We start from the raw sequence: 72,089 nt of genomic DNA, 5'->3' as shown, positions 1-72,089 counted from the left end.
GTAAAAGAGGAGTAAAAATGGGACCCTTGTGGTAAGTGGCTGTCTGTAGTGTGTGTTTGTGTGTGGGGGAGTTATTTGCTGTGTGCTGAACTTGTGTTTGTTTGTTTGTTTGTTTGAAGGAGCTTCTAAAAGGTTTGAAATCTAGAAGCCTCTGTTAATTGGCTGAGCCTCAGTCAGGGGAAGGGGCTACCAGAGCTATATAAGCCTGTGAGTCAGCGACCAGGGAGCTTGCGAACAGGAGCAGCTAACAGAGAGTTTGGAGAGGGAGGTTAAAGGGTGCTAGTGACTTCTGACCTTCTTTAAGACATAACTCTTATAATAATCTATATTCCAGAGATTTAAAAAGAAGCCCAATTTATACTTGAACTTATTCATAAGAAAAATGGAGACAGAAGCCCTGCAGCAGAGTGGGGGCTATCCTGTTTATTGTGTCGAGTGTCACATGTATGATTACCTGCCCTGTGGGTGGGTGACGTATGTGTGCACCCGTTGCAAGGAGCTCCTGACCCTCAGAGACTGAGTTCGAGCTTTGGAGGCCAGGGTGGCTGAACTGGAGGAGCTAAGGAAGGTAGAGAGATATGTTGATGAGACTTTCTGGGACACTGTAGCACTGTCCCACCTCCAGTCTGAGAGCCCCAGTGCTCTTAAGGAGGATGAAAGTCTCAAGGGAACAGAGCATTCAATGGGAGCAGAGGGAAACCATCCCATAGTTGGGACCCTCCTCCCAGAGGATGTTGCGGTATCCTCTCGCACTGAGGATACCTCTGAGGGGGAGGGAATGCCAGTTGTTAGGAAGAGGCAGGTGTTAGTAGTGGGTGATTTGATCATTAGAAACATAGATAGTTGGGTTTGTGATGACCGGGAGAACCGTATGGTCACTTGCCTGCCTGGTGCGAAGGTTGCGGATCTCTCGAGGCATCTAGACAGACTTATGTGTAGTGCTGGGGAGGAGCTGGTGGTCGTGGTACATGTAGGTACCAATGACGTAGGGAAGGGTAGGAGAGATGTTCTGGACGCCAAATTTAGGCTGCTAGGAAAGAGACTGAAATCCAGGACCTCTATGGTGGCATCATTGGAAATGCTTCCAGTTCCACACACAGGGCCAGGTAGGCAGGCAGAGCTTCAGAGTCTCAATGCGTGGATGAGATGATGGTGTAGGGAAGAGGAGTTTGGATTTATTAGGAACTGGGGACACTTTTGGGAGAGGGGGAGCCAATACAGGAAGGATGGGCTCCACCTAAACCAGGGTGGAACCAGGCTGCTGGCACTAAACATTAAAAAGGCCGCAGAGCAGTTTTTAAACTAAGAGATGGAGGAAAGCCGATTGGTGCGGAGATTCACGTAAATCGGAGGGAGACTTCTCTTAGAGGAGAATCCATTTATAGAGATTCTCTAAGCTGTAGTCAGAAAGAGAGGAGGGGAGAGGGCAAACCATGGGCCAGAGCAGACAAACAACCGCATACAAAGGAATCCAATGCATCAGGGAAGGGCAGACAAATAAGCAGTGGCAAATTTTTAAAGTGATTCTACACAAATGCTAAGAGTCTGACTAATAAGATGGGTGAACTACAGTACATTGTATTAAAGGAGGAGATTGACATAATAGGCATCACTGAAACCTGGTGGAATGAGGAAAATCTGTAGGACACAATCATACCGGGATATAAAATATATTGAAAGGATAGAGCAGGCCGGGTGGGTGGCGGAGTGGCACTGTATGTGAAAGATAATGTAGAATCAAATGAAATAAAAATATTAAATGAATCAACATGTTCAATAGAATCGCTATGGATAGTAATCCAGTGCTCCAATAATAAGAAATTAGCAGTAGGGATATATTACCGACCACCTGACCAGGACATCGATACTGACATTGAAATGCTGAGGGAGATTAGAGAGGCTACTAAAATAAAGAACTCTATAATAATGGGGGATTTTAATTATCCCCATATTGACTGGATACATGTCACCTCAGGAAGAGAAGCAGAGATAAAATTTCTCAATGGCTTAAATGACTGCTTCTTGGAGCAGCTGGTGCAGGAACCCACAAGGGGAGAGGCAATTCTCGATTTAGTCCTGAGTGGAGGGGAGGATCAGGTCCAGGAGATAATGGTTACAGGACCGCTTGGGAATAGTGACCATAATATAATAACATTTAACATTCTTGTGGTGGGAAGAACACCTCAGCAGTCCAGCACTCTGGCATTTAATTTCAAAAAGGGGAATTACACAAAAATGAGGAGGTTAGTTAAACAGAAATTAAAAGGCACAGTGACTAGAGCCAAATCCCTGCAAGCTGCTTGGAAACTTTTTAAAGACACCATAATAGAGGCCCAACTTAAATGTATACCCCAAATTAAAAAACATAGCAAGAGACCTGAAAAAGAGTCACCGTGGCTTAACCACTATGTAAAAGAAGCAGTGAGGGACAAAAAGGTATCTTTTAAGAAGTGGAAGTCCAATCTTAGTGAGATAAATAGAAAGGAACACTGTCAAATCAAGTGTAAAAATGTAATAAGAAAAGCAAAAAAAGATTTTGAGGAACAGCTAGCCAAAAACTCAAAAAGAAATAACAAAATGTTTTTTAAGTACATTAGAAGCAGGAAGCCTGCTAAAAAACCTGTGGGTCCCCTAGACGATCGAGCTATAAAAGGAGCAATCAAGGACGATAAAGCCATTGCAGAGACTTTGCTTCAGTCTTCATGGCTGAGGACGTTGGGGAGATTCCCAAATCTGCACCGTCCTTTGTGGGCGATGAATCTGAGGAACTGTCCCGGATTGAAGTGTCATTAGAGGAGGTTTTGGAACAAATAGAAAAACTTAATGTTAACAAATCTCCGGGACCGGATGGCATTCATCCAAGGGTTCTAAAAGAACTCAAATGGGAAATTGCTGAACTATTATCTGTGGTTTGTAACCTATCCTTTAAATCGGCTTCCGTACCTAATGACTGGAAGGTAGCCAACGTGACACCAATATTTTAAAAGGGCTCTAAAGGTGATCCTGGCAATTACAGACCGGTAAGGCTAACTTTAGTACCGGGAAAATTAGTCCTGGTCAAATTGTGAAGCACGTAGAAAAACATAATTTGTTGGACAAAAGTCAACATGGTTTCTGTAAAGGGAAATCCTGTCTTACTATTCTATTAGAGTTCTTTGAAGTGGTTAACAAACATGCAGACAAGGGGAATGCAGTAGATATAGTATACTTAGATTTTCAGAAAGCCTTTGACAAGGTCCCTCACCAAAGCCTCTTGTGTAAATTACATGGCCATGGGATAAGAGGGAAGGTCCTTTCTTGGACTGAGAACTGGTTAAAGGACTTGAAACAAAGGGTAGGAATAAATGGTAAATTTTCAGAATGGAGAGGGGTAACTAGTGGTGTCCCCCAAGGGTCAGTCCTGGGACTAATCCTTTTCAACTTATTCATAAGTGAGCTGGAGAAAGGGATAAGCAGTGAGGTGGTAAAGTTTGTGCATGATACCAAACTGTTTAGGATAGTCAAGATAGAAGCAGACTGTGAGGGACTCCAAGAAGATCTCACCAAACTGAGTGATTGGGCAATAAAATGGCAAATGAAATTTAATGTGGATACGTATAAAGTAATGCACATTGGGAAAATAACCCCAACTATAGGTACAGTATGATGGGAGCTAATTTGGCTACGACAAATCAGGAAAGAGATCTTGGAGTTATCGTGGACAGTTCTCTGAAAACTTCCACGCAGTGTGCAGTGGCGGTCAAAAAGGCAAATAGGATGCTAGGAATGATTAAGAAAGGGATAGAAAATAAGACACAAAATATCTTACTGCCCCTGTATAAAACTATGGTACGCCCACATCTTGAATACTGTGTGCAGATGTGGTCTCCTTACCTCAAAAAAGATATTTTGGCCTTGGAAAGGGTTCAGAAAAGGGCAACTAAAATGATTAGGGGTTTGGAACGGGTCCCATATGAGGAGAGGTTAAAGCGACTGGGACTTTTCAGTTTAGAAAAGAGGAGACTGAGGGGGATATGATAGAGGTATATAAAATCATGAGTGGTGTGGAGATGACCGATAAAAAAAAGTTATTTATTAGTTCCCTAAATAGAAGAACTAGAGGACACCAAATGAAATTAATGGGTAGCAGGTTTTAAACGAATAAAAGAACGTTCTTCTTCACGCAGCATGTAGTCAACTTGTGGAACTCCTTGCCAGAGGAGGCTGTGAAGGCTAGGACTATAACAGAGATTAAAGAGAAGCTAGATAATTTCATGGAGGTTAGGTCCATAAAAGGCTATTAGCCAGGGGATAAAATTGGTGTCCGTGGCCTCTGTTGGAGAGGGATGGCAGGAGACAAATCGCTTGATCATTGTCTTCGGTCCACCCTCTCTGGGGCACCTGGTGCTGGCCACTGTTGGCAGACAGGCTACTGGGCTAGATGGACTTTTGGTCTGACCCAGTATAGTCATTCTTATCTTCTTAAGATCCTCAATTTAAAAGCACTAGATCACTCCAATACAATTGCAAGTTGTGGATTTGATACAAGAATTACTTGATAAAATGTTCTGGTCTGTGTTGTGCGGGTCGTTAGATGGTTCCCCTTGGTCCTGAAATCTATGACTGGAAGTTATCAAGTGAGGTATTTTTTTAGCCAGCCAAGGAGTGGTGATATAATAATAGACAGGGAAGTAAATCTTGGGAGGTACCTTAAATGAGAAATGATGGCTACAACATAGAGCGGGAGGGATTTTAAGCAGCCCAAACAGATGGGCGTGTTAAGCTCTTCCATACCCACTGTAGTCAACCTTGAAAAAACAACTTTTGGAATGTAAAATACAAAACTAGTATAGCAACAGAGAGAACCCATATGAAAATCAGACATCCGGCACTGACTCATCATCTTTGCAAAGGGGCGGGGGTGGGGCCTTAGGATTTGTGTTCACACTCTCCTATTTATTTGTTTAATGACTCAAGCATTGTGTATGGGTCTACATCATGTCTTTCCATGGAATTTCAGTTTTTATGTTGGAAATGAAGCGACAGAGGATGAGTTCTGGGGAAATTAATCCCCATGGTATGGAAAAAAGCCACTGAATGTGTAAAACATAAGTAACAAGAGCGTATAGCAGCTTATAGTGTGATTGGGTTTCCTGCCAAACTGAGGATTTCAGCTTCATTCAGGTTTCTGGAAAACCCAATTATCCCAGCATCTACGGCAAAATGGGATGTGCAGTGATGCCTATGACAGATGCCTTGCTAAGTTAGCCTGGAGTCCCTGACATGCTTGTGATTTGATTCTCATACGTGCATTGTGCACACAATCTGCTGAGATGCAGCAATGATGTAATAATAAAGGGAGACGTGACAGGCACTGCATGCTGTTGGCTCCCCAGCTTGAAAAAAACCCAGTGAAACAATCCGGACATGTAATGGCTCTGGCAGAATGGCTGACTGCTGGAGGTTTGCAGCAAGTGGAACTGCAGCAGGCAAATCAGAACATTCAGAGCTTCCGTCCTGTAAACAGGACGGAGCGTAGATCCCAGCTGCTTCATGTGCAGAACAACGCCCACTTTCGGCAGTGGGCAAGCAGGGTTATCCTAGGCACCTAGTTAACTTTGTGTGGTACGTTTTCAGTTTGTGTGCTGGATTGAGAATGCTGGACAGTGATGTTCTCTCCATCCATAAAAGGGGGACAGCAATGCCAGCCTCCCTACATATTGTTCCCTACACCATGTATTTCAATCCTGACTCGGAAGGGCAGTTGACTTTTTCTGACCTGTGCTATCCTGTGGAGACTGACACTAAAGGGGTCAATCGTGGTGATTTTTACAGTGTGGACTTGTGCGTGTTTGGGAAAAGAGTTGAGACCTGCTATAGCCTTTCCCACGTAGCTTACCATACCTCTGTCAGATGGTAATGTGCTCGCTACCAACCCTGCGGCAGATTGGAAGAAGCTACAGCCAGTCCCCGAGTTGCGAACAGTTGACTTACGACCGTTCACAGTTACAACCAAAGCTGGCGGACCCCGAGTTATGAACGCGTCCAACCGTAAATGGTGGACCCCGAGTTATGAACGCGATCCGCACTTACGAACAGCGCAGTCACGTGTAACTCTATGGGGTCCGACTTACAAATGAACCGAGTTACAACCAATTGCTTGGTCCGTCACTGGTTCGTAAGTCGGGAAGAGGCTGTATTTATTTTCAAGGCTATACCAGTTGTTCTTCTACTTTAACTATAAACTAGGTGCGCTATACATTTCTGGTATTGCAGAAACCAGGAGATATGTTGGAATTGTTGTATTTATAGCCAGATATGCCTCTGCCAGTCCTCTCATAATAATTATTAGTAATATAGAGCTCCTGTGTAGCCCTTATTCTCTTAACTATCCATTGACCATGCATGGTAAACAATGCTGGCCTAGGAAAAAGAACCAGACGCAGCATAAGATCTCCTACCCTTTCCTTTCCCTGGTGTTGTACAAGCTTTCATTTTCAAAGCTTTTCACAATGTGCCAATAAACCAATCAGGCTGCTTTCGACTGCACTGCCTAGTATTGCAGTCAGGGATTTAATATGTGTAAAAGAGTGTTGGCGCGTTTGCTTGAAAGTTCTCCATTCTGACACTCTCCTGTCCCTTCACCAACTCTCTCCATGAGACTGACACAGGAGAGCCATTTCCAGCTTTTGTCTGATCTATGAGTGACAGGATATGGCTCACATTCCCATGATCCTCTCTTGAAAGTGGAGGCAATTTCCACCACCTTCCATGACACAGTTATTGACAAGAGAGGCTTGACTCAAGCACCCAGTGAGAGTGATTCAACAACGTTCCACACAAGGGGTTAGATTTTCCATCTCTTGATGTCTTCAGTTAAGATAGGAGTTTTTTTGTGTGTGTGTAAGATATACTTTAATCAAGTTTCAGAGGGGTAGCCATGTTAATCCATATCCACAAAAACAACAAGGAGTCCTGTGATACCTTAAAGGCTACCAGATTTATTTGGGCATAAACTTTTGTGGGTAAAACCCCACTTTGTTCAAACACCAGTTGTTGCCATGTGGGAGTAACTGGATGAAATTCAATGGCCCAAATTGTTCAGTTAGCCTGAGTAATCTAACTGCCCCTTCTAGCCTTAAAATCTATGGTCCATTGGACTTGGTGTGAGTTCAGATATGAACTTCACTTCTAGTTGCTATCACAAACTAAATCAAAACCTCTTATTTACCTCTTCCCCCACCTCAGGCGTTGGGAAAATATGGTGCTGAATTTCATAGTTGGCCATTATTTATATAATGTACTTTAAGCAAATTCAGCTTTGGATTTAAACTCTACAGCTTTGGCCCATCTCTTCTGTTGGTTTATTTTAGTATTTCATAATTTATGTTCCTAACCACAGATCTTTAACCCCTCAGTATAAGGTACTAGTCAGGCTCTCCATTAGCATAGTACCCAAGAGCCTCGGTCATCTGTGTATACATTCTCACAATCCCTTGTGCAGTAGATGTTATCACCATTGAACAGGCGGGGAAACTGAGGCACAAAGTCTGAGGCTATGTCTACACAGCAGTGTTATTCTGGAATAATCTACCTTATTCTGAAATAACATCCATTGCATCTACACAGCAAAGCAGTTATTTTGACATAAGGTCAAAATAATGGCAAGCTGGAGGACTTCTTACTCCTACTCCTGTAAACCTCATTTTACGAGGAGTAAGGGAAGTCGGAGGAAGAGTGCTCTACCTCAAACTTCTTGCTGTGTAGACAGCACCAAAAGCCAAAATAAGCTATTTTGACTTGAGCTACGTCAATTGTGTAACTTAAGTTGCGTAACTTATTTCGGCTTTAGCCCTGCTGTGTAAATGTGCCCAAAGTCACATAGGAAACTCTGTGGCAGAGCAGGGATGGAACCCATATTTCCTACCCTGGACCATCCTACTGAAAACAGATCTCAAAATGTATATTAGGAAGGGAGATCTGAGAGTCTATTCTTGGCTCCTTTGTTCTGTGGTTCTTCTACATACATTTCTAGGAGTGCCATGAGATCACATCATGGTTAGTATTCCAGATATGTCTCCTGTAGACCAAACCTGAGAAGCAAGATATGACATGTGGACTGGAAAGGAGAATTACCCCTAGTATGATAATTTGGTTGTTTTTCCCCCCTCCTATATGGCCTTATTAATTATATAATAAGGTCAAGCCAAATGGCTCTGCTTTATATAATACACAAATAAATTCACAACCTCGAGTAATCTTCCAGCAAAGGAGGAGCACAATGTGACCTATTTAGTTCTAATTTCAAGGTGAAACTAACAACCTACTTATTAGCCTGTTATTGTAACCGTCTTACATTAGTCTGTGTCTGTGTTCCCAGTCTCCCCAACAAATGCATCCCGTCCAATAGGAATTCCTGACCTCCAGGGTAGCGAAATGATGACATAAGAAGTCTCCCATCCAGATTGTCTAATCCCCATGCCTCTGGAGAAGAATGATGCTGACTGGGAATTGCAGCCAAAGCATTCCTGAGAAGTGGCACGCTTCCAACTCAGAAATGTAACCAGTGCACAGTCGTGTGGGAGAGATGTGTTTGAACTAGCATGGGCAATGACTATGATCCATTAAACATCCCCTTATAGTAAGTTCATTTGCATTTTATTCCCATTTGTTCTTCACAGTTTTTGCACCATCTCCCTTTAGGTGCTCTCCTGAATCGATTGCCAAATTTCTCAGGATACATTATCGCTTCTTCCAGAGCAATGATTGGAAGATCCTTACACAGAAGGAAGAAAGGATTCCAAGAGAAGGAAGGATGTGGGGGAGTGAAGGAAAATCAGTGTATCCACATAGCTGTATTACGGGAAGGTGCTGGCACCGCAAGAGTCTAAATCAGGGCTACTCAACTTTGGAAGCCCCGGGGGCCACAATGATACTCACAGCACATGCCGAGGGCCACAACTTAAGTGTGGTTGCATACACATGCAAATATATATGCAAATAGCTTCTTTCACACCGATGGGCATGAATACAAAGCACTTCCCACAATGCACCGGCGCTCCCGGCATCTCCTCCCTGAGGGTTAGAAATACAAACACCCTGTACCCGTCTGTTCCAGCCAGCCCGTCCACTTGCATTTTTCAATGCTCCCCCCGCCTGGGAGATGCCTCACTGTTGTGGAGCGTGTTGCCAGTGGGGGCCATGTTCAAAGGATCCCACCCATGGGCTGCGTGTTGAGCCTTGCGTAAAGCCAAACCGCACCGTGGGCTGCAAACGAAAAGGCCATGTGTTGAGTAGCTCTGGTCTAAATCATGTTTGCCACACAGTTGTAATCTCGTCCAGTAACATCTTTATTCTCTAGCTCCTGACGTTTTCAGAATTCCCCTTCAGTGTCATTTTTATGAATCAGTGTTTTAAAATCCTTTAGGAAGATGCAGTTTTTCCTCATTATTCCAGCTGTTACTGGGGATGATCTATGCAAGAGCTGAACCAACCCCAGGGTTCTTAAGTCTGATTAAGGGATCTTGCTGGGAACAAATGAATATTTGACAGGCTAGACTGATGGCCTAATATTCTGCACTGGCACGAGGGAGGCAGATTGGGTTTCTGGCTAAGGTCCTTTTTTGAAAGCCTCCAGTCATTGGAGACATTGAAGGGGGAAAAGAACAGTGTGGCCTAGTGGCTAGAGCACCCCAGGAGAATTGGGTTCTATTTCTAGCTTTGCCACTGGTCTGTTGGGTGTCTTTGGGCAAGTCACTTTGCTTCCTTGTGTCTCAGGTGGGCTTTGACATTTACTGGTGAAAAATGCTGTATAAGAATTGGGCATGATTCTTCTCTCTTTTACCACAATGCCCCCAAAACAAATTATCTGTGATTGACTCCTTTGGCTGCAGTTTTCTTATGTTGGTTCCCCATTTGGATAACATTGACAGATGAAGGCACCTGATTTCCTGTAATGCAACACTAAGGTACTCTTTTGTGCATCAAACTATATCCTCCAAAACTCCAATGTTAAATGAAATTATTTGCATAGATAAATAAAATCAACTATATTAGGTTAGATATGGCATATGTCTTTCGCAACTACAAAAAGAAAGCACTTGCAAGCCAAGACAACACCAAGAACCATATAATACATGAAAAAGTTTATTAAAAACTCTGTTCTTTGGCACAATGCTAACAGGACAAAAATTGCCACTGATTTGATTATTACCAAGGTTTGATAAAATACTAAAAAGGTTCTTTTCAGATGGCAATATTCTTTTTTTTAAATATACAAAAGAGGTAATATCCAGCTCTCAGAAGATGGAAGATTCTACAGTCCAAAAGATAACGAGGTAGCTCTTTCAGTGTTCCAGATTTACACAGGCGAAAACAAAGATGATAAAGAAACTTTTCCTTTTCTACCTTTAAGGTCACCAATTTTCATGGTTTGGAATCTTAATTGAATGTATGCCATATGTAAATGAAGATTTGATGATTCATTCCAATATGATTAAAAAACATACACTTTCTTCAAAGCAGAAAACTAAAAAGCAAAGTTAGAATAATGAATCACAGTCAGGTTTTCTTGCCAGATAATATCTGTCTCTCTCTGTTTGAGTAGTTGATTACGATGATGAAAAGGTATGGATAATAAATGAGTAACAGAAAAACCCAGCCTACCTATAATGAAGTGGTAAGTCTCAGTGTTCAAATTAGGAGTATACAAATTGTTCATCTTTTGAGGACAAAGATGGGATCATCTGAAAGAGTACAGAACATAGATCAAAATTTAAGAAAAGCGCTACTACTTTACAACAAATCAGCCACCTCAACATCTGAAAACAAAGCAGGGGTAGAATTTGGGAGAAGGAAGTATGCTCAAAAAGTTATTTTTGTCTCAAGGTTGAAATTTGTCCCCTAAGGCAAACTGCAGAGCATCCGCAATCTTATATTAGCATTAAAAATTCTTCTTCAAGTGATGTCCCCGTGGGTGCTCCACTGTTGGTGTCGGGTCATCCAAGTGCTGCAGATCAGAGGTTTTTTTCATGGTGGTATCTGGTCAGGTTGCACATGCATGGCACACGGCTCATGCCTTTTGCGCCTTTGCACTAGGTGTGCGCAGCTCAACTTCCCTCAATTCCTCTGTTAACGCCCTTGGTTGCAGTTGGGGCTCGATCTCTCTCTCCTTCTCCTTAGCTACCTGTTGATAGAAAGTAGAGTTAGTTAATTTTTTCCCCCTTTTCACTGTTTAGCTTGTTAATTCGCTAGCTACCAAAAGAAAAGACGGGGTTTTTTCTTCATGTATATTGTTCAAGCAAACTCCGCTCAGAAACAGCACTCATCAAGAATAGGCACCATTGCAGCCTTCCCGGATGCTTCACCCCTATTTAAAAATAAACCAAAACAAAACAGCAAACAAAAAGAAAGAAAACAGATAAACAGGAGCTAGAGAAGGACAAACGAAGCCGCCTCAGTGAAAAGGGAACAGTGAGCCTGTTTGACATAATGCCACGTTCCCCTGGATTTAAGAAAGGCAACACATGTCGCAATCCTATGCTGGCCTCAGCTGGCCATTACTGACGGTGCTGGATCTAACAGACACTGTGACAAGAGCAACAGCGACATCCATTGTGATGCGCTGACCATCGTGGCTACAAGCCGCTGGAGTCCCAAAAGAGCTCCAGACCAAGGTTGAGGACCTCCCTTTTGACAAGGACAAGCTCTTTGCAGCGAAAACAGATGAGGTCCTCCACTCCAGTAAGGACTCTTGTATGACCTTCCACAGCTTAGGGATGTACACACCTCCCTACCTCAAGAACCGTTACATCCCTTATCAGAGGCCGAGAGACTTCTCTTATCCTTGACAGCAACAAAGGCCTTTCAACCAGGGTCGTTCCAGGACAAGGTCTCAGAGACAACAACTTCCCGCTCGTCCGTTCAACACTCCTCCAAGCATCAGGTTTGAGGATTTGGTTGAGGTCTTGCCTGACCTCTCCTTTCCACCAGTGCCTTACAAACATGCGTCGATCTTCCACCACTGTTTTCGGCCATTTTACCACCAATGGGCATCAGTTATTATGGACTGCTGGGTCCTCACGATCATAAGATGCAGATACACCATCCCTCTCATCTCCATTCCTCCAACCTCCCCGTCCCTCGTCAGGGACCCCCTCACGAAAAATTTCTAAAGCAAGAAGCAGATAATTTGGTACACATCAGGGCCATAGAGAGGGTGCCTGAGCAACATCAGGGCAGGGGATTTTATTCCAATTACTTCCTCACAGAGAAAAGAACAGGTGGTTGAAGACCCAGCCTCGATCTTCGTCGGCTAAACAAATTTCTCGGCAAGCAACGGTTTGAAATGATCACATTCGTGGCATTGGATGAGGGAGACTGGTTTGCAGTCCTCAAGCTTCAGGACACTTACTTCAATGTGACCATACACCCTTCCCACAAACGACTTCTTCGTTTTACAGTTGCCTCAGATCTCCTCCAATACTGAGTCCTTCCTTTTGGGTTTTCTTCCGCACCCAGAGTCTTCTCAAAGACCTGGCCATTGTTGTAGCTTCTCTATATCACCAAAGTATTATGATTTTTCCATACTTGGACAATTGCCTCAGATGAGGTTCTAACCGCCAAGTCACAAAAGACATGGTGCTGTTTACCAAGAGACTCTTCGAATCTCTTGGCTTCATCATAAATGAACAGAAACCAACCTTATGCCCTACCTAATCTCCAGTTTTCATAGGAACTTATCTGGATTCCAAAACAGGAGGGCTATGTCTAGACTGGCATGATTTTCCAGAAATGCTTTTAATGGAAAAGTTTTCCGTTAAAAGCATTTTCGGAAAAGAGTGTCTAGAATGGCACGGACGCTTTTCCGCAAAAGCACTTTTCGCGGAAAAGCGTCTGTGGCCAATCTAGATGCACTTTTGCGCAAAAAAGCCCCAATTGCCATTTTCGCGATTGGGGCTTTTTTGCACAAAACAAATCTGAGCTGTCTACACAGGTCCTTTTGCGCAAAAGTTTTGCGCAAAAGAGACTTTTGCCCGAATAGGAGCAGCATAGTATTTCCGCAAAAAGCACTGATTTCTTACAGTAGGAAGTCAGTGCTTTTGCGGAAGTTCATTGAAAAGTTTCACCCAAGCGGCTGATTTTCTGGAAAAACTGGCCAGTCTATACATAGCCCATGGGTATATCTTCCATGCGAGTATTTCCACACCATAAGGAGCCTTATTTTGGTCATGGCATTGAGCCCCGCCGTGCCAGTGTTCACCTGTCTCCAGCTCATGGTGCACATGGCCGCCACGATATATGTCATCTCGCATGCACATCTGTATTTCATTGCCTGCAGCTTTCCCCAGTATACACCCCATCCAAACACCACAGACACAAGCAGGTTTTGGCTCCCCCAAAGGGGGATGGTGGACCAATCCCGAAAACTTTCTCGTGGGTATCCCATTCCACCAGCACGGCGCTCCATACAGATTACTACAGATACTTTCCTCCTTGAATGGGTTGCACACCTACAGCATCACTGTGCTCAGGGCAGATGGTCTGCTCACAAATCCCATCTCCATATCAATTTGCTGGAGCTATGCACTGTGCTCAGTCCATGCAAGCACTTTCTCTCAGACATTCATGGCTGTACAGTTTGCATCCTCAGCGACAACGTTACTACGATGTTTTGCATCAACTGTCAAGGTGGTGCTCGTTCTCGATCCCCTGCGCTGATGCCATCCACCTATGGAACTGGTGCATCCACAACATCATCAGCCTAGTAGCATGATACATTCCTGTGGCCAAGAATACAACTGCAGATACCCTCAGCTGACACTTTGCAATAGGCCACGAATGGGAAATCCACCCGCGCATCCTTCACGATGTATCCAGAGGTGGGGTGTCACTCTCATAGACCTGTTCACATCACAGCACCATACCAAGTGTCTCTGATACTGTTCCAGAGCAAAGGTGGGACCAGGATAATTGGGCAATGCTTTCCTCCCTTCCTCATTACATGGGACACTCACCACTTCTATTCCTTTCTCTCAATCCCTCTCGTTCTGAGGGTCCCCCGCAAAATCAAATCAGTCTGCTCCCTAATCATTCTGATAGCCCCCTCCTGGTCCAGACAGACTTTGTTTTCTTATCTTTATCAGATGTCTCTTCAACCCCCTCCTACTCTTTTCTGGATCACCAAGGCCTCCTCTTTCAGAATGGAGGCACCTTTCTCCACCGTCAGCTGCAAACACTACAGCTGATGGCTTGGTTCCTCTTTAGTTCTCCGAAGCTGAGAGACTATGCTCAGAACAAGTAAAGGACGTTCTACTCCATAGTAGGTGCCAGACCATTCGAAAGACTTACCTGTACAAGTGGAAGCATTTTGCAGCCTGGTGTGGGAGCAATCCGATTGACCCATCTTCTGCACCTCTTCATATGATCCTCAATTGCATCCTACCTCTGAAAGAAGGGATATCAGTTCCCTCCCTCAGGGTACACTTAGCTGCGTGACAGCATTCCACCCCCCAATTGACGGTTTCTTGGTCTTTGCACACCCAATTACAAGAAGGTTCCTTAAGGGTCTTCACAATCTTAATCCTCCATGTAGACCACTGTCTCTGACATGGGACCTAGAGCTGGTACTCTGCACTAACCAGACCATCCTTTGAATCTTTGGCTACATGCCCTCTTCTCCTGTTAACTATGAAGACCGTATTCTGAATAGCAATCACATCAGTGAGAACAGTTAGTGAACTTGTTGCCCTCACAGCAGCACCTCCCTACACTATATTCCATAGAGACAAGGTCATACTTTGCCCTCACCCTTCCTTCTTGCCTAAAGTCTGCTTTGATTTCCACATCAATGAACCTATTGTTCTCCCCACGTTTTATCCAAAGCCTCATGACTCACGAGAGGATGCTATCCTACATACCCTAGACATTTGGAGAGCGCTTCCTTTCTATATTGACTGGGTGTGGACCTTCCGTAAATCACAGACATTATTCGTTTCAGTTGCTGAATGCTCCCAGGGAACACCACTTTCATCTCCCTGCATTTCCAATATTCTAGTGTCATGCATCGTCCACTGCTACTTTCTACAAAACAGAGTACTCCCTGTGGCTCCCCCACCCCGCCCCAAGGCTCATTCCACAGGGTCTATTTCTACATCAGCAGCCTTCCTTAAGGGGGTATCACTTAAGGACACTTGTTGTGCAGCCACATGATCATTCAACTACCCTTTTATGAGGCAATATGCAATCTCGACACAAACGGATACGGGCTCAGCATTTACTAATGCAGCACTCTCCACTGCTTATAGAAGTTAACTCCAAAGCTCACCTTCCATCTAACTGAATCCCACTATGTAGTCACCAAGGGTGTGTCTAAACTACATGGCTCCATCAATGGAGCCATGTAGATTAGGCTGATCGGCAAAGGGAAATGAAGCTGCAATTTAAATAATCGCGGCTTCATTTAAATTTAAGTGGCTGCCGCGCTGAGCCGACAAACAGCTGATCAGCTGTTTGTCGGCTCAGCACACTAGTCTGGACGCTCCCGCACCGACCTGAAAGCCTTTTATCGACCTCCCCGTTATGCCTCGTAGGATGAGGTTTACTGGGGAGGTTGATAAAGGGCTTTGATGTCGGCAGGGGAGCGTCCAGACTAGTGCGCTGAGCCAACAAACAGCTGATCAGCTGTTTGTCGGCTCAGCGCGGCAGCCATTTAAATTTAAATGAAGCTGCGATTATTTAAATCGTGGCTTCATTTCCCTTTGCCGAACAAACAAATCTACATGGCTCCGTTGACGGAGCCATGTAGTTTAGACGTACCCCAATAGTGGATAAGGCTCTCACCCATAGGGCTCTTACTCAAAGAAGAAAGGGAAGTTACCTTGTGCAGTAACAATGGTTCTTCAAGATGTGTCCCCCCATGGGTGCTCCATGACCCGCTTTTCCTCCCCTCTTCTTCGAACCAGACCTGGGTCTATCAGGCGTACATGAAGAAACTGAGAGGAGTCAGGCTGCGCATGCAAAGCACAAAGACGTGAACGGCACGTGCCGTCGACGACGCATGTGCGACCCAACCAGATACTGCTAGGAAAAAAACTCCCATCTGTGGCGCCGGGACGACCTGACACCAACAGTAGAGCACCCATGGGGAGACACATCTCGAAGAACCGTCGTTAGTGCACAGGGTGAGTAACTTCCCTTTCTTAGTAATGAGGCAACTCTGTTCCCACCTTATGAATGAGTAAAACAGAGCAAAGCTGAATACTAAGAAGGCATCAGGAAAAGGAGACACAAAAAGTCATTAGCCGAGAGATTTAGCTGGGATGGCTAAGAAGAGAGATGTAGTGAGACTGTTCCATGTGGCAGAAGCTGCAGAGGGAAAAGCTTTTGCACTAAATGCAGCAAGACTATGTGAAGGATGATACTTTGTGAGAGAAGAGGGGATCAGAAGAAACATAAAGCCAGAGGAGTTCAGGCTTATCCTGCATTTAGTCCTTTGTAAGACGTACGCATAGGCCTTAGGTTTTCAAAGAGAGTGAATGAGGGTGGGGAGCTGTGAACAGATAAAAGCAGAGCTGGGTGAAACTTTTCAATGAACTGTGTTTTCTTGGCAAGCTGCATTTTGAGGGATACCTTTTGTCAAATTCAGGAGGCATTTGATTAATAGTTTTGGTTGCGTCGGGGATGGGGGGGGGAATGGAAATCCTAAATGTTTTGGTTTGGCCATTTGTCAACATTTCAATCTGATTTTCTGTTCAATCTGTTATTTGCTCAGCCCTAGGTAAAAGTTAAAAAGGAAAGGTGGTGCAAAGTGGGAGGTAGTGGAATTGGATGACCTCTCTTCATGCACACTAGATTCCAACCTTTTAACCCTGGAGTTGGTCAATTCCATGATGGTGCTGACCTGAGATTAGTTACTTTTTCAGTGGGAACTGTAGACAGACTCCACTACTCAAGGCTTGTCTAAATTACAAAGTGACAGCCGCCGCTATGCCCTGCAACCCTGTAGCAGAGACTTATCCCACGACATCAGAAAGGCTTTTTCCATCACTGTAGGAGTTCCACCTCCTTGAGTGGCAGTATCTAGGTCAGGACTACTCAACTTTGGACATGCCGAGGACCGCAACTTAAGTGTGGTTGCATATACATGCAAATATATGTGCAAATATATGCAAATAGCTTCTTTCACACTGAAGGGCATGAATACAAAGCACTTCCCACAATGCCCTAGTGCCCCCGGCACTTCCTCCATGGGGGCTAGAAACACCAACACCTTGTACACCTATCTGTTCCAGCCAGCCTGTCCGCTTCTGCTTTTCAGTGCTCACCCCACCTGGGAGACGCCTTGTCATTGTGAAGCGTGTTACCAGTGGAGGCCATGTTCAAAGGATCCCACCCACAGGCTGTGTGTTGACTCCCATGTAAACCTAAACCACACCTCAGGCTGCAAACAAATGGGCCATGGGCTGCATGTGGAGTAGCCCTGATCTAGGTCAATGGAAGTGTAAGCAGGGGCTGAACTGCTGCTTGCTATCAGCCAGCTAAAAGGAGGGGTGGGTGTGCCCACTACAAGGCTGTGTCTACACTGGGCCACTTATTCCGGAAAATCAGCTGCTTTTCCAGAATAAGCTGCGAGCTGTCTACACTGGCCCTTGAATTTCTGGAAAAGCAACGATGCTCTACTGTACAAAATCAGCCGCTATTCTGGAAAAACTATTCTGCTCCCGCTCAGGCATAAGTCCTTATTCCGGAACACTGTTCCGGAAAAGGGCCAGTGTAGACAGCCCAGTAGTCTTTTCCGGAAAAGCGCGTCTACATTGGCCACAGACGCTTTTCCGGAAAAAGGGCTTTTCCGGAAAAGCAGCCTGCCAATGTAGACGCTCCTTTTCCGGAAAAACTGAAAATGGAATAGTATTCTGTTTTAAGCATTTCCGGAAATTCATGCCAGTGTAGACACAGCCCAATTGTTTAGCTCTGCAAGGTAATTAACTGTTAACTGTTGACATGTAAATACTGCTCAGGAGAGAATCCAAGGAGTGGCTATGTAAATCCCATGCAGCCAGGGCTGATGGAGGGTCAGTGCTGGAATGGAATGTGGAGAATTGTATATAATTTGGGACTGTTGTGGGGGTAACTAATTATGCTACCCCGAAATGTGGGAACTGTAAAACATGCCACCAGTGCTTGCAGGAGAGACACCACCATCATGGTTAGAGGTCTCGGAAGAACAAGCCTCCCCCCTTCCAGAGTTGAGTAGACAGAGCTGGGGGAAAGGGTTAAAGGACTTGAGTCAGCCTGTTTCACACCTGCCAGGTGTGATCAATAAGACTGGCCCAGCCTGCACCTTTCCCCCCTTTGTTTTAAGGACAGACGTAAAGCAGACTCCCTAAGGAGTCTTTTTGTTTGCTAGTCTGGTGAAAGCTGGATTCATTTGGCAGCCCAGCTGGTGGCTAAAGAGTTGAAGTCACTGAGAGCTGAAATCACTGGTTTGGCTGAGAGTTGAAATCACTGAGCTGAAATCACTGGTTTGGCTGAGAGCCAGACCTATTGCAGCCAGTGAAGTGGGGGTGACCAGTGGCGTGGCGTGGAGCGGCAGCAGGTGAGGAGCAGCCATCAGCGGTGTGGCGTGGAGCGGCGGTGGACAAGGAGCGGCCATCAGCGGCGTGGCGTGGAGCGGCGGCAGGTGAGAAGCAGTGACCAGTGGCGGCAGCAGACGAGGAGCAGCAACAGGTGCCCAGTGGAGCGTCCAGAGGTGTGGGACGAGACAGCTGGTGAAGCGTGGCGGAGTTTCATATAAGGTGCACCTATCTATTCCTCCCCACCCCCATTTCTACCCAGGGTGGGAGGTGAAACCCTGTGGGTGAACTTTGGGACTCTGGGTGGCACAGAGACTTTTGAGGACTGAGACTTTTGGGGAGTCGGACTCTGTGGACTTCGGGTGATTCTTGGCTGGGGTGGGGGCTTGGCTCATGTTTGGGTTATGAACTCTGTTTGTGGTGTTTTCCCCAAGCTAATGCCATATGAATTCTCTCTCTGTTTCATTAAATGTTCTTTTCCTACACTCAGACTCAGTGCTTGTGAGTGGGGAAGCATTGCCTCTCAGAGGCGCCCAGGGGTGCGTGAATTTCCCAGATCACTGGGTGGGGGCTCGAGCCGGTTCTTTGTGAAATTGACCCCAAGATATTGAACCCAGTCCTGGTTACTGCCAGGCCTACCCAGCAGAAGGGTTACAGAAGGATTCTTCCGTTGACATAGCCATGTCTACACCATGGCTAGGTCAGCATCGCTACAGTACTCAGTGTATGATTTTTTTTTTCCCGTGGCAATCTACGTTTGCAATGGGGACCAGGCTTTAGAAGGCAAGAATGAGGTAATACTCTAAAATGAGATCAAACGGGGAGATGGCAGTGAAAGCAACCGAGGCTGACAGACTGTTGCTAAGCACATCCCCTGTATGCTAAGTGCTTTACGTTGCCAATGACGTGGTAGCTCAGATACAGCAGATCACTTTGCTGAAAGGAGTAGAGGAAGAATCCATATTGTGCTCTGACAGAGAAGACTCTCAAGTAAACCCAGGAGCAAATAACACAATGACTTAGAACTGCAGAGGAATATTCCATGCTGCCTCCAGCAAGGTAACAAAATCCATAAGGATTGCAATTAATGATGCACAATCACTGAATTAAGTCTGTGATTAGTCATTCAATCAGTGTGACAGAATTCAATAGCTGGGATTCCTGCTTTAATGAATTTTTTAAGCTTGTCATTGTGCTCAGTTTCCAGCAAGGCTGAAATGGAACTTAGTCTACAGGAAACTGTAGCCGCCTTCTAATTATATGTGGCTATCTTGCCATGTCTTCCTCACAGGGTCACCATTGATAGGGCACTTAATAACTGAGCTAGTCAGAAACTGTAATTTCCATTCTCTGGGAAATTCCAACATTTTGAAATTTCCTTTTTGGTGCAAATTGTAAAAAGGAACCCAAATGTTGACATTTCCAGCAAAACAAAAGTTCCGAACAATTTCAATTTGGAACAATTGAACTGCGTTTCCCTAATGTTGAAATAGTAGAATAAAATATAAAATAGTAAATACCTGTTATAATAACTGTAGCTGTCAGTATTATAGTAACATCCTATAAAAGTTGCAACTTAATTAAGCAAATCAAAATGAACTTTTTACCATATTTTGATGTCATCAAAATGAGATGAGAAAATAAAACTCACGACTTTTTCAAATTTCATCAAAATCTGTTAATTTGTTTCTGTTAAATGCTTTGATTTTGCCAAAACTGCGTTTCCTGCCAGAAAACATTTTTTACTAGCTCCACTAAGGAAAGATGGGCCTTGAACCAACACCAAACTCTTCATAGTTTTGGAAACTGTGATCTGGATTCCTAGGTTTCACAGTTAGTTTCCCCAGCTCTGTAATGGGTTGAACTAAAATCCTGGTTCTGAACGGCTCTCCGTATTTTAGGGGCTTATTATGTTCAAATCTGGGTCTGAACTTTACATTCTAAATTTACAGAAAGACTTGGAGTTCTAGCCAGGGTAAGACGTTATTTCCAAGTTCCAGAGGAGGGACACAGAAAGAAGACAGCAGTAGGCAGAGAACACAAGTACATGGGTCACAATTCTGAAACTTAGGGGCCCAGATTTTTTGAGTTGTTGAGGACTTTGGGAAATTTGGGTGCTTTGGGTCAAAGTGGGAGCTGGGCTCACCTGAAAATCTGACATTTGCGTCAGTGCCTAATGCCTGAACGTTAGCCGCTGATGCTGAGAAACTTTTAGAAAATCTGCCTTAAAGTACTCCAAGCTCTAGTACTGAACCCCAAAATAAAACTGACATGATTTTCAGATGTATTGAACACTGCCCAATTCAATGGGAACTCAACAGGAGCTGCCAGTCTATTGGTCCACTCTTTCTGGGTGTCTTTGAAAACTTTGACCACATTTTCCAGTGCTCTTGTACAAATGGATGTAACCTGAGCTTTTTGTTTTCTTTCCTCTTCCCAGACAGTCTAAACAAACAGGCCTAGAGATCACAGGATTATATGTTAGCCGAGGGGGTCTTGTTTCTGAATGTGTGTGTTACAGAAGGGAGGTGGCTTTTAACGCTCTTTAAATCTGGGGGTTTCCATCGGAAATAAAGTACAACAGGCCACTTGTGTTCCTCCTGACTGGGAGTTGCTCGTTGAGAACTCGTGTGTTCTGTTATAGACACGAGACAGGGCAGCTGAGCGGATGGAGGGAGGGGACAGAACAGCCGAAGGGCAATGGCTGGCTGATTTACAAATAAGCGGATGCCCCATAAAAGAGGGAGCACATGTCCTCTCTCCCTGTCTCTGCTCATGCCTGAGAGCCTCTTTCCTTCGGTGACAGCCCGGCCCAGCTATGGTGTGAGCCAGATTCACTCAGCCAAAAAATTCCTACCCTGGGTTGCTCAGAATGCTGCCAGCCCTACACACAAAACAGAAGCTGAGCAGTTTGTCCTGCAAATCAGGCAGAGACCAAATGCCAGGAGTGAGACAGGATCCGTTTGTTTGCCGTGTGGTGTCAGCGTTGCAGGATGGGGATTAGCCTTTGAGAGATTGGTGGGGTGATTTTATGGACTGAATCCCTGGAGCACAACTAGACCAGACGAGGCGTTTTTTGTATTTAAGTAAAGGCAACAGGAGAGAGGTCGGCGCTAGTCCTGCTTGGCCTGGTGTTTGCTTCCTTAATCTTTAACACCCTGCCCCATCCCTTACCATTAGCATCATCCTTCCTGACACCTTGGTCAGTCCCATCTATAGCCTCACTCCTGTTGCCTTCCCCTTGCTCCTCCCGTGTCTGTACCCCTCTTCCCCCAGTGCCTCATAGCTTCCCCCTCCTAGTGGTGCCTTTTGTCTATGCTGTGGTTATGTGCATGCACACCTGGAGCTCCAGACAAATGTTGCTGTATGCACTATTCCAGCTGTTTGGTGCATCCTATTTCACGCAATGGGCTGTGCACTAGGCTAGTGTCAGGTGCAACAGAGGCGGACATTCGCTGCCTGTTGTGCTTTCAGTGGGTGAATGTGTTTCTCTCTAAACACCTGTACAACTATATATGGACCTTGTTAGGCTGTACTAACCTGGTTACCCTCTGTTCTGACATTGCAAAGATAACAGGTAGAGAGAGCCTCTGTTGTTAAATAGCAATCACCTTTGCATGAAGGGTGATCTTTAAAATTGTTGTCTCTGTAGTGCCATGTAGAAGCAAGAGGGGGGCTAGTCAAACCTGCAGAGCTGAGATTTATATCAGCCCTGTTCTTCTGTGTCTGAGTCACTTTTACTCTGCCCCCAAGCCATGCACAGTCTGAAATAGAGGGAGCCAGAAAAATTAATCCTAGTCACAAAAACACAGCGGGGTAGGAGGGGATTAAATGAACTCCACTGCCGAAGAAAAGGTTGCTCACAACCGATCTAACTCGTGCTTTAGCTTTTTGGTTTGTTCCACATGTGACTTAATGCCACCGTATTCACTAGGCATGGGCATTGCTACGGCAACAGCCCTAGCACATGACATGTGGGCTGCCGTTTGAAATGCAAAGTCTCATCTAACAGACGCTCATTCCCTGGCTGATGGGAACTGCTTCCATTTGCACACTCGCTTAAAAATAACACAACCAGGACTCTACTGCAGGACATGCTTTGCTTTGTTTTTATCAAGGACATGACAGGGTATTCTATTTTTTAGCCTGCATTAAAAATTGCTTAATTTTCCACTGAAAGAAGCAAGAGAGATGGGTTGTTTTAGGGAGGGGAGAATTCATGCTTCTAGCCTTGATGTCCAGGCTTGAAAGAGGTGGAGTGAGAGATGACAGCTGACTTGTGCAGTTGTAGGTGGTATTCCCAATATTGACTGTTGTCCCAAATTACATTTATCTTTGGTGGCAAGTTTCTATAGATCCAATTTAGTGCTGAGCAATTACATCACCATTAGATAAAAACAGAGGATAGGACCTCTCTTGATTTTAGTTCTGATCCAGTTACTTTAAAACATGGAATAAGTCTCTGGGCTCAGTAGAAAAACACTTGCCTACATTTGGACTAAATATTGCTTTGACACTAAGTTGCATTGAGCATTTTTCTTTTATTGCTGTCACCGAGGATGCTGGGCAGCTCGTGAGGATGAAAGGGTTAATGATTCCATAGGTCTCCTACAATACAGAAAATTGGTTCTAAAAAAACCCCTGAGGTCACCTAATCCATCTTCTCCTTGTTCCCTCCAGCATATTCTCCGTTCCTTTTGTGTAGCTGGTTACTAGCCAAAGGGCTTCTATCATTTTCCTTGGGTGACTGTTCCAGTCTAATAGATCTCAGATCCCAGAAAGTGATCTGCACTTTCACATCACAAAGTCATCATAGTCCAACTTATCAGCTTTTGGTATATCACAGGGGTCAGATACTGTCTGAGGGAATTTGTTATGAGCAGCTGAGTGGAATAGAATTAAAGGATCTTCCCTGACACACGTACAACTTTCCTCCAGAAAACACACTCTGCTCTCCCACTGAAGTATGGGCTGCAGAATTTGCTTGATAGCCCTTGACCACTTTGGTGGAGAGTAAGATTCAAAGTTACCAATGCTTACTTTTGTTCAGCACTGTTCCCAGAGCTCTCTTGCTCATTGTGCCGTTGGAACTGTGTGATTCATCTCTCAAATGCTTTTTGAAAACTGATTAGATAATAGCTTATCTCTTTCTATGGTATCTGTGCCTGAACAGGGTAATATAACCTCCAGTCTTGCCTCTGAGGGCAGATCAATCAATGTTTGCTAACCATGTCCCGCTTTAGATATTAGAGAAGCTTTGGGGTCATTTGAATGTACGGCGTCCTACGGTTGCCAGGTGTCCGGTTTTGAACTGGACAATCCAGTATTTGAGCTTTCTGTTCGGGAAACAAATTGAGAAAATAGAAATGTCCGGTATTTTCTAACTAAGATGTAATGTAGATTGTGATGTAATGTCCAGTGTGTCCAGTATTTTTGTTGAAACCATGTGGCAACCCTATGGCGTCCAGGCTTTCTTAGTCCTGCACATCATTTTCAGAGCAGCAGGAGTATCTCCCTGGTAGGGTTTAAGTCATTTGGCAGCTTTTCAAGCAGAACTTGTGGTTAACTAGCTACTGCTTTTCGGACTTATCTGCATAATCACTGCTGACTTGCAGACGTTCCATTGCAAATCTATTCCTGAAAACCAAACTAGCAAGAGAATTCCAGTTTGAGATCAAGGTTGTCTTGACGGTCGTCTTATGGTTTGGGGATTTGTTTGTATTCTTTTAATAGCCGAAAGTCCATCATGTGATAGGATGTAATAAAAAATTATCTGCCATGCTGTGGAGGTTCTACATATCAAATTGCATTTCCGACCATCAGCATCCAGTCTGGATAGTGTTTTGCTTCCTAAAATGGAAATTCCATCAACTGCTGGTCTGTATGTCTGGCTCACTACCAGTGCTGCCAGAACGATCTCCACTCCTTCCCGACAGCCTCTTTTAAATGTTGGGATTGGTTCTGCTTTGGGCAGGGGGCTGGACTCGATGATCTCCTGAGATATCTTCCAGCCTAGGCCATTTATCGTGACTTCCATTCTGACAAAAGAGAGAAGAAACGGTATCTGTTTTGGTACTTTCCTATGGGAATTTGGGAAGTTTCGCAGGGAATGATGAGTATTTCCACAGGATGTGGTGGGAATTTGACCTCTTTTTCCAGAAGCCCTTTTGAAATTTCCCACAATACTCTTCTTCGGGGACCTGTAAGAATTCTGGGATAAGTACCTTGAGGGCAACATGACTGCAATGATGTAATGCTGCACATGTGGGACAGGCCTGCCGACAGGGAGGGCAAAGGGGGCAATTGCCCTGAGGCCCAGTGATCCTAAAAGGCCTGGGGTTCCCAGCTGATGCTACTGTGGCAGCCAGAGCCCTGGACCCTTTAAAATCACCACCCAAAGCCACACCACACATTCCAGCTGGCTCTGAGGGCTGACGGGGGAGGAGGAGACGCCAAGCCCTCAGGGTGGTGCTGGAGGCTGGCTGCCTCTCTCGGATGGGTTAACATAATGTCTCCAACTTACAAACCTGCTGCACAGGTGTTTCTAGCCCTGCAGTGGAGGTGGAGAGGAGGTCATGTCCTTTTCACCCTCTTTCCAGGGAAAACCCTCCCCATTCACTTTCCTGATCTCCCATCAACCTACAACGTGTGCCCTGGATTTCCCTATCAAAACTTAATCCCCTGAACATCCCCTTTCAGCTTGTCTGCCTCCCTAAGTGCCCTGGAAAAGAGAAGGAAGATTTAGGGCCGTGGATGTTTCAATGATGGGTCAAAGCTGCTGCCCAATGAGAATCAAGCAAGCTCTTCTGCGTTTTAAAGGGAAAACAAAAGGCTCCTTAAGCTTCTGTGCGTGAACTTAAAATCATTGACTATGTACCTGCCACTGCTTTGAGTGCTGATTGAAGAGGCCGCTGCTTCACAGTGGAAATAGAAGCAGGAATTTGCTCTCAGAGTGGTTCACACTGTAATTGTTTGCTGGGCAAAGGTACTGCCTGGACACCACTGGACACTGCAGCCCTCTGTTTATCTCCATGATACAGGACCACATGCTTGGCGGCTGTACAGTCCACCTCATGCTCTTGTCCTACGATCCCAGGGGCAAGTTATTCTCGAGTCCTGGATGAAAGCTGGATTTGCGACAGAGCTTTTCATTACTCGTGTTACACTAGAACCCTGAGGCCTGGTCTGACGTGGTGGCTGCCATTGTGCTGGTGGCGAGACATAGTCACTGTGAGAGAAGATGGTCTTCATGTTCAAACTGTTCCTGGAGTGTGTCTCAGAACGGGCAGAGTGGAATGAGCATCAGTTTGGTTCATGCCCCCATCCCTCTTTCCTGCCCTGCTAAAGCTGGAGGTGGGCATATTGGAAAGCAACAGCAAGTCACTTTAATAAAATCTTCCTCCGGCTTCACTTTGGGTCCTGCCATGAGGGCAGGGGACTGGACTCGATGACCTCTCGAGGTCCTTTCCAGTCCTCGTATTCTATGATTCTATGATTAAACCTGGAGAGCTTTGATGTATTTAACTTAATGGAAGAAATACCTTGTTCATGTCTCCGACTGAACTTGTCCTAATGTAAGAAGCTCTATCTAGGGCTCCAAACATTTTCAAAACACAGTTAGATCCCAACTTGAACTGTTAGAGAATATAGCAAAATATATTCAAGGAGGAGGCGAATTTGTTGGCCATTGAAGACAGTGTTTGAGACTTCTGACCTGAAACATTATCCAGGAGAGTTGTATGCACCTGCGTGGTATAGAGCTCCTGGGAATACATCTGATTGACATATGTCAAGATGTCAGAAAGAAACATCTTTTCAGTAACATACAAGCCTTTGCTACAACAAATGTCTGTGAAACTGACAAGTGGAAGAATTTGAATCTTCAGCTCTTAACACTGACTTTATTCAAGTTGTTGTATGAGGATCAGACACTATTTACTTTCATCAAATATCTCTACTTCTCTGGCCCAGCCTATGGCAACGTCTAAGTTTTGGGGACTAGAATAATATTGTTACAGTACTGTAGCTAAGCCAGTGTAATCATGTAATGTAGACTCTGCGTACACAGAAAGAGAGCTAGATTGATAGAAGCATTGTTTGACCCATCTAGCTGCATCTACTCTGGAGGGTAGGTGAGCAGGCATAGCTACATTGCTCCAGGGTGTGACCCCAAACAACGTAGCTATGTCAATCTATGTTTGTGTAGTCTAGGCCTATATATTACAAAAATAACCATGTTAACCACAGCTAACTGATATTGTTGTGGCCAAGCTATACCCAAGTAAAGTGAGGGAAAATACTTGTACCATATTAGGGTATTCCGACAAAACTTGAGGAACATCCACACTGCAATTGCATTCTTCTGCAAGAAAATCGAGAGAACAGAGGGTTTTTTCCAGCATTGATTATCGTCATTCTACGAGGAAGAAGCCTTTTTGCGAAAGAGCTCTTTTGCAAAAAGGCATGTATGAACAGGGAAGAGGAAGTTCTTTCGGAAGAAGAGGAAAGAGGAAAAAGCACAGGTGCCCCGGTGGCCATTTTGTCCATTGCAATCACAGCTGAAATGCGAGAGAGAATCCATTCCAATCTGCTTTTTCGATGCGCTTTTGCAGTGGGGACGCTCTCTTTCAGAAGAAGTTTTTTCAGAAGATCTCTTCTGAAAAAAGCTTCTTCCGAAAGAAGCCTGCAGTGTAGACATAGAGAAACTTGGGTGAAATCCTGACGCTACACTAGCAAAACTCTTTTTGACTTCAGTGGGGTTAGTGCTTACCCTTGTTTTCAGCCTAGATGTTTAAAACAAGGTTCTCTAGTGTGGTTTTTACTGCCAGCACAGGCTGGATTAAGCTACATTATAACATAGTGCAGCCACAGTCATGTTTTAACATGGTTTCTTCTGAAGCATAGGCCTCGTGTAGACTACTCAGATTTCCTACTTCTGCCACCACTAGTGCAGCTCCACAGACAGAAGCAGCAGTGGGAAACCTAATGTAGACAAAGTGCTGGCAGCTGCTAGCATGTACCTTTGTATCTTGAGCAGTGGGTAGAAAATATGCCCCCTCTTCCATGCTGCAAACACTTAAGTAAGGTTGCCAGATGGTTTCGACAAAAATACCGGACACACTTGACATTACATCACAATCTATATGCCATCTTATTTAGAAAATACCGGACATTTCTATTTTCTCAATTTGTTTCCCAAACACAGAGCTCAAATACTGGACTGTCCGGTTCAAAACGAGACTCTTGGCAACCCTACAGTTAGGCCCTTTATTAGTCCTGAGAAAATCAATGGGGACTGCACAGATGCTTAAAATTAAACACGCACATATGTATTTATGAGGGGCCTGGTGCTTTGCACTCTCCCCATTGCTATAGCCAGGGAAGTGTGTGGACAGCAGTAAAGGTAAGAAATGTGAGGGAGAAGGAGAATAAGGTTACTGCAGACCTAGCCATAGATAGGACCCTGCAGTTAAAACCATGCTACTGTAGCAAGGACTGTCTCTAAAGAGAGCGGTTGCAAACAGAGTGCTAGTATGGTTTCTATGGCCTGGTGGTGTTAGTGTGTGTGGATCTAATACCTACGGGTATGTCTACACCACCCTGCTAGTTCGAACTAGCGGGGTAATGTAGGCATACCGCACTTGCAAATGAAGCCCGGGATTTGAATTTCCCGGGCTTCATTTGCATAAGCGGGGAGCCGCCATTTTTAAAACCCCGCTGGTTCGAACCCCGTGTAGCGCGGCTACGCGGGGCTCGAACTAGGTAGTTCGAACTAGGATTCCTATTCCGAACTACCGGTACACCTCGTGGAACAAAGTGTACCGGTAGTTCGGAATAGGAATCCTAGTTCGAACTACCTAGTTCGAGCCCCGCGTAGCAGCGCTGCACGGGGTTCGAACCAGCGGGGTTTTAAAAATGGCGGCTCCCCGCTTATGCAAATGAAGCCCGGGAAATTCAAATCCCGGGCTTCATTTGCAAGTGCGGTATGCCTACATTACCCTCCTAGTTCGAACTAGGAGGGTAGTGTAGACATACCCTAATGTATTGGGATTGGCACTGCAGTAGTGCCAAGGAGCTCCAAGCATGGACCACAGGGCAAAAAGATGGTCCCTGCTTCATGAAGTTCCCAATCCAAGAGGTAGAACCTTCTCCCCAATTAATGATGCTACTGTAACATAAACCAAGTGATTTCAATAGGGATTATGCTACCCCACTGACTACAGATAGCACCCTGCAGGATATGGACTAGGCTACAGGCCTCACTTCATGGGCAAATTAAGTGTGTTGGGAGTCATACAAAAACACACTACCCCCTCAATCACGTCAGAATCAGCATGATCTGACTGTTTTTGCCATGTGATTGATTCCTGTTGATAGAATCACAGAACTGGAAGGAACCCTGAGAGGTTATCAGGTCCAGCCCCTGCACTCACAGAAGCCCAAGCACCATCTAGACCAGGGGTGGGGAACCTAAGGTTCAGAGACCAGATGCTTTCTCACGCCTTGTAACAACCTTTCAAGTACTTGAAATCTGTTATCATGTCCCCCCTTGGTTTTCTCTTTCCCTGAGTAAACAAGCCCAGTGTTTTCAAAATTCCCTCATAGCTCATGTTTTCTAGACCTTTAATCATTTTTGTTGCTCTTCTCTGGACCTTCTCCCATTTCGCCACATCTTTCTTGAAATGCGGCACCTAGAACGGGACACAATACTCCAGCTGAGGCCTCATCAGTACGCAGTACAGAGGAAAAATGACTTGTCATGTCTTGTTTACAGCACTCCTGCCGATGCAACCCAGAATACAACAGTGTCTTTGCCTTTATAGAACTGTAACGGGATTCAGGAACTTGGTTAACATCTGGGTTGAACAGTCCATCCAGAGGTGAGAGCAAGCTATTATAAAACAGCACATGCCACGCAGACCCCTGATACTGTCACCTTGGTTGTCTAGACTAGCCAAAGCCACAGCTGTCCAACAGCTTCCCAGACAAAAACAATTTGTCCTCACTAGCCAGGACAATGTTAGGGATGCTTGTGTGGCCAAAGGAAGTGGTCAGGATCCAGGTGAATTGTCCTCTGTACCCATCTCTGCCACTGGTGTCTCACTTCACCTCTCTGACTTTGTTTTGCTAGCTGAGTTTTTCAGGCAATACCTCCTGTCGCAGATGGATATTGGGAAGCTTGCTTTGTTAAGGACTGCAAAGGATTCTGACATCCGCGTGTGGGAGGTTTACATACAGGCTCACCGTGTGGCTTATTCTGTGACTGCTGGCGAGCTGATCTTTTTCTCCTTCCAAACATTTCTGTCTGGTCCCGACTATCACAGCTAAGACCTGACTCACCCTACCTATATCTGCAAGCAGATACAGCGTGAGTAGCAACGGCAGCGGTACCAACTTTTTCTGCGCTGCCCTGCTATTACATCCTGACCTGGAGAGGGCTCCGCCGGAGCTGAGCGAGTAGCTCACTCTTCATAGTCCATTTGACCATTGACCTATCTGCTGAAGCTGTCAGCAGAAACACCAATTACAGCTGCCCCTTTCCTGTCTTTTCAAAATAAAGTTGAAAATGATGATGGATCAAATCTTCGTGAGTGCAGCAATTATGTGTGAGAGGCCAGACCTTGCACCTAATGCCTAACAGGAGCCAGTTAACTCCCTCCTCTATCTGCTGCAAATGCAAATTACATTGCCCACGATGATCCCATAACTATTTTCTGGTTGAGCGGCTGCACTTGCAAAGCCTTTATTTCTCTAACTCTTGTCGCTACAAGTCTCCCCTCTTCTCCTTGGAATCTTTCCTGTTTATTTTTCCACCTTCCTGTGGCAGGATGCAACATTTTTCCTAATAAGAGATCAAATGCTGAGGAGAAAACTGTGCTTTGCAGTTGTCTTAAAGATTCCCAGTTTCATTCTGGCTCTCTGATTTGCCATCCTCACCCCTTACCCCACCAGGTACTACAGTATAATAATGTGGCCAACAAACGTAGCAGCTCTGTGTGCATCCTGGCAATTAGCTGCTAGGATTTTTCCACAAGATCCATAGATGGGCAGAAGATGGAGTGTGTAGTTTTTAATCTGCCCCGACTGTCTCTGGCTATCATGTATTCAAACCTTAACGTAATAAGCTTTTTAAATAAAGGGATACAAAATAGTCTTGCATGACAAACTTCTGTCTGCTAAGAATAGCCGGCGTAACACGCATTCAGTCTCTCTGTGCAGCCTTCTCTTAGACACTGGCGAATACCCTGTTGCGTCTGCAGCGCTTATTGTTAGAAATGGGACTCCTGTGTAAAAACTCTTTGTGACAGGAAAATTAGCTAGGCCGTGTTCTTATATTTATCATCAGCTGATGTAGAGAGAAGCTGAATTATAAGTGCTGAGACAGTTTAGTAAATATGTAAGAATACTACTTTCCTCTTTTTCCAGTCCCTTCCATTCCAAATAGTAATAAATCTATCTTCATGGTATAGATACTTCACGGTACTGCGAAGTAGGGTAATATATTCCCCAATGAGTTGAATATTAAAGCACATAGGGGTTATGCGACGTGCTGAACCTTGCACAAAAATTCTGCAGAAGAGCTGAGCTGAGAACTCACATTTCCAGCTTACCATTTCTTCTCCTCATCTATAAGACCTTCCATTCAAAAGCACCCAAGTGAATTAGGAACCAAAGGCCCATGGATGTGGAATTAGAATTAAGTCCTCAGTGCCTAAGATTAATATGAAAATGGAATATTGATTACAAAGACACTTCAGTGCTTTTGAAAATTTTGCCCAAGTGTTTTTCCAGTGATGAGTTACTTAATGTCTATGCTTCGGTTTCCTCATCTATAAAATAGTAGGTGTCTGAAGATACATCTAGACTGCATTGCTGTGCTGGGATACCGGAAGGATCCTGAAATAGCAACATTGCTTCCAAAGAACGTGTCCACTATTTTGAAAATTTTTCAAAATAGCAGACACGCTCTTTCACCAACCCTGTAAACCTTGGTCTACGAGGAGTAAAGGATGACTCGAAAGAGCACTTTATTTTGAAATTTGGCACCGTGTAGACACGCCAAATTTTGAAATAGCCTCTTTCGAAACTAAATAAACAAAGATACACAATTTGCAGTACTGCAAATTGTATATCTTTTTTACGATTTTAAGTGCAGTCTAGATGTAGCCTGGGAGATTTTGAAAATTTCCCTAGAGATCTAACCACATCTTTTGGTGCCTAAACAACTAAAAATCTGGCCCTAAGTGTTGTGAGCAAGTGCTAAGTAGTATCCAAAGAGATTTTTTTTCTTGTTAGATTTCAGGGTAGAAATGCAACATTTGTGACTTTGTTTGGAGAGGGGTTTTTTTTTAACTTCCTGTTGCTTTTATATTGTCAGCATGAAAATATTAAATTATGTGACCAATGTAGCCAGTAAGACTAGCCACAGCTATTATACACTGTCTGGTTGCAGTAAACATCCCTACGATTCTCTCTTTGATTGCAGTGTGACTGTATCCTGTGTATAATATGTGGGCTACTGGGCAGAGTTATATCATGACTCAGGATGAGCCAGTATCATAAATGCACATTAATGAAGGGTGGAATTGGCCAAGGTGTTCGGCACTGACCTAATTCAGCTCCTGTTGAAGAATTAGGCCAATACTGAGAGTTTTCTGAAAATATCATCCTAAATACTTACCTGACTTTGGTGGTCCCTTTCCCTTCTCCATTGTGGGAATGTGGGAGACATTTCTAACCTACTAATCACACATATGCATTAAATAAAACTTTAAGGGCTTAACCTGCAAATCCTTATTCACATGAGCAGACCTTACTCAGGTAAATAGTCCCATTCAGGTCATTGGGGCTATTGACCCTACTGAGGGTTTGTAGGATTAGCATAGCTACCTCTGCTTACTAAGCTGGCTTTATTATGTGGAAGGGAGAGCTCTCTCCTGTCAGCATAACGCAGCTACATGAGCGATCTTACAGCAGCACAGTTGTGGTGCATCTGTGCCACTGTAAGCTTGTAAGCATAGACATGGCCTTTGAGCAGTATCTTGCAGATAGTCTTTATCCTAAGAGACTTTGTAGAGGTAAATAGGAGACTGTCTCTTCTGTGTATTGAGAGGGAGGAAGGATTCTTATGCATCTCCAGCCTCTTCAATGCTATAAACGCCTCCGTATTGTCCTAACAGGTCAAGTCTGCTCTATCCTGAACCCCTCCCTCCCCCAAAGCTTGCTTATTTCACATTTGCTCCAGAATGTGTGTAACAAACCGATGCTTCTCTACAATAAAGGCCTGTGGTCCCTGCTTTGCATAAAAAGATTCTAACCTCAGATACTTGCTTAGATGAAAACAGCTTCCATTTCTGTCTCTGGTACTTCCTTCATGTTTATTGTTGGACAACAGGATCCTGTGACCCCACCCCCAAAGAAAAGCAAAAGGCTTTTGTGCTCAAGTTGATAGCAATGCGCAGGGTTTTCTCTGAAAAATGTTCTATGCATCCTTTCTTAAACTATATATTCAGGCAAGAATTCAATCCCTGCAGTAAAGGAAATGGTGTTGTACACTTTTGCAATAAGCCACTTCTAAATTATGATGAAACCCCATCATTCTTATTTTAATAACAACTTGCCTATCTATCCAGTTCCGTGCATGTGCCTTTTCACGATATTGCTCCTGACATAAAACACACAGCTTTGAAACAAGCAGAATTGAAATGATGCAGGAAATAGCAAAGGGGTCGGGCTGATTTATTTGCTCTAAATTAGAGGCTCTGTTTTTAAGGTTGGATGGGAGAAAAGAATCTTACAAAACCAAATTCTGTGTTGGTTTACATTTGCCTATGATAGAGTCTGGAAGCCTCAAATGAGACTGAAGATCCCCTGCGCTAAGCACTGTACAAATGCATAGTGTCCCTGGCCAGAAGAGCTTAGTCTTAATAGGCAAGATTGACAAAGGGTGAGAGGGGAAGTTGAGACACAGAAAGGTGGAATGACTTGCTCAAGGTAGCACTGCAGGTCAGTAGCAGAGCTATAATAGAATCATAGAATTACTCTCATGAAACATTCCTTTTTGTTTAGAAGAATCCAGTGAATGTATTTATTATTTATATATTTATGTATTTATTTCAGTGTACCTCAGCAGTATTGGAAACACCCAAGGCTATCGCACTGTGTTTGGGTCTGAGCACAAGTGAGTGAAACTGACCGGTTCTGTGCCCCTATCCAAGCTGAGCAAAATGCCCCAAAAGTAAACAAACAGCATGAAAGAAAAAGAATCAAGGACATTTTCAAAGGTGCCAAGGGGATTTAGAAACACAATGCCCACAGACAACCCTGAGGTACCTTGGAAAATCTCTCTCCTTAGGTTATATCTACAGTATGTGTGCTACGCTATGCTATACTACAGCAGCTGTGCTTGTTTGTAGCACTATCGTGTAGATCAGGGTGAGGAACCTTTTTTAGGTTGGGGGCTACTGACCCACAGAAAAATCAGTTGGGGACCTCACACAATAAATAAAAGCACCTCACTGATGTGGCTCCTGACTGAGAAGCGGAAAGATACTCTCCACATTCCCCTCACACACCAGAGTGTAGAGAGGCCCAGGCTAGTAGATTTTTGTGGGCCCCTCTAGACTCTGGGGTTCAGTGTGTGGGAGAAGGCTGCCGGGAAGCGAGTTTGGAGTGGGAGGGGCTGGTGGATCTAGGAGGGTGGTAGGACGTAGAAGCAGGCTGTAGGTAAGGTAGAGTGCAAGGGAGGAGTGGGGGTTCATCAGAGGCGTAGGGATACCGCAGGGCTGGAGCACCAGAGTCAGCTCCGCAATGCTGGGAGGAGCTCTGAGCTTCATGGGCTGGATCCAGGCAAGCTGGAGGCAGTTCCCTACCCATGGGAACCCCTTTCCAGACTCTATCATATGTATATCTAAATCAGCACAGAATTTCTATAGCAACGGAAGGGGCTTTTCCATAGCTGTAGCTAATCCCTTCCCCCACAGCGATAGCTAACTCAATAGAAGAATTCTTCCCTTGACCTAGCCACATCTACAATATCGATTATTTGGCAAATTGCACCGACTATTCGATTAGTCATAAGGGCGCCTCCATCTTTGAAGTGTAGCCACAGCCCCAGGGCTGTGGCTACACTTCAAAGGCAAAAGCAGTGTGGGGAGCACGGGGCCAATGGGGGACTCAAGCAATCCCCCGCTTCCCCCATGGTCGCCCGGTGTTTCAAAGCGGCAGCACCGCATGGAGCCTGGGGTTAGCTGGCCCCAGGCTGCACGTGGCGTTTCAAAGCGCCAGACCCTGGGTTCCATGCGGTGCTGCTGCTTTGAAACACTGTGTGCAGCCCAGGCCATCTGGGGACTCCTAGCTGGCCTAGGGCTGCATGCGGTATTTCAAAGTGGCAGCGCCACATGGAACCTGGTTTCATGTGGTGCTGCCACTTTGAAGCACCCCCTGTCCCCTCTCCTCCTCCCGCCTGCCTCTTTCTGATAGAGGCAGCAAGGAGGGGAAGCGATTAATTGACTAACATGTTGACTAGTTGTTCACATCCCTACCATCTGCTCCATGGGTCGGGTTGGCTTAATTTACACTGCTCAAGGATATGGATTTTTCACTCCTATAAGAGCTGCAGCTATGCCAACCTCATTTTTAAGAGAAGACCAGGCCTTCTATTTCAGTAATTTTGGATGTGACTCAGAGACAAGGAATCTTTCAAAAATGAGCGATGCCGTCTCTAATATCGCTTTACTCGTCGCTTGCAGTTCTATGACAGCAAGTAACAACTCCTGGTGGTATTCCGGATGACGTAAAAGCTTTTAGAGTCTATCCGACTGCTGCATCCATTTATTTTTAGCAGCAGTCACGTAGCAGCCTAGGCCACTTACACAGAGGCTAAACTGCGGATGGCCCGAAGGTTATTGTTAGTTACAGAACAATCTTGTGCTCTACTAGCACAGCTGAGAATACGTCAGAGGGCTGAAACGAGTAGTACAAATCTGCTGCTCACAGACCTACATCTGTCACTGCTCATGTGCTGTTGGAGGAACACCACGAGCAATGGCCCCTTTCACTGAGTGTGGAGATGGCTCACCCGGTTCTGCTAGGCCCAGGACTTCTTGCGCAGAAGAGCAGAAATGGCCTTATGGGTAGCTCTATTGTTTGTGGTTATCCTCCCCAATTTACACCCTCATTGGGGTCTGTCTGAGGGCAGAGGTGGCATTAGCGGTTTGGATACTCTGGGAAAATGAATGCCTTTCCCAAGAGGGCATCAGCTGCCAATAATTCCTTCATCCTTGAATTCTTTGCTGCCATATGAAAAGTGCACCCACTGAGATTGTTACTACCACTGTAATTTCTTTAGAGCGGGGACAATCTTTTTGTTCTGTGTTTGCACAGCCCCTAGCTCTTTGGCATCTTTTGTCCAAGGCTAGGTGCTGAAACAATACAGACAGTATTTATTTTTATTAATAGCAGCTGTTGGTTTAACGAATGACTCTTCCCAAACACCCCCTTGTGAGTTAGGTAAGCATGATCAACCCCCACCATTACAAAAGGGGGGCACACAGCAGTGAGGTGGCTTCCGAAAGTCACTCAGCTGGTTAGTGACAGCCAGAATTAGAACCCGGGATTTCATGGCTACCAGTGTTATGCTTAGTTCAGATCATGCTGCGTGGCTTCTAATGTTTTGCTGTTCTAAGCAGCAGAAGACTCTTGGGTCCTGCTGACGGGTTTTGCATACCCTGTTGTGAGTCAGGAACGATATAATCTTTAGCTGCTGCTGCAAATTAGCTCTGAGCTGGCACCTTTTGGTCCCAGTGTTGTCCTCCTTTAGATTCCACTGCTGACAAGCCGCCTGGTCAACCCAAATGGTAGCGTGGGCTTTGTGGGAGAATTACCAGACAGCGGGCATGAGAGCACGCAAGAGCACTTTTTCTTTAAAGGGCCTCACATACAGATTGACTTCCTTTGAGAAAGGCCTTGATGTGGGTGTTGTGGGAGAGTCTCATGGGTCTGGTGTTTTATGTGATGAGTGATCAGTGTCTGCAGACCTACCATGGTGCTTCGTTTACTGCAGCGCGAGTAGGTGGGAGAGGAAAACCACTCCGGTTCTCATGTTACATTCTGCCTTGGTAACTCAGCCTTCCTCCTCTTCACTCTTGTTCCCAGCCTCAGTAAAGCAGCTTCCAGTGGGAAGCCGCTGGACACATCATTTCAGCAAAAATTCCGCCTCTGTGAGTCAGGATATAGTGTAAACAGGGCAGGACCATCCAGCCAGGACCATCACATAGACCAGTGCCCACCCTGGGGTGTAATCGAGTGACAAATGCTTTATCTCTGAGTAAGACCCATCTGGGAATTCTTTCCAAAAAAGCTGTCTGGCATTTGCAACTCACCCATCTAGCATACCAGGGTCGGTGAAATGATTAATGCTTGGTTCCGACCTTCCCATCGGCCATTGCTATCTTCCCCTTGTCGGGCGTGTCCATCACAAGAAATGGCTGTCGATCTAAGAACCTAGATGGATAGATGATGGGGGACTGCATGGAACAGTCTTGCTTGTCTGAGTTTGGTACCTCCCTGGGACACTGTTCTTGACAGAGCTGATGGAGGGCTTCTGCCCGCACAATGCCTTGCACCTGTGGTGCTATCACCCCATGCTGGGATTGCTGAGGTGCTGTTCCCTAGTGCCCCACTGAGGCTGGGTGTGGAGTAGCTACCACCCACAAAGCCTTTCCTTGTAAAATGCAGTTAGGCTGAACCAATACAGCTGTAGAGCTTGTTGCTTCTTATCCACAGTATGTGCAACAGCTGCCAGTTACATAAGGACTGGGGCGTAGCTGCAGAGACCAAAGGCCTGCCTCAATTTTGTCAGGTGGGGCATCAAGCAGCAGCCAGACATCAACACCCAGTACTGCCGGGGGTGGTTTGTTATGTAACAGTGGCGTGAGATACTTTCAGTATTGCCAGCCCAGAGTTTAAAGGTAATGTATTTTAAAATAAAGGTTGGGGTTCTTTTTGTTTTCCTCCAGCGTTAGAGCCTCTGGGGTGGGAAGTCACATTTTCAAGCTTCCCGGAACATCCATGAGAGTCTGTCGATGAAAACTGATAGTGTGACACAATCACATGACTCCAGAAGTAGAGGCTTGAAGGAAAATCAACTATCACAAGATTTGCAATAACTTCACAAGAGCTGGCAACAATGAAATAGCTTATGTACAAGGTCTTCAAACCTTACTGAGAAGAACACAACACTGGATAAATAATCTAGTAACTTTTTTCTCCTTGCATACTTAAGACTTGTGTCATGGATTAACACAATCATATTTTCATATTCAGGTAGACAAAATCATATTTTTTTCATTGTTGATCGTTAAACAAAATGTGCAAGGCAGGCATGGAGGATAATGACCATGGTCAGAGCTGTGTGAAGAGGAGCAAGATTGCATTATGTTTTTCTGGGTGAATACGTCATGTGTTCCGGAGATGATTTAGGAATGGTTTAAATGTCATTTGGGTCAGTGATATCACAGAATCATGGAAATAAAGGGCTGGAAGGGACTCGAGGTCATCTTCTCTGTCCATGCCGATGCAAGATTAAATATACCTAGAGCAGACCAGAGAGATGTTTGTCCCAAATGATTGTGAATTTTTATGATGCATAGTGGGTGCATAACTGGCTGGATAACCTTACTCAGAGTATAGTTATTAATGGTTCACAATCCTGCTGGAAAGGTATAACAAGTGGGGTTCCGCAGGGGTCTGTTTTGGGACCGGCTCTGTTCAATATCTTCATCAACGATTTAGATATTGGCACAGAAAGTACGCTTGTTAAGTTTGCTACCAAGGTGGGAGGGGTTGCGACTGCTCTGGAGGATAGGGTCATAATTCAAAATGATCTGGACAAATTAGAGAAATGGTCTGAGGTAAACAGAATGAAGTTTAATAAAGACAAATGCAAAGTGCTCCACTTAGGAAGGAACAATCAATTTCACACATACAGACTGGGAAGCGACTGTCTAGGAAGGAGTATGGCAGAAAGGGATCTAGAGGTTATATTGGACTACAAGCTGAATGTGAGTCAGCAGTGTGATGCTGTTGCAAAAAAAGCAAACATGATTCTGGGATGCATTAGCAGGTGTGTTGTAAACAAGACACAAGAAGTCATTCTTCCGCTCTACTCTACGCTGGTTAGGCCTCAGTTGGAGTATTGTGTCTAGTTCTGGGCATAGCATTTCAAGAAAGATGTGGAGAAATTGGAGAGGGTCCAGAAAAGAGCAACAAGAATGATTAAAGGTCTAGAGAACATGACCTATGAAGGAAGGCTGAAAGAAATGGTTTTTTTTAGTTTAGAAAAGAGAAGATTGAGGGGGGACATGATAGCAGTTTTCAGGTATCTAAAAGGGTGTCATAAGGAGGAGTGAGAAAACTTGTTCATCTTGGCTCTGAAGATAGAACAAGAATCAATGGGCTTAAACTGCAGCAAGGGAGGTTTAGGTTGGACATTAGGAAAAAGTTCCTAACTGTCAAGGTAGTCAAACACGGGAATAAATTGCCCAGGGAGGTTGTGGAATCTCCATCTCTGGAGGTATTTAAGAGCAGGTTGGATAAATGTCTATCAGGGATGGTCTAGACAGTATTTGGTCCTGCCATGAGGACAGGGGACTGGACTCGATGACCTCTCGAGGTCCCTTCCAGTCCTAGTATTCTATGATTCTATGACTGTGAGGGCTTTGTATTAGTTACAGTCCTCATAGAGAGCATCTCTACTGTTTAACACAAATACACCGTGCATGACCGAGGCTCCAAGAGAATTTTAAAAACTAAAATTTACTTTTTATGTAAAGGTACTCTACACAATAAGAGGGGTCATTCATTAATAAATCTGTGCTTACTTATAGATGCTAAAAGATTTTCTATTTCCCAGTGCTTTGGATACTTCATTTTTGCTTTCTTTTGTTTGGAAATTATGGGTGAAAGTTCCATTTTCATTTACACCTGCAAAATCTGGAATGAGTCCACTAGAGAAATTCCCCCCCCCCTTTTAAAGTACAATGTTGTGTTAAGATTTTCCTCCCATTAAATAATTTATCTGTATTTACTGCCTAAACTGCAGTTTAATGATGTGTTTTGCAATTTAATCAGAGTTTTGCAGCGGAAACACATCGGAATGCTGGTATTGGTGTATTTAGAAAGAGACCATGAACTGCTTGGAAGAGGATGCATTTGTCAGGACATGGTCTTTGTGTTCAGTTCTGTTAGGCCTCGACACTGTGTTAACGCGTCGGTACTCCGGCAGAAAGCCCTTTTACTTCCTGTACCATATTTCTATGGAACTGTTTGTACCAGTCACAGATCATTACCACTTTAAGTATCCAGCCTTCTGCCTTTTCTTGCCCTGTATGTTCCCTTCCCCCTTTTAGGCCAGATAAATTATTTTGAAACAAAACAAGGTATCAGCACTTTGTACTGTTTGGTTAGGTGCTATGAATTAGTTGGCAAGCTTTAATGCAGGAAAGCCTAGTTAACACTGCCCTTGTGCAGTAAGCTGATTATGATAAATAGGCATGTTGTGTCTTAGCAGACGGCTGAAATCAGATTAGCCAACTGCTGTTACATTGGCCATGCGACATGGCAGGGGGGTGTTTTGTTTTTAAGCCCCAGAAGTGGTGACGTTGCACCGGCTTTGCTGAAAGATTTTGCTATGATTTGGTGATGGCAATTGGCTGCCGGCCACCAGCTGAGCGGGGATGAGATTAGAGGAGCTTCTGGCAGGATGGTTTGGGCTCATGTGGACACTTGGCAGATGCTCTCTCTTGGAAAGAAGGCTGTTCATCCCCTCCCCCCGGAGGAGACCAATCGGGAAGGAGGGATGAGACGCACGAAAGCCACCTAGGGAGCAGCTGGGAGTGAGGGGGAGGAGTGGGAAGACACTCAGAGAGAGAGACTGCCTGGCTGACTCTTACTTCCCTTTCCATTGGAGGATCTTTAGGGAGTGCAGGTTACGAGGCATGTGCCCCTACCCCTATAATGGGCTAAACCAAAAGGCTGAATCCTTCCTAGAATCATAGAGCAGTAGCACTGGAAGATACAGGATAAAATAGAATTGTTCTAACCCTCTCTAGTTTTTCTGTTTGCTGGACGGTGGATCAAAGGATCCCAGAACCGTGAGGCCGGGGGTTGTAACCTGGACAGGGGCTCTGTAGTGAGATTATCTTGGCCTTTCCCCTTCTCAGGGTAGGCCCACTCTGCAAGTGAAGGACTGATTGTAGCTTGGGAGCATACACCCGTACTAGCTTTAGAAATAACAGAACCGGGATACTGTAGACATGGGGGCATGGGCTAGCAACCAGAATCTCCAGGGACCTTGGGTATGTACTCTGGTTGCTCACTTGTGCACCGGGAGGCCATAATATCACATCTTCAGTGCCGCTGTTACCCATGCTAGGGAGATGCACAGCGGACTCTGTGCCTACCAGAGCTGCAATCACACCTTCGCTTGCGAGCTACCAACTGTCTAATCACACCCTCCCAAAACCAGTTGCCCTGCTCCTTGTCCCGCCCCTGCTCTGTCCCTTCTCTGAGGTCCTCCTCCTACTCACTCCATCCTACTCCCCTCCCTCTGTCGCTCATTCTCCTCCATCCTTCTCCACCCAGCAGGGGGCAGAGGAGGGGATGTGGGCTGAGGCTGAAGGTTTTGGAGTGTGGGAGAGGGCTCTGGACTGAGCGTGGGACAGAGGGTTGGGGTGCAGGAGAGGTTAAAGGGTGTGGGCTCCGGGACAGAGTTTGGGTGTGGGGGGGCTGAGAGTTGGGGCGGGAAATTGAGGTAAAGGAGGGGTACAGGCTCTCGTAGGGAGTTTGGGGTTTGGGAGGGGTGCAGGCTATGGCAGGGAGTGTGGGTGCAGGAAAGGTGCAGGATGTGAGCTCTGGGGGGCAAATTGGATGCTGGGCCAGGAGGTTGGCATGTGGAAGGAAGTTGGGCTGTAGGTTTGGGCCAGGTGCTGCTTATCTTGAGCTGGGCAGCTCTGAGTCCCAATCAGCAGTACAGTGGGGCTAAGACAGGCTCCTGCCTGTTCTGCCTCCCCACCACTCCCAAAAGCAGCCAGCATCCCCCCTCTGGCCTCTAGGTGGGGAGCTGGGGCAGATGGCTCCACATGCTGCCCCTGACTGCAGGCATTGCCCCCACAGCTCCCATTGGCTGCAGTTCCCAGCCAATAGGTACTGTGGATTCATAGCTTAGGGCGGGGACAGTGCACAGAGACCCCCCCCCTTCCCTCTCCTTAAGGGTACTGGGAGTGATGTGCTGACCACTTCTGGGCATGGCATTGGACTAGGTTAGGCAGGAGGGATAGCTCAGTGGTTTGGGCATTGGCCTGCTAAACCCATGGTTGTGAGTTCAATCCTTAAGGGGGCCATTTAGGGATCTGGGGAAAATCTATCAGAGATGGTATTTGGCCCTACTATGAGTACAGAGGACTGGATTTGATGATCACTTAAGGTTTGCTCCAGTTCCATTTATTATTATTAGGAACTTGCCTTAGCCCCATTGTACCTCTGGACTTTTAGTGGCCAATCTTCCAGTTTGGCTTCAGGAATCAGGAAGCCCAATTCTGGGAGACTCCCAGAGAAAATGGGAGGGCTGGCAACCCTACAGACACATACTGTAAAGGCAGCTTCTGTGGGGCATTGTGCAGAATAAAGCTCCCCTTCAGAATATTGTTGCTAATTAAGAAGCTTTAATGATTTTTAAAACTCTAGTTGATCAGGAACGAGTCTATTTATATTCATTGTTAGTGATTGCCACAGGGCAACAGTCGGGCCAGGTGTAAGTGTTTGCAGTTTGTTAACATCTGTGGAGTTTGCCCATTTACACCAGGTACATAGAGTACTAGCAGACATTCAGGTTCCATTTCTGGCTCTGCCACTGGGTAGCCTTGAGCATTTCATTCTCCATGCCTCGGTTTCCTCATCTGTAAAATGGGGATAATGATGATCTCCTTGGAACATGGATCTTTGCAATCTATTGATGAAATGAGATCTGTTAGTAAAGGAGATTGCTCTGCTGTGCTAGTTCAGTGAGGGGAAATCTAAACAAAGCAAGAGAGAATACAAAGAAAACTGTCTCCCCCGTGACATGCCAAATAGGCCACCTGCAATATTTTGATGCTGTAAATCCCTTCATGGCACAAAATTCAGGCTGGGTCCAAGAGTCACAGACCTTCCAGATACTGATTTGGAAAGACGGCATAGCTCTCATACCTCGTCTGTTTTCTTTTCTCACACACAATTGAGAGAAAGTACAGGAAACCCAGAAAAGTGGCAGGCAGAAATGAGAGGAAGAGAATCAGAAAAAATCTGTGGAGTCATTTTTCTCAAGTTTTGGGTGGCGGGGGTCTGTAGCTAACAACAGCACATTAAGGCTATGGCTACACTGCACGCTTATTTCGAAATAACAGCCTGCACATCTACACCGCAAGCCTGTTATTTCTAAATAATTTCAAAATAATGGGCTTCTTACTCTGATTTCTGTAACCCTCACTTCATGAGGAGTAAGGGAAGTAGAAGGAAGCATGTTCTTCCTTTTAACTTCCTGCTGCGTAGACAGAGCCGAAAGCCGAGTTAAGCTACTTTGACTTCAGCTACGCAATTAACATAGCTGGAGTTGTGCATTAACTCAACTTTAGCCAGCAGTGTAGACGTACCCTAAGATACCAAAAGAAGAGAAACTGGGCTCTGAAGTTTCTTATCCTGGGGCCAGAGGGAGTTCTTGCAGTGATGTGAGGCAAACTCTTCCCAGCATGCAACCTGAAGGAAACCCATGGGCTGTGGAGAACCACAGAAGAGCAAAGCCTGAAGGAGAACTTGTAGTTAAAGTCTGATTTTGGTATACTGCTTTATAGTGGATGTAGCAGGGACAACAGTATACGTAGAATCTTCCAGCTCTACAGTGGACATAAGAGAACCTAGCAGGAAATACATGAGTGCAGTACGTACATCTTCTCTGGTTCTCTAGACCAGAAATTCTCTCCCCCGACATGGTTTCGGAAGGCCGCAGGCTGGACCCTGGTATTAAAACAATGGTCACCAACCAGCCGATAGCGATCAACCAGTAGATCGCAGTGCCCCTAGGGGTAGATCGCTGGGTGGCTGCCCCTTTTTGCTCCAGCACAGCTTGGCATTCAGCCCGCCGAGGCTGTGCCACGCTCCAGCTGGGCTAAACCAAAGAGGGGCAGCCAGACGGCCAGCTGGCTGTGTGGCTGCAGGCCAGGCGGCTGCCCTTCTTCGATCCAGCCCAGCTGGAGCACAGTGTCGCCTTGGCAGGCTGAAAGCTGCAGCCCACGAAGCTGCGCTGCACTCTGGCTGGGCTGGATCGAAGAGGGGCAGCCGCCTGGGTGTCTGCCCCTCTTTGTTAACTAGCCAGCTGGGAGGGGGGAAGAGGCGCATGTGCAAACACACGCATGTATCCCCGCTCTTGCCTCCTGCTCTGCGAGGGGGCTGGGCGGCCGGCACACGTGGCGCACTGGGGACAGGGCTACCTGCGCTGTTCCCCACAGGCTGTGTGTGTGGGGTTGGAGAGCCACCTTCCCCAGCGCCCCGCTGCGCCTTGCCCAGCTGAAGCCAGCCCTGGGCAGCCCCAGGCTCTGCCTGCCCCAGCTCCAGGCCCGGAACTGCTGCCTTCAGGCAAAGGGCTGAGCAGGGCAAGGAAGAGACTCTGCGCCTCCCCCTCTTTGTCCCAGCCCTGCGGTCCTGCTGGTGAGTGCGCTGGGGGCACAGGGATGTGGGGGAAGAAGGGGGGTGAAGGAGGATGCGGGGGCAGGATGGGAGGGGACAGGGGTTGCACTGAGGGGCATGGGGTGATGCAGGGGATCAGGCTGGGGGGATCATGGGGCTGAGCAGAGCGAGGCTGGAGTAGAGGGAAGATGTGAGGAGGGGGATACAGTTTTACTTTGCAGAAGCTGCACTTACCTTTACTCCCCACTTCTTTGCCTCCCTCCCCAACTAGCTATTTGGCTGCGTTACTGCCCCAACCCCCTCCCGCCCGCAAACTCCCTCTCATACCCTCAACTCCCACCCTCTCCTGCCACCTAAATCCCTTCCAGACCTTGAACCCCATCTCCCACCCTGCATCCCTAGCCCACTCGCTGGCAGCCCTGTCCCGCACATTGAATCCCTCATTTTTGTTCCCACCCCAGAGCCTAAGGGGGTCCGCAAAATCCACTAACTCTGGAACCCCAGAAAAGTAAATCTGGCCTATGGGATGCCCTGAACCTCAGTTCTCCCTGTCCCTTCCCCTCACCCCATGGGGCTGGAGCACCAGAGGAGTGAGGTATCTCAGTTGGGGGCCACATCAGTGAGGGTTGGGGGTTTTTGGAGGAATTTTTTTGCTTCTCAGTTGTGCGGTCCCCAACTGATTTTTCTGTGGGTCAGTGGCCCCTGATCCAAAAAAGGTTCCCCACCCCTGCCATACAGAAAGAAAACATGGGAACCTTTTGTATTGGGCATAATGTTTTACTTTATTGAAAATGAAGTTTGATAAACTGACATGAGAAAGTTAAAATGCTTCATCTGTTTAATCATTTACATTAAACTGTTCTCCCCAGCTGCAGTCCTAGCAAAGTGTCTCGGGTGTAATTATGTAATTAACGGTGAGTTTCCATTAGCAATGGGTAGTCCACAGAAAGGTTTGGAGAGGGCAGGGCCTCAAGAAAGGGGTAGGGTCTTGGGGAAGGAATGGGGTAGATCCTGGCTTGCCCTGACATTTAAAAAGTGATCGTAGGTATTATAAGGATGGAGACCTCTGTATTAAAAGGTTGAAGAACACTGCTCAGATGATTCTGTAATTCTGTTCTTGGTTACTCTCCACCTCCTTCCCATTACAAGATGGAGCCACGAAATATATTTTCCGCCTGTGCTGTGGATCAAGTAAGGTTGAGGAGCTTGACAGTACAGGCAGTCCCCGGGTTACGTACAAGATAGGGACTGTAGGTTTGTTCTTAAGTTGAATCTGTATGTAAGTCGGAACTGGCATCCAGATTCAGCCGCTGCTGAAACTGACCGCCAGTTCTGACTTACATACAGATTCAACTTAAGAACCCCAAGTCAGCTGCTGCTGAAACTGATCAGCAGCTGATTCCAGGAAGCCCGGGGCAGAGCAACTGTGCCTCGGGCTTTCTGTAGTCAGCGCTGGTCAGTTTCAGCAATGGCTGACTTGGGGACGTCTGGGGCAGAGCAGCTGGGGTGCTGCTGGGTTGCTCCAGTAGTGCCCAGAGCGGCGCTGCGGGACCAACCGGCAGCGCCCCAGCTGCTCTGCCCCAGGGTCCACAACAAAAGCCTGGTCTGCTGGGGGGGGGGGGCACACTAGCTGCCTGTAAGTCGGGGACTGCCTGTATTCCTGTGGCAAGCGGTGCTTGTCTTGAGCTGTAGGAAAGGAATAGCTATTGGAACCAATATCAGAGCCTTATAAAATATCGTGTCATTTTGAAACGCAGGCCTTCCCAGACTTAGCCTTTCAGGTTCATGTTGCGACGCATTTGTGAATCTCAGCCCGTGTTGGCATCAGTGACAAGATCACGGGCAAAGTTTGTTAGTGAACTTTTACTCTCTCACACTTTCAGAGGCTCCATCTTCTCTTGCCACACTGGAGATCTGTCTTTCTGGCAGTCCATTTAGCAGGTCTAGTATAGGGTCTTATGCTGAGTGTGAATCTTGTTGGCACCAGTACTCCTCGCAGTCACAAGGAATAAGGGAAGCAGATGGGAGTGTTTGTTTCCATCAGCCTCCCTCTGAAGAAGGCGCCAAGCTTGGCTTAAGGTAAGTTGACCAGCTATGTCATTTATGTAGCTGGAATTGCGAATCTTAACACAGCCTTCCAGATCTAGAGTAGACCTGGCCCTTAGCTCAGATGTGTTTGGAACAGAGTGATGGGAAGGAAGCCACCTTACCTGTATAGACAGGAAGAGCACTCAGTGTGGGATGTCCCCAGGAGGTTCTCATTTGTCAAACTGACACCAGCAAGTGTTAATTCACTTCCAATTGCTGCAAAGCAAACTGTTGGGTTCAACTCTCCAAGCCTTTCATTAACTGAACCCTGCAGAGTTGGCATAGCACTGACCTAAATTAGCATCAAGCTCTCCTGGAGTGGCTCTCAATACTCTATTAGTTAGTACACGCAACTGCCTAGAAACCAGGTATCCACGGTAGCATATTGACTTTGTTCTGTTGGCTTTGTTTGGTTGCTAACTTTTGAGGCAGAGTTTGAAAGGCAGCTTGTGGTTTCACTCTTGTTCCAAATTTTTGTTGACACACCGGATTCCATAAGCTCCAAGAATCTGTTTTTCTACTGCTCCAAATCCCATATCTGGTAAACTGTCTTTTAGAGTCAGGAGGAAGAAGTCAACAGTGCTCCTTGCTCTGCCAAAGCAGATAGTGCAGAGAGCAATACAAGGGCCAGAGATCTCTTCCCATCACCCTTTTTTTTTTTTTTGCCTGGGAATGAGGGCTCAAGGCCCAGACTTGGTTCCTCTGCATTCTGCTTTATCAGTAAGGTGCTGGGGCAGGCCTTATTTACTCCCCCTAATGAACTGAATACTTGTTAGTTCTAGATGAAGTTGGGTAGTTTTAAAACATATATGCAGAGGGCCCCAGTATAGCAGAAGGTAGCTGTAGGCTGGCGGTGCTGGTTCTGTTGATGGCAGATAGATCTGTTCTGGAGAAATCTCACCTAGATGAGATGGGGCCAAAAAAAAAAAAAAAAAAACCAGCCCCATACAGAACCCCTGGCATACTCCACCACCCCTTTCTCTGATCCATGCCATTTCCAGTCCTGATGGACCAATACAGCATCTGGGAGTCCCTACTGGGACCTTATGACACAACTTGGCTGCTGTCTCTCTCCAACAAAAATATTACACTGGAGCCACAGCATTTGCATTAAATTCCCTGGACTGATGAGACTGCTGGTCATCTAAGCAAAGTACCAGTCCTAGCACATGCCAGGGGAAACAATAAGAAAACAGAATGTTTCCCCCCAAATCACCCCTCCTTCAAACCCAAATGCATCTGACCATTAGCCTGGGCAGCCAATGTGACCCAACCCCTCATAAGAAGGCGTGCTCAGCCTGTACGGGAAGGCTAGACTGTTCCTCTGCTCCAATAAAGAACATCCTTAGATTGCAGAGCTTAGAAAGGCCATGATGGGAACAGCAAAGGCTTTAATAGATGGAGATACAGGCAGTCCCCGGGTTACATGGATCCAACTTACATCGGATCCCTACTTACAAACGGGGTGAGGCAACCCCGCACTAGCTGCTTCCCCCCAGCAGACCAGGGAGACGCGAAGCTAGTGCCGCCCCAGCAGACGCGGAGCGGCTTTTCTCAGCAGACACCTCAGCTTGAGAATAAAGGACTGAGGGAAGTGAGGTATGGGAGAATAAAACTGAGCTCTGGAGAAATGTTTGGCTAGAGTTTCCCCTACAATATGTACCAGTTCCGACTTATATACAAAGTCAACTTAAGAACAAACCTACAGTCCCTATCTTGTACGTAACCCGGGGACTGCCTGTATACCTATCTCATAAAGCTGGAAGGGACCTTGAGAGGTCATCAAGTCCAGTCCCCTGCCCTCACAGCAGGACCAAGTACCATCCCTGACAGATTTGCCCCAGATCCCTAAATTGCTCCCTTAAGGATTGAACTCACAACTCTCAGGCCAATGCTCAAACCACTGAACTATCCTGCCCTGTCACACTGTTCTGTCTGAAGCCCTGTTGTGTAGACGCACCCTAACTCAAAATAAGCTATGCAACTTGAGTTACACCAAATGTATGGCTTATTTCGAAATTGGGAGCAACTACCCAGCACTTAATTAGAAATAGAGCACTTTTCCTCCAACTTCCCTTACTCCTCGGACAATGAGGGTTTCAAGAGTCAGAGTAAGAAGTCCTCCAGCCGACAGGATTTCAACATTATTTCTAAAGGACTGGTGGCTGTGTAGATGCGGACACAATTATTTTGAAATAGCGCTAGTTATTTTGAAATAATGTTGCTGTGTAGACGTACCCTTAGAGTTAAATTGTCTATCTACATTTATCAAAGATCGAGGGGTGCGGTACGGTGGAAGTGGAGGTGGGGGTGGGGATAGGGGTACGGGTAGGGGTTGGGAAAAAATTAAGAGAACTATAGCTATGACAGAAAGACCAAAGTGAAGATTCCCCCTCAGAAAAGCCTGACTCTCCATGAAGAAATGATGGCTGACCAGGAAAATGAATCTTCTTTATATTTTTAGTTTCTTGGGTCCATGTGCAAATTAGCTACTGCAAATGGTGTGGCTTTTATCAGATCCAGGAGGCTGCAGGATGACCGGATAGAAAATGAGGGATGGATTAACATATAAATGGAGGCAGCTGAGAGGTTAATTTCCTGTTGACTGAAGGGAAATCCAATCAAGTTATTTTCTTCCTTCACATCTTTGATGTTGAGAGGCAAATGTTTAACACACTTGTTTGCTGGAGAGCAGCTTGGAGTATTACTGAGCTCCAAGTAGGTAAACAATATGCAGAGCTTCCTCCTACACCTTCATGATGTCATCTAGACTGATCACCCGGGAATGTCTTGTCTAGTCACTAACTAGTTACCGTAGCTTTCATCACTGGGAACAGGAGCAAAATCCAAGCTCTGAAATCAGTCCCACAATTCCTGTTGAAAAAGAAAGATTGGGGAGGGGGGGAAGGTCTCCTCAGTGCAAACCAATTTATATTATGGTCTGTGTAGGAACGTGTGCATTCTAAATAGGCACAGACTTGGAGCCAAAAAACTGCTGGTCTCACTCCCCCAAGCAGTCCCATTGATTTCAGTGCGACTCCAAATGTGAGTAAGAGAGCTGAATGTTTCTTGCTCTGTCCCTGTGGATGTGTCTTTTCGCTGCACCGTAACTCGACATTACATACGCAATTTGAGCAATGCAAATTGTGTATCTTATTCTGATGCTAGTTTGAAATCGCTTATTATGTTATTTGGCGCTGTCTATACAGTGCTGAATTTCTACACAACACCAAATCTCAAAATAACGTGCTATTTCGACACGTCCCTGACTCTTTGTAGAATGAGGTTTACAGGGACTTCAGATTAGCGAGCCTAAAATAATGAGCTTGCTGTGAAGACGCGAGATAGATATTTTGGGATACTCCAGTATCCTGAAATAGTGTTGCAGTGTAGACGTAGCCAGTTGTCTTCTATCAGTGCATTTGTGTACATAAGACACCACTGTCATTAATCACTTATTTTAAAGGAGCTATTTGTAACAAAGCCAGAATCTTGATGTGAGAATGTGACCTAATGACGATAGCGTTGCATGCTAAGAATGGGTTTAGACGTGGAGTTTAAGGTGCTGCTCACTCGCAGTTCCAACTGAAGTCAGCTCTCTGCAGGCACTCTGCACCTCTGCGAGCCAGGGCCAATGTCTACCGGTACGTGGCATGCACATGCACATATGCATATAATGAAATCACTGCTCATATGGGTGCACCACGCAATTAAAAATGACAAAAGCGCTGCCAATGGGTGGCACTGAGCCCAATAAATCCTACGTGCTGACTAATTTCCCTTTCCCACACCCCCAGCTACCTGCCCAAATAAAGGCAATACTACATTTATTTCATAGGTGAACCTTGCAGGGTGGTTTGAAAGACACCAAACATAGTTCCTGCAGGATGGCAAAAGGAAGTCTAAAACCAAGGACCCATCACCAAGAATTTGCTATAAGGATTTTAGCCCTACTTGGGACTAATAGCAAAGGGCAGACTATGGAGTGGTATGGAATAAAGTCTTTTTTGGCAGGGGGGCACTGGTTTGCCTCAATTATGAATTGCTTCCCAAGCCCTTGGCCATGAAAAATGTATACTATATAACATGGACTTGATCCTACATTCTTGCCTGTCCAAAGGGAATTTTTAGTGGGCAAGGAATGTAGGATCAGGACCATTATTGGGCTGCATGTTGCTTATTTTTGGGGGGTGTTATTCACTTGCCATGTGGGATGTTCTGGTTCTTGTGATTCTCAAAGCATGATGCATGGACCCCTCCTGGTGCACGGTGGCATCCTTGGGAAGATGACTGGGCTTATGGGAGTGACTCTGCTTTGTTTCTAACAGGTACATTGCATTAAAAGGTGCTAGAATACATGGAGTACTTTCCTAATACTATGTTTTCCATGCTAATCAGTTGCTGTAGCTGCCACAGGGATGGGATGGGATTGCAAGTGGGTTGGGAGTCGGTCTGTGCAAATGGGAAGGAGACTTCATGAGACTTGCTCAGTCGTGAGGTGTGGCTGGCCACCATGGCTGCAATCCCAATGGTCAATGTATTCGTGTATTTGCCCAAGTGAATCAGTTGTAGATTTGCTAGATCAGGAAATCTGATCAAAGCCCCTGGCCTGGAGAGACTGCACATGGTTGTGTTTCAGGAACATGTTTCCCTTATGTTGATGCATGTGTGGCACAGAGAAGTTGAAGGTTGTTCTCTTGATTGAAGAGGCCGTTGAGCTGTTGAGTTTGTACACTCTGCACATACTGCAGTGGTCTTCTCTTCTGGTGCTGCGTACTTTTGTTGATGACCAGATCAAGAAGTGTAGTGCTTCTCACATCACACTAGATCCTAAGGTGACTTGCAATGTAACCCAGAAAAGCTCTTCGCCAGATTTTAAAGTGCAGAAACAGGAACAATCTTATATTTTCATCTCAAAGGGTCTCTGTCATTTAGTGTGCTGAAGTCTGCCTTAACTTAGCCAGCTGAAACCTGTGCATAAAATTCTTTTCCCCACATATGATTGACTTCATGCAGTGGTTGGTTTTGCTTTTGATATAAGAATGATCTATGTGTTTCTGTTCAGTAAGGAGAAGCATTGCTGAAAAATTTTAACTTGGGCCCTGACACAGGCACTAATACAAACTCCAAACGGTGCTGGACTGGAAACAGAAGATGGACCCAGCTCAGGTTGATAGGGATTAGAAATCACCACTTTGGTAGCTTCTTGATGGTCCAAGTGAAATGAGTTTAGTGTGTCTTAGGCTAGGTATCTGTGGGCCAAGCTTCATGTTACAACAAATGTTACTATATAATGAGCAACCTTATTGGCAGTCTGAACAGAGAGGTGAAGGGCAGAAGGAGCATGAAAAATAAACTAACTTCTTAGAGCCACTGCTGCTTGTGCTGTACATTTCCATATAGAGAGGATTTCAGTCCAAAACCCAGTTCCTCTCACGAGAACGATATCCCCTATAACATTTAGTCTAGAAAGAAAAAAGAGCCAGGTGCAAAGCAGTTTTCCCATCCCATGAAAACTCAAAATTTTACCCATCAGAGACCTTCTGACATTTTTTGTGGAAAACAAGACACCCCAGAATAACCAGGCTCTCAAACCACTGTTCTGCATGACTCTAGACTTGAACCTGAGTCTCCCAAATCCTACCGGAGTGTCTGCACACTATGGGTACATCTACATAGCAACGTTATTTTGAAATAACTTAGTCTGCATCTCCACAGCAGGCAGATATTTTGAAATAATGTCGAAATATTGTCAAGCTGGGGGATTTCTTATTCCAACAACTGTAACCCTCATTGTATGAGGAGTAAGGGAAGTCAGAAGAAGAGCTCTTTATTTCAAAATAAGTGCTGTATAGATGCTCCCAATTTCGAAATAAGCTATTTCGAAATCAAAATAAGCTACAAAATTGATGTAGCTCAATTTGCATAGCTAATTTTGAGTTAAGCCCTGTTGTATAGATGCACCCTATGACAGTTCTGGGGCATTCATAGTCTTTGACTAGAAATTCCACCCTGGGCATGAAAAAACGTCCCCTGATGTGTTCTTGTGAAATGCTTCGGTTTCAGTGGGTCGAAAAGTTTTTAAATTAAAAACAGTTTCATTGAAGACTCCTGGACCATCCCAGCAGAACAAAATAGCAACGTTCCTCCTTGCCACAGGTTTTAGCTCTGCCATTAGACAGAGAGTGGCTTCTCTCGCTGCCTGCAAAGCCTTTACGTCAGACTCAAAGGAAATAAGGCGAGCTTTAAGAAATTGCATGGTCAAGGCAGTTTGAAAGCCGGCAGACTGGGAATGCTTTCAGCATTCTCAAGTCTCCGGAATGCTAAATCGCTAGGTGCTAAATTGTACTTCTAGGTGTTGTTTTTAAGACTAGCCAGCTGTTAAATGACTACAGCTAGGCTAGGCATGACGCAAGTAAGTGCCTTGTATGCTTCCCCACACAGCTCTCTAACGCACCTGGGTCCACCTGACCATGCAGCACCATTGGGGTTCTAGTGCTGAGATTCTAAGGAGCTGTGTATGTACAAATACAACTGAAAGAAGGAAACGGTTAGAGACTATGTGTGGCCTGGTATGATTAAGCAGAGATTCTGCCCTAGACTAGTGCAGATGTGTTTAAAATGAAAGCAGGCTTTAAATCTGTCTGGGAACAACTGTGTGGGAGCCAAATCCTTTGGCGTGGTTGCATTTGTAGTGTAAATGGGCCCAGATGGTGCAGTGGTTTTGAGTTAGGATCATCATGTGTCAATTTTGTTATAAAGACAAGAAAGCCGGGGGCTACGTCTACACTGGCACCCTTTTCCGGAAATGCTTATTTCCGGAAAAAGCGCGTCTACATTGGCAGGATGCTTTTCTGGAAAAGCACTTTTCCCGGAAAAGCGTCCGTGGCCAATGTAGATGCGCTTTTCCGCAAAAAAGCCCTGATAGTCATTTTCGCGATCAGGGCTTTTTTGCGCTGTCTACACTGTCTACTGTGCTGTCTACACTGGCCCTTTTCCAGAACAGTTTTTCCGGAAAAGGACTTTTGCCCGAACGGGAGCAGCATAGTTTTTCCGGAAAAACAATGACGATTTTACATTAGATCGTCATTGCTTTTCCGGAAAAGCAAGCAGCCAGTGTAGACAGCTGGCAAGTTATTCCGGAAAAGCGGCCGCTTTTCCGGAATAAGTGGCCAGTGTAGACACAGCCTAGCTGTATAGAAAAAAGCTGGTTTGTTAAACAGCTGCACAAGGTTAGGGGGAGGTCACTGGCTTAAGAATCAGGAGATTGGGGCAGGAGGGTCCTACAGGGCCCCCAACTTGCGACCGCCCGAGTTCCGACCCTCCGCACTTACAACCATTTTTGTAAGAGCGGAAGGGGATGAACCCCCCCGACTTATGACTGGCACCTATCACAAACGAGGATTCGAGTTACGATGCCCCTGACTTGCGCCACTTCCCTGGGAACGGATCGCGTCGCAAGTCGGGGGCCTCCTGTATGCTCATCTCAGTCATTGGCATGCTAGGTAGCCTTGGGCAAGGCACTTCCATTCTCTGGGACCTCATTTTCCCCATCTAAAAAAGGGGATTATATGATCCCAGACTTTCATTGTAGAGTACTTTTGAGATCTATGACTGCAGCGTAAAAGCCGATCATGGCAAACACTCTTTATTTCCTGTCTATCACATGCACAATTCTTATTGTGGTTTTTGTCTTAAAAATATAATTTCTCTTATGATTGAAACTCTAGGGGGGGTCAAGAGCCCTTGTCTGTGGTTGAAGCAGCTAGAGCTGTTGAAAAGAATGACTTTCCCCTGAGAACACCCCACAGCTCACAGGCACAGGTTTATATGCTGCTTAGGGCTTGTTGGCACAGTGCATCAGTGAATATCAGAACTGTGAAATTCCAGTGTGCACTAGCCTGTTGGACACTGTTGGCCTGCACTAAAAGTTCCCCGCTGCACATCGAGGTAGTCCCATTTCAAACAGTGCTAAATTAGCTCATCATAGGGAACTTTTAGTGCACACCAGCAGGGTCCAGAGGGGCCAGTTTGTATGCAACATACACATCAGGGGGACTGACAGATTTGCCGGGCCCGTGGGCAAGGATGGAGGAATAAGGGATGATTTTAAGAGGAATAAGGGATCTTCCGGAAAAGGCTTTATTTTCCGAAAGATCCCGTCTAGACTGGCGCTTTTCTCCAGCAAAGCCCCAAGCCGGAAAAAAGCGACAGCCATGTTCATGCAAATGCCGCGGGGGATATTTAAATCCCCCACGGCATTTGCAATTCCGACTTGTCTCATTAGCCTCCCTTTTCCGGAAAAGGGTGCCAATGTAGACACAGCTTTATAGTGCATGATTAACTGCAACACTGTTTTATCTGGAATAAGATTACTGAATTGGAACCAAAACCAGGTCTGGTTCAGTATCCTTCCACTCTTCGTGACTTCAGCTACACCCTACATGGAAAAGAAGGAACAAGGTTGAGGGCACATCTACACTCTGGGTGCTGCTGCAGGATAGCAACCACACAGTGAACCACCGCCCCAGGCTACAGGAGCTAGGTCAAAGGAAAAATTATTGTCATGCTAGGGTCTGTCTACACTGCACGCTTATTTCAAAATAAGCTATTACGGAATAGTTATTCTGAAATACCTTATTTCGAAATAGCACGTCTGCACTGCAGGGAAGCCCCAAAATTAGTCTGAGATAGGCTTTCCGAATGTAGACGTGACATCTCAATTTAGAGTCCCAGGAGGCACCGGGGAGGAATAATTTAGAATGGTCTTAGTGCAGGGCTATTTCGAAATGGCACCAGTGGAGCATCTACACACGCCTTATTTCGAAATAGCTATTTTGGAAGAGGCGTTATTCCTCGTAGAAGGAGGTTTACAGATTTTGGAATAAGCCATCCATTTTTTCCATTATTCTGAAATAATTTTGAATGGCTACGTAGATGCAAGCATTGTTGTGTAGTCCCCTTACTAAAGGGGCCTCTGTTTTATTCTAAAAAGACCCTGTGTGCTACAATACAGACTACAATTCCCATGAGCCCTTGGAACAAAAGAGGGAGGAGGGACTCTTGTGAGAGAGAGGAGGCTCTCTCCATGTGCTTGCAGAAAGAGGCCTAGCAGTCTGGGACTCTGCCTTGCAGTTTGGAACCAAAGGGGGAGCCAGGCTGCTGCCAAGGACATTGACCCAGTGCAGGGGCTGTTGGATGCAGCTACTAGATGCCTGTAGGAACTGGGAGTTAGCAGGCTGCTTCCTATAGGCACAGCATGAGGCAGTAAGTTTGGGCCATGCTGGAAGAGTGCTGCCTGGGACAGAGCTGCTGTTTAGCCTGGACCAAACCCTCACTACAGCTGCAACATCAGCGCGCCAACGCAAGCAAGTGTCTGGGACTGAGTCTAGGGGTGTGCACACTCTGGGGTGGGGTCACTGGTGTCTAGCTATATAAGCTTCAGTTACTGTTATGTGTTTTGTTAATGCTATTCCTTGCTAATCTGTTAATCCCTGTTTAGTTAAGTAAAGATGGTTTATTTTAAAGTATTCTATTAGATGTATATGATTTGTAGTTGTTCTGGAATTAGATCCAGCTTTATGTTGGAATGAGTATATTCCTGGAGGCTCTCAAGGCACCAGTGTGTGTACAAGGCCAGCCAGGTGGAGGCACCGCCACTTTACATTCACTGCCAGCAAGGGACTGCAGCAAGGGGGTGGACAGGGCTTTCCCCAACTAAACACCATCACCACTGGGGTACTCAGGATCTCTTTTGGGTTAAAACACCAGGCGCCCAGGCACACCTGTGAGTGTGACCTGCTCCTCAGTATCCCGGGAAGGAAAAAGGGGGTTACAGTTGTTTTGAAATAATGCTAGTTATCTGGAAATAATGGTGCCGTGTAGATGCACCCCTAGATACATCTACTGCAGGAGTTGGAATGGTTTAACAATGGCACTCAGAGGTGTGATTTTCTTTTTCACACCCTAAACACTGTAGCTATAATGATGCCTACAGGAAAACTCTCATATGCAGATGTTGCTGTTGCTGCTACTTTGCAAGCTGCTGGAGCCATGCCATTTAACAGCAAGCAAATATCAACCCACAATCTCTGTTTGATAATGGGCTTCGTTTCCCATTGAACTGTGCTCAGGGAGAGAATTAGCAGGGTAGAATTATGTGCCACTGCAATAAAATGCATCTCATAATTCCATGTGTCTGGTTCAAATCTCATGCTAACTGCTTTCATCATGCCCAAATAAATGCTGAATGAATGCACATGCTGTCCATCCGTCAGTGAGTGAGTGAATGGCGTATTTGCAGTAAGGTACTTGCCTTTAGTAAACTAGTGTCTGCTAGAATGAGGATTTATTTCTGGATGTGCATCCACTTCTTTCTGCATTGAGCTCAGCATGCCAGACTGCATCCTGCCTCTCTGGATAGGTCACCACATGGCATTCAGCGTGACAGAGGCTCAATGTATTGGAGTACAGCTTCTTATAGTGTGTCCAAATTGATTTGATATATGTTGACAGCTAAAGTACAAGGCAATACGCATGTATTCTAAATATGTGATCAACAGTCACTGGAGTGGATAACTGTCCTCTATTCAGACAGTGAATTTTCAGCCCAAGACTCGGGCAAGGAACGGAAGCTGAATAAATGGATAAAGTTGCCTGTTGTGGCAAAATTATGACGGATGCATTCTGGTCTAATTGAAGCTGTTCTTGAGGTCTTTTATATAATGAATTGTAGTATGGTTGCTAATGCATGGATCAGCCTGATAGGATGAGGCAGTTTTCTAGCCAGTCATAATGGAGGAAGGTATTTTTCACAGCTGTAGCTATTTTGAGATTCTAAGATACACAGTCTCCATCACGGTAATATCTTAGTGCCTAGTGCCTCATGATCTTTTAATGGAAGAGATGATGGTAGTAGCTAGCCATTTTCCCTCTTCCCACTAACAACATCATTTCTGCTCTGATTTAGCTCCAGCCAGGTGCTGATGTCTGGGGTGGAAGAACAAATTGTCCATCTGCACTCTCTAATGCCATCCATCAGCACCAGTTCAGTGCTTTCTATTGATCCAGTAACACATCTGAGCACCATGCTCTGATCAGCACTATCAAATACCGCAGACAGGTCCATGTACACAGTTATGGGCATCCTCTGCTTCTAAAGGGCACTTTTTTGCATCTGTATTTGGAGATGCCTCTCAGCCACTTTTTTCATTACCTTGCTCTGGAATCAGGAGGCTGGATTCCAGGTGTGGACAATAAGCTGGAGATGGCTCTGATGGCTCGATGGTGCTTTATTTACTTTCACATCCACAGGTATGGCCGCTTGTAGCTCCCGTTGGTCACGGATCACCATTCCTGTGCAATGGGAGTTGCAGGAAATGATGTCCCATGGAACCTTAATACTGTGTGTATTTTTGTTAGTCACTGGGTGCATCTAGACAGCAGTGCTATTTCAGGATACTTCCGGTATCCCAAAATACCTATTCCACTGCGTGCCCGTTATTTGAAAATATCTTTCAAAATAACGGGTGTGCTATTCCAACGTCCCTGCAAACCTTGTTCCAAGAGGATTAAAGGATGTTTTGGATTAGTGGTTTATTTCAAAATTTGGCACTGCGTACACCACCAAATTACTGAATAAGCTATTTCAAAAATGTCTTGAAATAAGCTATGCAATTGGCGTAGCTCAAATTGCGTAGCTTATTTTGAGCTAAGGGTGCATTGTAGACATATCCATTAAGAGCTTTTGTGGGAAAAACCCTCAAGCTTAGCTGAAGAAGTGAGTGTTGCCCACGAACACTCATGATACCATTTACATGTTTTATAGTGATAGAAATGTAGCCGTGTTAGTCTGGTGTAGCTGAAACAAACTACAGGACTATGTTGCACTTTAAAAACTAACAAGATGGTTTACATTTCTATCACTATTCTACACGCAAGGCACTACATTTAGCCGTTTGGAATGGAAATCCATCAACCATATGAAGAAACTTGCACAGATACACCATCATCTAATAAACCATCTTGTTAGTCTTTAAAGTGCAACATAGTCCTGTAGTTTGTTTCATTTACATGTTTTGTTAGTCTTTAAGGTGCTGCAAGACTATTTGTTGTTTTTTAAGTTTTCCCAGTTACAGACTAACTCGGCTATCCCTCTGAAGTATATATATATTTGTTAGTCCCTAGCAGTGTTTCCCAAATGGTGCTCCACAGAACCCGAAAAGTAATGGTTCCCCCATCCTCCTTAAAGCGCCAGTTCCTTCTGTGGTTCCCCGCTGGCTTTTTTTTGTTTTTTTTTGCTTGACAAACTTTCCCCTGGCAACCCTAGGCCCTAGTGCATCACTGTATTAGGTGCTCCTTGAAATTCTTTCAAGTTTAAAAGGGTTCTGTGGCCAAATACAATTGGGAAACACTGCTCTAAGGTGCCACAGGACTACTCGGTTTTTAACTTGTTAAAATATGTCTTGCTCTATCTACACACTTTGAAACACACCTATTGTCCTGGATTAGACAAGCCCTAGGTGTTAGCCAATGCAGATGGACTGCAGGCTGCCAAGCACCAAGTGTCTGCCGAACTCATTAACTAGCTCTTGCTTGGGAACCCCAACTGTTTGGGTAAAGAAGCATTTGCCCTGGGGGATAATTGTATGCTGATTTGTCCAGGTGGGATGTAAAGTACATGAGTCTGCATTATCATCAGACAGATGTAACGCTTTCTAAGTGTCTCCTCTTTGCATAATCCATTAGGATAAGCTAGTGTCAATCAGAGTGAAATCCTGGACTGGAGTTTCTTACCTTCCCAAAGATACTGTACTTACGCCCTAAGCAAAGTCTTGCATACAACCTGAAACAAAAGACAGGACTATGCAGCACTTTAAAGACTAACAAGATGGTGTAGGGGATTGACCCCCGGGGGGGGGGGGGCTTATGTCCGCCCCCTCAGTCACCAAAGCGTCGTTTGCCACTGCACGCAACTTACTCGGTGTGCGCCCCGCGGCGGTTGGGGGAAGGGGGTCCGGGCCCGCCCTCGCTCCGGACCCCAGCCCAGGGCCCTAAGGTGAGGGAAAAACTCCCCACCTAACAGGGGGGGTCGAGACCCCTAAACTCCCCTGCTCTCAGGGTCCACATCCCTGCCCTGGGCCACTTCTTCCCCCCCGGAACCAAGCGGTTCACCTGGGTGTTCCCTCGGCCCCCACCCAGGGCCTCCAACACCAGCTTACACTCGCTGGGCCTTGCAGGGGAAACGTCTCCTCGGCGTCTTTTCTCTTTGCCTGCCTCCCGGCCGCTTTTGAATGGGCCGCCGGTCGCAGGCAGATGACGTCAGCGCCTTCGTCTGCCTGCGGCCCCTCCCAGGGTAGAGCGTCAGGTGACGTCTCCCTGACGTCACCCCGCCCTCGTCCCCCTCCGGCGCTAACTGCCGGCCCCGGCTCGTCACCCGGCCGGGGTGCCGGTTCCCCCGTTCCTGCCCCGTGCGCGGCCGTCTGTGCCGCGGCGGCTTCCCTCGCCCCCGCCCGCCCCGGCTCGTTCCCCGGCCGGGGCGCCGGCTTCCCTGCGCTGAAGCCGCAGGCGGCGGGCTGTGCCGTCCCGGGGGTTGAGTCCTCCCCCCCTCTCTGCGGCGTGCCGGCGACTCTCGGGAGGGGCGGGGCTACCCCGCCACAGATGGTTTATTAGGTGATGAGCTTTCATGGGCCAGACCCACTTCCTCAGATGAAATTATGGAAGAAAATTGGCATGACCATATATACTGAAGTGATACAATAAAAAAAAAAGTGAACACACATAAAATTGACAAATCAGATTTAAGAACAGAGGAGGGGTGAGGGAGGAAGGTTAGCGTCTATGAGATAATGACATTAGGGGTGATAATTGGGAAGCTATACAAAGATAAAGCTTCCCCAATTATCACCCCTAATGTCATTACCTCACATACGCTAACCTTCCCCCCTCACCCCTCCTCTGTTCTTAAATCTGATTTGTCAATTTTATATGTGTTCACTTTTTTTTGATTGTATCACTTCGGTATATATGGTCATGCCAATTTTCTTCCACAAATTGATCTGAGGAAGTGGGTCTGGCCCATGAAAGCTCATCATCTAATAAACCATCTTGTTAGTCTTTAAAGTGCTACATAGTCCTGTCTTTTGTTTCAGCTAGACCAGACTAACACGGCTGCATCTCTATTACTATTTTGCATATAATCTGTTATGGGCAGGGCTTTCATTCTTCTAACGTATTTCCTGGAGTTCCCCACGCTTCTCTCCCCCTCCCCCCTATTCGGGGCGCAGGGCTTCATCCCCATAGGGCATACCGGGGCTCCATGCTGGGCAGCCCTAACTGAATTTAAGCCCTGGTTAGTTAGGAGGAAAGATTTAGCTTATCTGGCTTCAGTTGTAGTGGCTGCAGAACCATGTTTACCAGACCTGTTGTCACCCACTTTAGTTTTATTTTGCCTAAACAGAGTTTGCCCAGTCAGTAAGGATTGAAGTAAATACTGAACCCAAATTTGGAAACTGCCCTGGGACCATGTACATTTCTTTAGAGCCTAAAATATACAGGTCTTTCCTATGCCGTATCCCTGAAAGTTGTGTGCTGTTTTTCTCTCCTTTTCATATATAGTACTGGTTAAAAAATGCAAATACAAAAGCTCTAACTTATGATGAGGAGTGGTCAGTAAATCACACAATATTTATTCTGCATGCCCCATTGTAATTTTATGGGTCACTGTCCATTCTGCCAGTGTGTTTTTACATTGGCTCTTTTCATCCCCTTTGTCCACAAAAAGAAGAAAATGGAACAAGGGAAATGACAGATCACACAAGAGAAGGGGAAAATGGGCTACAGCAGCATTACAAGTGTATTTTGAAGCAAAATGCAGGACAATGTAGCACTTTAAAGACTAACAAGATGGTTTATTAGATGATGAGCTTTCGTGGGCCAGACCCACTTCCTCAGATCAAATAGTGGAAGAGAATAGTCACAACCATATATACCAAAGGATACAATTAAAAATAAATGAACACATATGAAAAGGACAAATAACATTTCATTTTTTTTAATTGTATCCTTTGGTATATATGGTTGTGACTATTCTCTTCCACTATTTGATCTGAGGAAGTGGGTCTGGCCCACGAAAGCTCATCATCTAATAAACCATCTTGTTAGTCTTTAAAGTGCTACATTGTCCTGCATTTTGCTTCAGCTACTCCAGACTAACACGGCTACATTTCTATCACAAGTGTATTTTGGTAAGCAGGCTTTGTGCAGCTTGTAGGTAGCCAGTTTGATTTTGTGAATATATAAAATTAATGTGAAAATCAGCCGTCACAACCACTATGGTTTGTCGACATATGTTGTGTCACAGGCATGGGGGGGGGGATTCTGCAATGTCGAAATTCTCTAACATAGAACATCCTCAGCTGATGTTTGCTAAAGCCAAAGCTACTTTTTGACAGCGACAGTTTCTGAGGTTCCAGTTGGTGTACCCAGATCAGTTCAAACGGATTTATTTTTCTTTTTTCTTGACAGTGGACGTATTATAAACATCAGAACCGTCAGGCATTTGTGTGATGGAACGTCAGTGGGATGTTTAGTAATCCACACGCAGCATTGCTGAAGCCCCAGGCAATGTTATGGCGAAGAAGGAGGAAGCAGAGTTTGTGTGATCTTTACCAAAAGAAGGTAACATTTGCAGCATTTCTAAAAGGAGGCTCTTAGGGTATGTCTACACTAGGAAATAACAAAATTCAAAATAATAACTCCCAAAATAATGATGTCAAAATTAGTCTTATTCCTCAAGGAAAGCAGGAGTACAGATTTCAAAATAATGGGCTTGATAGTGTGGATGCTCCGCTTATTATTTCAAAATAAGGGGGGGGGGGAGGTATTTAAAAATAACTCCCTAGTGTAGACCAGGGCTTAGGTTGAGCCTATCAACCCTGGTACTGGTCTCTGTTAGAACTGTGGTTCTCATGGTGACTTCTGCAAGAATCCCGTGGGCTGCAGGAAAGGAAATGGGCACATTTGTGACACACACATCTGAGTGAGTGAAGCCTTGGGAATGGCAGGCTATAGAGAATCCCTTCACCCCCACATCCCAGACTATGATTCTCACACCCACCCAGCATCCGGCTCTAAGGTGGGGTCAGATAGAGCGTATCATTTGGAAATGCCTGTGGTGTAAAGAGCATTGAAAAGCCCTTGTATGAAATGCAAACAGAAAGCTTGTAAATCACAGCTGATGTCGCGTGTTAGGTATAATACAAACGTGCTGTCCTGGGTGGGTGGTAAATTCAAGTGAGGCAGTATGAGAGAAGAGAGAAGAATGGGGGAAATCTTTCATGAACATTTTGGCAAATACTGAATCACTTCTCAGTTATGTTCCCACTGCCATTTTGGTTCCCTTTTCATTGTGAATAGATTTATTTTTTTTTGTTCATACAAATGTTGGAAGACTGGCCACTCATTGCATGAATATTATTTGTATTATCGTACAACTTAGAAGGCCCAGTCATGTGGCAGGATCCCATTGTGCTAGATGCTGTACAAACACAGAACAAAAAGATGGTCCCTACCCCAAAGAGATTATGATCAAAGTGTAAGAAAAGAAACAGCAGCTGGAGAGACCAGTGGAGGATACAAGGGGCAAAGGAAACAATGAGAGAATATTTGTCAGCATGACAGGTAGTGGTCTCAAATTCCAGCAAGCTAGCACCTATATTCTTAGGAAACTGAGGGGGCTGGTACCCTACACTGATTGACACCAGCACTTGCTATTCCTCCCCAATCAAGGAACAGAAACAACACCGTGTGATTTCCCTCCCCACTCACAAACCATGAATAATAATGACAGTAGATGCCCATCATTTGCGAACAATCCCTAGGCTGAAATGTTTGTGTAAAATATTTTGCTTGTTCTACAGGACCTCAAGGCCTGTGGTGAAAGCAGATGAGAGTGAAAAAGGGGGGAAGGGCGTCAGTTAAGCTGCCTCTTCTAGACACTTCTGCAATATAAGATGCTGGATTTAGAGAAATTTCAGGTGTTTGCAGATAACCTGGAAACAGAAAGCAAAAGTAAATTAACTGGAAGCATTGTTCATTCTTCTCTTCCATTCTCAAACCCTCAGATGAACAGTTACAGGCAGAGAAGTTGCATATGATGTACTTGAAGTTAGAGAAATAGAGAAGTGAGTTTTTAAAGGCTTGTCTACCAGTGAAGAATTATACCTATGTGAACTTAAACCAGTTTGGTTTTACCAATATGGTTCCCCTCATGGAGATATTCTGGTATAGAACTGTCTGTTTTTTAAATTAACTTATGCTGATTGAGAAACGTGTGTAACTTAAACTGAAAAAATGCCCATTTTATGTTGCAGTCAGAGGGTTCATACGGAGAGTTATACTATTATAACTACAGGTTAAACTTCTCTAGTCTGGTGTCCTCGGGACCTGATGGATGCTGAACCAGAGAATTTTCCAGACCATGGGAGGTCAGTATTGTGTAGTAGCATTACCAACACTTCCATTGCTTACTGGGCTCTTAGACGACATTTGGGGCTAAATTAGACCTAAATAACAGCACAGAATACTGACAGCCAGGACTGGTGGCTGTAAACAAACTTTATGAGACTGCAGAAAGCTTATCCACACTCATGATAAATGGACTTCTGGCTAACTCAAATCATGCTGAACCACAGATGTTGCTAGACCAGAGAGGTTCAACCTGCATCTTGATTTAACTACACCAGTCAGACATTTCTGTTATAGACAAGTCCTTAGTCATGGCCTCTATTCCCATAGTACGTATGTGAACCAAACACATACCTAAGAAGTCACCCTTCACATTTTAAATTACCCTTCATCCACTTTTAAAATATAAGTTACTTTTATTATCTTTGCACATTTGCATTAGTCTAGAGGTTCTCTAAATGCTTTACATAAACTATGATTATTTCACCCATCAGTGAAATGTAGCTATTTCTGGAGTGGAATGCATAACTTCTTATTGCCACACAGCAGTTAGAGCATGAAATGAAAAATATAACTAGCTGAAACTGCAGGAGGGTAGACTTTTATTTTGTAAGGATGTCCTAATAGGCTATATTATCAAAAAGATACAAAGTACAAGCCTCGTCCTGCCCACTGGCTAATCCATAAAAGAGCTTTCAGTGTTTTCCCTTGGAGCAACGGCTTTAAATTTTAATAAGCTGTAGTGTACTTTCACCGGAAGCCATAAGCTGATACAAAGTTTACCTGGGGTTAAGTAGGTGGGAGCCTTGGAGAAATGTGGAAAGCTAAGGAATTTAAATTATTTTCTAGGCTTTTATAAGTTTCTTTCCTTTCATGAGAAATGTGTGTTTGGGATTATTTGGAACTAAATGATTTTTTAAAGTAAAATGGTTTGATTCCCCCTTTTAGATGACTCAAAATGTCATGGGGGGGGGGGGGGATTTTAGCCACAAAGAGTTATTGGAGCAATAGGGGTGTAGTCAGTGTAAATTACATCCTGGAAATTGATGGTTCTATTAGTTAAGTCTTTCTATAATTTTTTGCATTACAAGTATTATCTACCAAAAAAGGGTAAAATGTTCTGCAGAAGATCATAAATACGTGGTGAAATCAAGGTTACAGAATATAGAAGAAGGCCTAGAACTTTTTGCAGATCGGGGGAGGGAGGGATGGTAAGAAGTTCAACTCATGACGGTCTAGAAACAGCAGGTCTCAAATTGTGGTCTATGGAGCACTTCAACTGGTCATAGTGTTCTGACTATACAAAGGATCTGTAAAACTGCTCCAAACAAGGGGGCAGAGCCAGCCTAGCTGCCTCTGCTAACAGCTGCTGCTAATACAAGAGGAGGATGCAATATTTTGACTCTTGTATTGATTTTGTTTGCTTTGGCCACCACCAGCCTGGCAATATCTGAGAATTGAACCGGGGACATACTGAGCTAAATCATTAGCCTCTCCATCTTGAGCTGAAGAGCTAGCGCCTTTAGGCAGGAATTTAACAGTCTTCTCCGTGGATCATCAGGCATGAAGAGGGGTGCAGCTGAACATTCAGTACAGTGATTATATCCTATAGATAAGTGCTTGGCACTAATCAAGCCGTTGAGTCAGAAGGGCCAAAGCAGAGAGAACTAGCTTCAGTGGGGATAATTTCAGGCCTGTGTGGGGTGTGTGTGTGTGCAAATGGATTCTCCAAGTAAGTGTGAAGCTGAGACTGTGTTGCTCCAGCCTCCCTCCTCTGTGTGTTGGCTGGCTGAGGAAAGGCTGGGGCTGATTCCCTTCCCTCTTCCCCAGAAGCAAGGCTAGAAGTGGGGCTGAGTCACGGAGGTGGGGTAGCCACCAGCTCCTCCCATGGTTCACACCCCCCAACGAGGAAATTTCTCTACCCGCCTGAATTTCTTCTTTAAAAAAATTCCCCTATAACTTCCACCATGCTATCCCGTCTCCCAGATCTAATTGCCTATTCAGTCAGTTAAACAGAACATGTAAAGCTATAATAATGTCATTTGCCAATTCCCTAAACCATACGATTCAGAGGAAGCAGAGATTACTCACAGGGACTACAGCCACTTGTAGCAGGCAAATGTTTAGGGAAGACAAAAAGAGACAGACAGGCTGTTTGTCCAGGGAAGTATGACTAAAGCAGACCAGGTGGGTGAGTAAGGGAGAAGGGGAGCATGTACCGGGGGAAAGGAGGACTAAGTTACTAGGAAATACATCCAGGGGAAAAGGAAGAAGTGGGTGCACTGTGGTCAATGGGTAGAGAGAAAAAGAAGAAACAATATTTGAAGAGTTAACAGAAAAAAACAAAGGGCTTCATACTACATTGACGACTGCTAAAATAAAGAAATGTTTCTCCACGTACACTACTGCCGTAGTTTCACCACGCTTATTATGGGATCGGAAATAGGAAGGCAAGTGGGATATATCCTCATGATTGGCAGAAGAGCTGTTCAGAAGTTACTCCATTAACTCAGTGAAGTATAAAAGCCCCTGGTCCAGGAGTTAGTGTGACTGTTAAATATATTTGGAATGACTGATTATAAAATTTGTTCTCCACTGAAAGCCACAGGTGGAAGTAATTACCAGCAAGATTAATAGCAAAAAGAGTAGCTTCTAAATTAAGACAGGTGGCCTGACTTTTCATTTCCACTGCTGTAAATCAGGAGTCACTCCACAGCTATCAGTGGAGATATGTGAATGTAAGTGAGATGAGAATCAGGCCTAGGGTACATAAGATCACTTATAGCCTGATTTTTCAGACGTTCTGACTACTCATAACTCCCACGGGAATCAATGGAAGCTGCAGGGGCTCACTGTCTCTGAAATCAAGCCCTGCATGCGATCCCTGTACTATCATCCATTTCCAGCCTCTGATAAACAGAGGCTAGGGACAGCATTCCTACCCATCCTGGCTAATAGCCATTGATGGACCTAACCTCCATGAATTTATCTAGTTCTTTTTTGAACCCTATTAAAGTCCTGGTCTTCATCACATCCTCTGGCAAGGAGTTCCACAGGTTGACTGTGCGCTGCATGAAGAAAAACTTCCTTTTGTTGGTTTTAAACCTGCTACCTATTAATTTAATTGGGTGACCCCTAGTGTGGCATCAGAAACATTTTCAGTCCTCAGCTCTGAAAGCACTGTGAAAAATGGATGTTATTTTCCCAATAAATGCGTGGGGAAATAAACTTGCTCAAACAGATTAAAGGCAAGGCTGGGAGTAGAATCCATATCTGATAGGTACACTCATTCCACATTGAAATGCTAATTCCATCAGCTGATTGTGCCTAATTTTACAGTTTGTAGCATCCAGTTTTGCATAATTCCTTAGTGATAGCTATTTACTATATAGATTTGTGGTGTCCCTAGCCTCTGTTTGTCAGAGCTGGGAGTGGGTGACAGGAAATGGAAAACGTGATGATTACCACTTCTGTTCGTTCTCTCTGGCTATGTCTCCACCACCAGTTTTTGCCAGAAGAGGCAATGCAAAAAGCACTAATTAGCATATTGTCACACTTCATTTGCATAATCTATTCCGAGCTGGTTTTGCGCAAGGGGTTTTTGCGCAAGGGAGAGGGATAAGGGGGTTTTGTGCAAAACGGACACGTCCACACTTCCTTTTTTTGTGAAAAAAAAACCCTTGCGCAAAAACGGCTCGGAATATATTATGCAAATGAAGTGCAACAATATGCTAATCAGTGCTTCATTTGCATTGCCTCTTCTGGCAAAAGCCATAGTGTAGACAAAGTCTCTGAGGGTATGTCTAGACTATGAATTTTTTTCGAAAAAAGGCGACTTTTTTCGAAAAAACTTTACCTGCATCTAGACTGCCATTGCAGTCTTTCAAAATTAAATCGAAAGAACGCTTTTTTTTTCAAAATCGGTAAACCTACTTTTACCAGGAAGAACGCCTTTTTTCAAAAGAGCTCTTTCGAAAAAAGGCGTTCTTGAACACAAACAGGGCTTTTTCGAAAGAGAGTATCCAGATTGCCTGGGTGCTGTCTTTCGAAAAAGCGGATCTCTTTTTCAAAACTCATGTGGCTGTCTAAACGATCTCTTTCAAAAGAGGCTTGTAGTTTAGACATACCCTGAGGCATTAGCCTCTGCTGGAAAAACAGGATACTGGGCTAGATGGACCTTTGGTCTGAGCCAGTATGGCCGTTCTTATGTTCTTACATTTGCTGAAATCTATATATGTTGCACTCAAAGATCAGCTATTTCAGTTTATCACAAATGCATGTGCAATTGCTAGTCATCAAATTAGTAACACCTTTTTGAAAAGAGGGTCAATATTCAACAATGAATCACACAGGCGGTTTGCTGTTAAGCAAGGTGAGAAATTGCGATGGAATGCACAGTACTTGTCTTTGATTGCATATGGCAATAAAAAAATTAGACTTTGACAAAGAGTTACTATATTCAGACTGAGATAAATTATAATGTGGGGGGTTATTAATTCATTATTTGCTCTGTTTTATTTGGATTACGAAGGGTAAGAAACAGAGTTGTCAGATCTCTGAGTTCTTAACTCTCAATTTGTGATTTTGGGATCTTCCAGCCATTGCTCAAACCCAGATATGTATTTACCCTTCATTTCTAGATCGCAGTTTACCTGCATCACTGACAGCTATCTCACTGCTTGCTGCTCTATGTCTGACCTCAGTAGATTTTGAATTTTAAAAGGGGTATTATGGAAAACTTCATATGAATGGAAAGAAACGTCAGACTGTCTGCTCTGAGGTGTCGTTCCTCATTTTGCGTGTCTCTCACATTTGAAACATAGCTTTATGAACTGGAGTCAAAGCAGCTTAAGGATTCTGCTTTAGGAAGGATGTCATTGTGGTTAATGCACTTGACTGGGCTTCGAGATGTAAGTCCAGCTCCCAGCTCTCACAGATTTCATTTGCAACCCACAGACTAGTCACTTAAACGCTCTGTGCCTTAGTTCCCCATCTCTCAAATAGGGCTAACAGCACTTCCTTTCCTTTGTCCTATGTCAGTCTTATCTATTTAGACTGTAATCTCTTTGAGGCAAAGATTCTCTTACAAGGGGCATGTACAGCACTTAGCACAATAGTAGCTTAATCTCCGCACATAGAGGTTCCAGCTATGGTTATACTAATAAACACAATAGGTGGTTATGGAAAGCTGGCTGATCACAAGTTTCAAAAGAGCAGCCGTGTTAGTCTGTCTCAGCAAAACAACAAGCAGTCCAGTGGCTATCAAAGGTATCAGGGCATAAGCTTTCGTGTGTTGCAGCATCTGACGAAGAGAGCAGTGTCCCGTGAGAGTTTACGCCCTAATACATGTATTTGTCTTTAAAATGCCACAGGACTCCTGGCTGATCATGTGTCTCTTCCTTTTAAGATACGTGGAGCTCCAAGCAGTGTGTGTTTATTTGACTAAGCCTGTTTAAATCTGGTTTTAATTATATTTCTTAATACAAGCACACAACGTCTTTTCGGAGGCAACATTTTATTCTTGAATAGTTTATTCTGGATCCTGCACATGTGGGAGCTTTTACCTGTATTAATAGTTAAGCTTTGCTTTGATCTGGAACTCTTTTTCTCTAGCAGGAGCCAAATGCTAGTGCTCCTGATATACAAAGGTAACGTTTCTCATTGTTTCCCAAGAACAAGGAGAAACAATGAGTCTCAGATCGTGGGGAAAAGAATGAAATAATTGAAAGGAAATAGTCTGAAACAGAAGGAAAGAGACCAGTTGCTCTGAGAAGGCTGATAAAAAAGCCTAGAACAATGGAAGAAATAGCCATAGAGATTAACAAGCGATAGGAGGACAGAGATGACACAGCAGTAGGAGGTTATGATAGAAGGCGCAGGAGGGAGGCAGAACAGGGGAGGGGAGTTTCCTACCTAAACTACGGTGGTTTTTGGCTTGCTCAACCACTTCCCTTTACAAGAATCCAACTCCTTTCTCTTCTCAGACTGGGAACAGTCTGGGTCCAGTGCTGCAGATCTTACATGATTAACCCCTTTGCAGCCAGTAAGTTATGATGTTGAGCCCTATATATTGCTGATGTATTCCTGTGTGAGCAGGATGTAATAGGCAAGAGTCCCAATCATTTAACACTGTAACCATCGGCCTGTCAGACACCTGGGGAGTGGCTCTCTCTTCTACCCCCTCGCTTTTCATTTGTGCTTCCATCCTGAGAGCAAGAGATGTTCTGTGACCGGTTTGGAAAGGGATAGAAAATAAGACCCAGAATATCTTACTACCCCTGTATAAAACTATGGTACGCCCACATCCTGAATACTGTGTACAGATGTGGTCTCCTCACCTCAAAAAAGATATGTTGGCCTTGGAAAGGGTTCAGAAAAGGGCAACTAAAATGATTAGGGGTTTGGAACGGGTCCCATATGAGGAGAGGTTAAAGCGACTTGGACTTTTCAGTTTAGAAAAGAGGAGACTGAGGGGGGATATGATAGAGGTATATAAAATCATGAGTGGTGTGGAGAGGGCCGATAAAGAAAAGTTATTTATTAGTTCCCTAAATAGAAGAACTAGAAGACACCAAATGAAATTAATGGGTAGCAGGTTTAAAACTAATAAAAGAAAGTTCTTCTTCACACAGCATGTAGTCAACCTTGTAGTGGAACTCCTTGCCAGAGGAGGCTGTGAAGGCTAGGACTATAATAGAGTTTAAAGAGAAGCTAGATAATTTCATGGAGGTTATGTCCATAAAAGGCTATTAGCCAGGGAATAAAATGGTGCCCTTGGCCTCTGTTTGTCAGAGGCTGGAGAGGGATGGCAGGAGACAAATCACTTGATCATTGTCTTCCGTCCACCCTCTCCTGGACACCTGGTGCTGGCCACTGTCGGCAGACAGGCTACTGGGCTAGATGGACCTTTGGTCTGACCCAGTACGACCATTCTTATATTCCCCCCTCTTGGGCAGGGGATCTAGCTTTGGCACCTTCTTTCCTGCATCCTTTTCTTCCTCTTCCATTGTGTTCTGTGGACGTGACTAAGGAAAGACTCGTGGGAGACAGTACCTTCACTTGTCTGTTCTCTAAACTTCCCAGCTTCACACCCACTGACAGTTTGTCAGGGGGAGTAAATGTTAAAAGGGTAAGAATTTCCATGGTCAGCTGGGAGGCAGGACATGTGAGTTCTGATCACACTGAGCCTCAGACTTCCTGTGCCTGAGACGGTACCTTTCTATTAGATTTCCCCACCTGCAAAAAATGTGATAATAGTTACTTGCCCCCAAAGTTGGGGGCAAGACTGTTTTGAGACCGTGGGGTAGAAGGTGATAAGGGAGTGCAAAGTATAGGCCTACACCAAAGCTGCCAGATGTAGGAGGGGCATGTAGGGCCTCCACACAGACCCACTAGGTACTTTCATCACCACCAGCATGACCTGATTGGCTGTTTTTGTCTCATAATGAGACTGGCTATTTGGGGGGATGTCAGGGGAGCAGGGAATGCTGTTAGTTTGCTTCATAAAATCTTTCTTACCTATCAAGAACTTCTGGTCTAAGGTAGGTCAGACGATGACCAATTTGATATTGGAGCTTTTTCTCATACGGTTCATTCTGAATATATTCCTGATACCTGCAGATTACCCGGTAACAAAGCAGCATTGTTCCGAAGTGTTTTGTTGCTAAAAAATTAATCCTATGCAGTGGAAAAACTGATCCTCATCAACCATTGATACCAGGCTCAGTGATGTGGCTGATCTCATAGCTAACAACCAAATGGCATTCTGCAGAAGGTGAATGGCTGGAAATTTCAAAGCAATTTGGGCTGTCTTTTCAGAAGTGGCTCTCTAATGCAGAACTTGGAGATAAATATACACTTCCCTTCCTGTCCTTTTATCATAACCCACTCCGTGTGTTAGGATGAATCTTGTTCTTTGGTATATTTGTTGTAACTGAAAAACGCAAGGTTGATTATCATTTGTTATCTATTTACACTGTGATCAATTTGGGGTCAGGACAACATCTTCAGTCTGTTCTGTGAGCTGCCTGCACACTTTTGAGGCATCAGCTAAGTAATGACATTCATAAATAACATTTTGAATTAGTGCCAGTATGATCGTTAGTGGCTGCTGTCATTTGGTTCTGAGTTTACGCTCTCATGTATCAGTTGTGCCTACCTTTCAGATATTACCAGTGTCCATTTGGTCATCTTACAGAACATAGGTACAATGACATGAAATGTCACATGCGCACCACATGCCCTAGTGTACTGATGTAGCGTCTA

At 45.1% G+C, this 72,089-nt stretch overlaps 1 long non-coding RNA gene across 1 annotated transcript; it reads left to right on the top strand.

Moving 5' to 3' along the window:
- The first annotated feature begins 19,403 nt into the window (after positions 1-19,403).
- On the top strand, positions 19,404-63,846 carry LOC142830459 (uncharacterized). The gene is made up of 3 exons (XR_012905720.1): positions 19,404-19,610; positions 61,884-62,036; positions 63,731-63,846. It is a non-coding gene; the product is annotated as an uncharacterized LOC142830459 (long non-coding RNA).
- The last annotated feature ends 8,243 nt before the right edge of the window (positions 63,847-72,089 follow it).

Source organism: Pelodiscus sinensis, chromosome 8 (genome assembly GCF_049634645.1).
Source record: "Pelodiscus sinensis isolate JC-2024 chromosome 8, ASM4963464v1, whole genome shotgun sequence".
Classification (NCBI taxonomy): domain Eukaryota; kingdom Metazoa; phylum Chordata; order Testudines; family Trionychidae; genus Pelodiscus; species Pelodiscus sinensis.
This window is presented reverse-complemented; position numbering and strand designations above follow the sequence as displayed.